At 44.6% G+C, this 70,567-nt stretch overlaps 4 protein-coding genes and 1 long non-coding RNA gene across 10 annotated transcripts in view; 1 reads left to right on the top strand and 4 right to left on the bottom strand.

The window, feature by feature from the left end:
* The window catches only part of Necap1 (NECAP endocytosis associated 1), a 15,612-nt gene extending 9,150 nt beyond the window's left edge, over positions 1-6,462 (bottom strand). The window contains exon 1 of one of the 2 annotated variants that reach the window (XM_027428791.2): positions 6,312-6,462. In XM_027428791.2, coding sequence (XP_027284592.1) covers positions 6,312-6,406 — 95 coding nt within the window. In that variant the 5' untranslated portion in view covers positions 6,407-6,462. Of the gene's footprint in view, positions 1-5,236; positions 5,408-6,311 lie in introns of those variants that run through there. The other variant, XM_035448599.1, reaches the window with a different exon arrangement.
* Positions 6,463-15,405: 8,943 nt separating this feature from the next.
* LOC100774512 (adenylate kinase 4, mitochondrial) lies at positions 15,406-17,846 on the bottom strand. The gene has a single exon (XM_027428792.2). The coding sequence runs from the start codon at positions 16,619-16,621 to the stop codon at positions 16,013-16,015; it is 609 nt and encodes a 202-aa protein (XP_027284593.1). The 5' UTR covers positions 16,622-17,846; the 3' UTR covers positions 15,406-16,012.
* An 11,796-nt stretch (positions 17,847-29,642) lies between these two features.
* LOC113839449 lies at positions 29,643-33,243 on the bottom strand. Its single transcript, XR_004771063.1, has 3 exons — positions 33,121-33,243; positions 32,186-32,320; positions 29,643-29,701 (listed from the first exon to the last, which is right to left on the bottom strand). It is a non-coding gene; the product is annotated as an uncharacterized LOC113839449 (long non-coding RNA).
* Positions 33,244-33,309: 66 nt separating this feature from the next.
* C3ar1 (complement C3a receptor 1) lies at positions 33,310-40,596 on the top strand. Of its 2 annotated transcripts, none has more exons than XM_027428794.2 (2): positions 33,310-33,462; positions 38,906-40,596. In XM_027428794.2, the coding sequence occupies exon 2, from the start codon at positions 38,914-38,916 to the stop codon at positions 40,270-40,272; it is 1,359 nt and encodes a 452-aa protein (XP_027284595.1). In that variant the 5' UTR covers positions 33,310-33,462; positions 38,906-38,913; the 3' UTR covers positions 40,273-40,596. The 2 variants fall into 2 exon arrangements, with proteins under 2 accessions (XP_027284595.1, XP_027284594.1); XM_027428793.2 differs by having other exon boundaries at positions 33,311-33,471.
* A 4,103-nt stretch (positions 40,597-44,699) lies between these two features.
* Positions 44,700-70,346, bottom strand: Foxj2 (forkhead box J2). 4 transcript variants are annotated; one of them, XM_027428798.2, is made up of 13 exons: positions 69,332-70,345; positions 69,072-69,172; positions 68,717-68,791; positions 61,789-62,135; positions 58,103-58,177; positions 56,563-56,631; positions 56,270-56,410; positions 55,371-55,566; positions 51,092-51,511; positions 50,665-50,766; positions 49,527-49,736; positions 48,681-48,779; positions 44,700-47,239 (listed from the first exon to the last, which is right to left on the bottom strand). In XM_027428798.2, exons 4-13 carry the CDS (start codon positions 62,119-62,121, stop codon positions 47,151-47,153), a joined length of 1,734 nt encoding a protein of 577 aa, XP_027284599.1. In that variant the 5' UTR covers positions 62,122-62,135; positions 68,717-68,791; positions 69,072-69,172; positions 69,332-70,345; the 3' UTR covers positions 44,700-47,150. The 4 variants fall into 4 exon arrangements, with proteins under 4 accessions (XP_027284599.1, XP_027284598.1, XP_027284597.1 ...); XM_027428797.2 differs by lacking the exon at positions 69,072-69,172; XM_027428796.2 differs by lacking the exons at positions 68,717-68,791; positions 69,072-69,172 and having other exon boundaries at positions 51,128-51,511; positions 69,332-70,346.
* Between the last annotated feature and the right edge of the window lie 221 nt (positions 70,347-70,567).

Genomic DNA, 70,567 nt, shown 5'->3' with positions numbered 1-70,567 from the left:
CCTCAGGGCAAGATCCAGCTAAATTCTGACCCAGGTGTGGTGGGACACACCTTTAATCCAGCACTGGGAAGGCAGAGGCTTGTGGATCTCAGAGTTAGAGGCCAGCCTGGTCTACAGAGCAAGTTTCAGAACAGCCAAGCTTAGGCAGTGAAGGACAGACAGCTGGTAAAGATGTAATTGAATGAGGAGACTATGTTCCAGCTCCAGCAAGCAGCAGAATTTGGCAGCTTCAGCCATGTGATTCTGGAGTGATGGATAAAAGAACAGGTCTCCATGCCTAAGGAAAGCCGAGTAGGCCAGGAATGTGTCAGGGTGTCACATGGAAGCCTAGTAGAGAGAGCATTATATGAAGCTGTGAAGTTGACGTCTGGGCGGCCTTGGAGACCCGAAGATGTCAGAGATGCCAGAGTCGTGAGACACCTGTGAGGAGAGCTGCTCTCGGAGTGGAACCAGCCCAAAGAGAAAGAAGTGTGTTACAGTCAACAAAGCTGAAAGGAGCTGGGGATCTGAAGAGCATCTGACATCAGACATTGAGATGCAGAGTCTGGAGTTTTCCCAGCTGGTTTTCAGTCTTGTTTTGGTCCAGTGTTTCCTCACCATGAGACCCTTAATTTGATTCCCAACACCAGGAAAGGAAGGGAGGGAAGGAGGGAGGGAGGGAGGAAGGGAGAGAGGGAGGGAGGGAGGGAGGGAGGGAGGGAGGGAGGGAGGATTAAGCTGGGTTTCAAGGTGTATGCTAGCACTCAAGAAGCAGAGGCAGGCAGACCTCTGTGGTTCAGGGCCACCCTATTCTACACAGTAAGCCCATCTCCAAAATCAAAATCTAAAAATACAATTTCTCCTATGATGCTACTCTCCTACCAATAGATGACTTTCTACCCAATGATGCTTCACTACTCAGGGAACAACAAAGTCCATCTGCTAGATGAAATGACCTGGGTAACAGAAGCTTCCAAAATCACTAACCATATATTATCTTTCATTGATTTCAAACAATATTTACAGGGCACTTATTAAGTGGGAGGCACCATAGCAGATGCTTGTGATATAACAGCAAACAAAACATTCTTCCCCTCAGAAAGTTTACATTCCAACAGAAGGCAAACAACAAAAAGGAAACACAGTAAATAATAGTATCAGTACCTCAGATTATTAGTTTAAGGTGAGAAGGAAATGCAGAGACAGGTAAGAAAGTCAGGAGGACAAGGGGCACAGGTTACAGGATTCAAGGGAGTGACCAGGAAGCTTGAGAGCAAAGCTCAGTGGTCAAATTCTTATACAGTGTTCACCAACAACACCAGAAAAGAAGGCAGTCAGGGTAGACTCACCAAGAAGGTGAAATGTTAGGCAAAAATGTGGAATAAATGGTGGCCCAAAGGCTGTGGTGATAACCACCTGCTTTAGATTGGATGAGGCCTGCTCCACAGTTCAGGCCTGACACTGTAAAACTGGTCAAAGCCTCCGGCTCAGGTAGAGCAGGTGAAGGGCCCCTTCTGGGTGCCTGAGGGAAAACACTGTAAGCACAGGGCTAGTGCAAAGGTGCTGAGGTGAAAGCATGATTGCTGGGAAAGAAAGCCAGACCAGGCAGGACCTTTCGAGCCACCAAAAGCACTGCAGCTCTTATGCTGAGGGGAAAATCAGCTGATCCAGGTATTAGAAAGATATGTGGCCCAGTCCTCCTTAGATTCTAAAAGGATCACTTTGTCTGCTGTGTGGAAAGGGATGTGATGCTAAAGCAGGGCAATTAGTTAAGAACGCTGCAGTGAGTCATGAGAGGAGCTTGGAAGACACAGGAGCCAAAGCCACTAGCTAGATTCTAGATGCACTGAAAGCAAAGGCAGCAGGGTTTTCTGATGCAACACTAGGTGTGGGGGCCAGGAGAAAGAGAAGTCAAGGCGAACCCCAAACTGTTCTGCCTGAGCAAACAAACCATAATGACTAAAATAAGGAAGGGTAGTTGTGGCCCCTGTCTGGGCAGATGGAGGCTGGATTTTCAATATGCTTAATTTGAGACATCTAAGGGTGGACAGCTGAGTTTACAAGAGCAAAGTTCAGGAAAGACATCTGAAATGAAATTACCACTGTTTATAAACCATCTGAAAACCCAAACACTTGTTATCTGTATTTATATGAACCTGAGTAAAATCTAATTTATTTATGACCAAGACTACAAAACATAGAATTTAGATATATTTTGTTAAGGATATAGAAAAGGGGGAAATATGTAAAAAAAAAAATAAAAATTTACTTCTTATGAACCCGAAGACTACAAAGTGTGGTGTGCATGCCTAAAATCCTTTAGGAATGAAAAGCAGGAATACTGTGACTTCAAGGGAAGCCTCAGCAATACAGGGAGTGTGAGGCTTGCCTGAGCTACAAAGTTAAGGCCCTGTCTTGAAACAAAACAAAAAACAAAAAACAAAACTCCAATACAGACAAGAAAATAACAAGACATATCTGTACAAGAGAAAGATTAACAAGATAGTAAGTTAAAAGGAAAACTTAACAAAACACAGAGGATTTTGTCTTTCCCATGTTTGGGATCAAACCTAGGACCTTGAGTATGTTAGGCAAGTACTCTAGCATGCAGATGGCGGCCCCAGCAGAGCTTTGAACAGGACTGTAAAATAATCCCTGTCATCCCCGTCCCTCTTGACAGTCTACCTTCAAAAACTCTCAAGTACCTCAGTCTGATCCAGATTAGAATATTCCACAAGTCCTCATGGATGAATCTTTTTTTAATTACATTTGCTTCCTTGCTTATTTGTTTATTTATTTATTGTGTGGGTGGAGCTACATGCATGCCATGAAACGCATGTGGAAATTAGATGACAACTTACAGAAGTCTGTTCTCCCCTATCACGTGGGTAACCAGAAATCAAACTCAGGTAACCCGGCTTGGCAGCAATCAATCACCTTCACCCACTGAGCTATCATCTTGCTTGCCCCTATTAATTTTTTCAATAAACCATTATTTATCGCAGTTATACCAATGACAGTTAGACATAGCATAAATGGGAAATATTAGGAACAAGCCTATTGATTTATTTCTTTGGATAGCTACCTTGTCATTTTATCTTGTGTATATAGTACCTTTAAATATTTAACAAATTCTCAATAAATAAATGGATACATGCCGGGAATTTCCTTCATCTTTGATCCTTAATTCCTCTCCCTCTCCAAATCCAAGACTAAAGAATTGTTGGTTTTGCTGGTCTCCGAACAATACCATAAGCAAACCTCACAGGCCAGGTGTGGTGACAAAAGCCTTAAGTACCACAACCTGGGAAGCAGAGGCAGGCAGATCTCTGGAAGTTTGGAGCCATAGGACTGCACTGTGAGAGACCCTGTGTAAAACATAAATAAAACTAATCTCACAGTTTCTCATTTACCTTAGCAATCAAAACGTATTTACAAAGGAGAAGAATGAAGAGAGGTAACAGCCATCAAGCACCTATTACATGCCATCCACACATTACATGCATACGTCACACACTTTTTTATTTTTATTTTTTTTTTTATTTTTCAAGAGACAGGGTTTCTCTGTGTAGCTTTGGAGCCTATCCTGGCACTCGCTCTGGAGAACAGGCTGGCCTCAAACTCACAGAGATCCGCCTGCCTCTGCCTCCCAAGTGCTGGGATTAAAGGCGTGCGCCACCAATGCCCGACCACTTTCCTTTTTTAAAAAAGGTTTTATTTATGTATTATATATACAGTGTTCTGCATGTATGCCTGCAGGCCAAAAGAGGGCACCAGATCTCATTATAGATGGTTGTGAGTCACCGTGTGGGTGCTGGGAATTGAACTCAGGACCTCTGGCTTGAAGTAAAAGGAAAACAGATATCATTCTGGAAGTCTTAACCCCTAAAGGAAGTCATGAGATAGTTTATTTAGAGGTACAGCCATTGTTAGCTTATGTGACTGGGTTGGTTACATAATCCAATTCCTTCTTTTCAATGTATTATCCATGTGTGTACGGTGTATGTGTGTGGGCAGAGGCTTGCCACAACACTTAGGTAGCAGTCAGAAGCCAATTTGAAATTTACTTCTCTACTTCTCCCTTTACCTGGAATGGGGGGATCAAACTCTTTCAGTTGGCACAGTAAGCGCTTTACCTGCTGAGATGGCCCCAATTTCTTCTTTCAGTAAGCATTTGCTGAGTACCTACTATGTGCCAGACACTCTGCTGGTCCTGCTAGGCCATACAGATAGAAAGTTTAACAGACTTCAGGCTAGAGAACAGGCGACTAAACAACCCATTAAAGCAGAGATGGAGATAAGCATAACAGGCCGTGAAGTCCACACAGAGCTGGCCTAAACCAAGATGGGTCAGGTAGAGCATCTCACAGAAGTCAACGTGTACCTGTGACTGATCGTAACATAGCACCTGTGACTACCATCAAGAAGCATGCTGAGTTTCATGCATGATTAAGGTCAGGTCTCAGTCATGGCTCCTTGAAGGCAGAACTATCTCTGCCAAAAGATACAACCCATGGGGCCCACTGCATAGGTCTACAAACACAAACTGTTGGTTAATAATGAATCTCTAGTTAGGAAGCAAATGAAATTGTGGAGAAGATAACTTTTCAGCAAAGATATGAACACCAGGAGAAAAACCATGATGGTATGTCAGTCAGAAAAGACTAGTATTTTGTTTTTATAATGCTTTAGTTACCCTACATTCTTTCCCATACATTATATTACTTAATTTTACTCTCAAAAAAAAAAAAAAAAAAAAAAAACGGGGACTGGAGAAATGGCTCAATGGTGAAGAACACTTGTTGCTCTTGCTATGGCAACCAGGCTTCAGCACCCATGTATTGTCTCACAAATAAATATTCGTGACTCCAGTTCCAGGAAATCTGATGCAATCTTTTGACCTCTGTGAACACAAGGGATACACATATATACATACATGCATACATACATACATACACACACACACACACACACACACACACACACACACCACAGGCAAAACACCCATACATATAATTATAAAATAAAATAAATAAAATACATCATTAAGGAAATAAAACCCTGCTACTGGACAGTGGTGCATGACTTTAATCCCAGCACTTGGGAGGCAGAGGCATGCGAATCTCCAAGTCCCAGACCAGCCTAGTCTACAAAGTGAGCACCAGGACAGCCAGGGCTACTCAGAGAAATTCTGTCTTGGAAAAGAGAGGTGGGGGAGAAAACTGTGAGGTACATAAGAAGTGCACGGTATACTTACATTACTTTCCTATTTTACAAACGAGAGAACTAAGGCCTGGGGAAGTTAAGAAATTGGCTTGTGAGTTATAAGTCTATTTAGTGTCCAGGGCTCAGTCTCAACAGTCTTCAATACAAGTCCCAGTGAATTCTCTTTGAACTCCATTAGCATTCTACATCATCAAACCCTTAGTCACTGGAATACAGGGTTGTCGGAGCTAAAAAAAAAAAAAAAAATGATGCACTGACTCTGGAAAAACTATAGGAGAGGTGACCAAGAGGAAGGAATCCCTACATAATCAAATGCTATAATGTGGACGCACACACAATGAAAAGAAACGGAATAGCTAATCATTGGAAAACAGGATCATAACGTTTGCCCTGACACACACACACACACACACACACAATACACACAATACAAAATGAAAAGAAACGGAATAGCTAATCATTGGAAAACAGGATCATAACGTTTGCCCTGACACACACACACACACACACACACACACACACACACACACACAATACACACAAAATGAAAAGAAACGGAATAGCTAATCATTGGAAAACAGGATCATAACGTTTGCCCTCTGACACACGCACACACACACACACACACACACACACACACACACACACACACACCTAAAAGAAAACCAGAATGGTGGGTGAGGATGCTGCCACTTGTCGCGAACGACAGCCGTGTGCATTAGATCACATCGTTTTGCACGCACACTGCGGGCAGCCCCACTGTGTGTGCAGGGAGTGGGGTGGAGAAGACGCGCGCGTGGAGGGCTGCGAGCCAAAGGTCGCGCGCGGGCAGAGGAACAGACGGAGCGGGCACGAAGGCGCGCGGATGACGAGCAGCAGATGATGGGGAGGGCAGGCGGACTGATGCATGAAGGCATTAAGAAAACAAAAACAAACAAAACAAAACAAAACAAACAATCAGGAGTTCCAGGAGAACAGGAAAGTCAGGAGAGACGCCGACAGCCCGGGTGGGAGGCTAACCGGGAGCAACCGCACGGGCCGGAGCGCGCGGCCCAAGGGCAGACCCGTTACCGCGGCGGGCGCGGGCCGCACACGGCGCTCAGTACCTGTAGCCGCGGTTCGAGGCCCGCGGCGGAATCCGGTAGACGCTGACGTCAGGCTTCACACACAGCACAGACTCGTATTCCAGCTCGGCCGCCATCTTGGCTCCGCTAGCGCGCGCGGGGCGGGGCGGGGCGGGGGCGGGCTGAGGTGCCCGGCGACTTCCTTGCGTCACTTCCGCTCGGGCTCGGCTAGGAACGTGCGACCTCGGGGCGGCGCTAGTTCGCCGGGGGCGGCTGAGAGCGCGGTGGCGCGCGGCTCGCCATCTTGAGTAATGGCAGAGACGAGCTCGGCGGTGCCGCGCTTGCCCGCCGAGGGAGGCCCTGGGCTCTGCGTCTAGCGGAAAATTAAAAATAAAAATTCTATTCTCCTTTAGTCGCAAAAAAAAAAAAGCCACCGACCATAAAACACAAGAGAGATTGTGCAAAATGCGTCTCTGCCGCCTCATTCCCTTCGCATGCTATAAGCAACTGTCCCTTGCAGTCTGTTAGGTGGCACCTTTTTTTTTTTTTTTTTTTTTTTTTTTTTGGTGAATTTGTAGATTTTGTCGGTGACTCCGCCATATACAGAGCGGCCCCAGTTACAGTGCTAAAAAGCTACCTAGCAATTCTCAGCATAAGAAGTGATGTGCCACACATGAGTACCGAGCTCTGTCCACAAATGCGCTCTCCGTGCGCCCCAAATGTAAACTTGCAACCCTGTAACTTAGAAACGCTGGCGCAGACCGTTAGTGGCAAACCCAAGTCCCATCTCATTTTGTCACAGGAAACAGCAGTAGCAGTCTTCATCATTTCGTTGTATCGACAGGTTGACTTACCCTTCTTTGGGAACGTCAGTTCTTACAGAATTTAGATGTGGCTGGTAAGGTTTTGGAGATTTGCTACTCTCAGATATTGTTCCCAGAAATATAAATTGGTTCAACACTGCTTTGAAGGGACATCTATAGCAGAACTGGTTCAAATACTAAGTGTGTGTTACCTACAGCTAACAAGTGCACTATTTTTCATTTGCTGATGTTTGATTTGTTGATGTAGTCCAGGCTGGCCTTGATCTCATTATGTAGTAGAGAGTGACTTTGAACTTCTAATTGACCCGCCACCCGAGTGCTGGCATTACAGGCACATGCCAACACTCTCAGTTTTGTTCAGTCTTTGGGATCAAATCCAAGGTTTCATGAGACCTAGGCAACAATTCTATCAACTTAGCTATTCTTCCCCCAATTTAAGCTATCATTTTCTATCTCGTATACTTCTCCACATTTAAAGATTTCTGTAATGAGAATACAAGCACCCTTGATGAAGAAGTAAAAAAAGAGACAGGACAGAAAAATGACCTATTACTTACTTCCTATTTCTAAACCTATGATCTCATTTGAAGTCTAGGTCATGTGACTACATTGTACTCTTTCATTTCCTCTTTCTATATCAACAGTGCTGACAATCACTTATTGAGGAGCCTGTTCACCTTTTAAGTGTCTTTGCATTCTTTCTACCCAAATCTGGTCATTCTAGAGACTTTCATATAATTAATTTTTCCTAATCTTGCATTCCTTCTTGCAATATGTAAGATATGATATGCTATAACCAACAGCAGCTTGGTCCAAGAATTCGTAGTTGATTTATTATTTTAAAATCAACAAACATAACATACCATATTAGAAAAATAAAGAGAAAATACAAACGGATCTCCTCCATATCAACACTTTCCATAATCTTAATCGCTGTGTCCTTTCTAGTTTAGATGACCATATTATCTAATTTTTCAATGATACCTTTAGTTATTGGTGGTGATTTGTTTGTGGCAGCAGCTCATTCTGTAGGCCAGGCTAGCCTTGAACTCAGGTGCTCCTCCTGTTACAGCTTCCTGAGTCCTACTACGGGTACAAGCAACCACGCTCACCTCCAGACTTATTTCTGCTTCTGAACATGTATGTTCACAGCACAAATCTTGCTCATCTATTCCTTAGTAAGATGCCCTGAGTTATGAGATCTAATTCTAAATACTGCTTTCTCTGGAATGTGTTCAACTTTTTTTTTGGTTTTTCTTTCTCTTTCTTTTTTTGGGTTTTGTTTTTTGTTTTTTGTTTTGTTTTGTTTTGTTTTTTCAATACAGGGTTTCTCTGTGTAGCTTTAGAGCCTATCCTGGCACTCAATCTGGAGACCAGGCTGGCCTCGAACTCACAGAGATCCACCCACCTCTGTCTCCCAAGTGCTGGGATTAAAGGCATGAGCCACCAACACCCGACTGTTCCTCAACTTTTTAAAGATTTTTTTTTCTTTTTAGTATCTGAGTACTTGCCTAAAGGTTCCCACAGAAATCAGAAGAAGGCACAGGAGTCCCTGGAATTGGAGTTACAGATGGCTATGCACACTGTCTGGGTGCTGAGAACGAAACCTAGGTCTTCTATAAGAGCAACAAGTACCCTTAAACACTGCTTCATCCCTTCTCACTATAAACTAATAAAATTGTCTTAAACAGGACTAGTACTTACCCCTTCTCTGATATTACATGTTTTTATATCTGTTCTAGTTCTGATACATTGTACTCAACTATTGATTGGTGCCTCTGGTCCCCGTTGTTTCCTAATGTTGGAGTAGGAAAAAAAAAAGGAAGAAAGAAAGAAAAGAAAAACTGGTCAAGAGAATGGAATCTCTGGCCTGCATGGAGACTTAACATTCCAGTCAGACTAGTTCAATCACTTTGGCTAAGGGACCATCCCTAGGAAGGCAGACTCACCTTAAGCCATGCTAAGGAGGTGGGCAGAATAATTAGTCCTTAAATGAGATACTGCACTTTTCCTTCCCAGAATCTCTGCACCTGGTGCGGTAACTGATGAACTGTACCCGTGGGGAGGGGATGGGGGTAAATCTGCTCATTTTTCTGAATTATTCAGAAAAATATACCTTTTCCTTGTCTTCTTCTTTATCTCTTTTTCTGAGCGTAGTTTCCTTATCTCTCTGGACTTCACCACCACCCCAACATTTTGCCCTTCCTCACTCTTTCTCTGCAGCTTTCACCCTACCCAGGTGGCTGCTTCTCTGCCCCGTCTGACCTGCAGCCAGCTTACATAGCATGGCTTTCCCTTCTCTCCTCCATCCTCCTCCTCTGAGTAGTTGCTGGGGGAATACAGCTCACCTGCCCTAATGTTTTCCTTTTAAACTAATAAAATTGTCTTTGTGCTTCCATTTGAGTCAGTTCTTAAATTCTTTTATTAATGATATACCCAAAAGGGGACCCCAGTTTTTCCTGTATCAATAACATTCAGCACAATTTCTAGTATATAGTACAAATTTTAGACATATTTGTGTTATATTATCATTACAGCCTGATTGGCATTTGTTCTTTCCCAGTCAAGATGATATAAAAAATGCCTTGGTGGGAGGAAGAGGCCAGCAGATCTCTATGAGTTTAAGGCCAGCCTGGGCTATGTTTGAGGCCAGCCTGAACTATGTTAAAGCCAGCCTGGGCTATGTTTAAGGGCAGCTTGGGCTATGTAGTGAACACCTGTCTCAACAGGGAATAGGGTGCCTAACTGGAACTCACTTCTATCCATCACTAGAGGGTAGTGGCTATACAATTTACAGGTTCAGATTAGCTGCTAAAAATCAAAATGATTTTCTCTTATGTGACTTCCCAGGAATATGTGTGATTCATCGAGGTTGTATAAAAGCACTTTTCTTGGAAATGATGTAACCTCACCATTTCAAATTGTGATTACTTTTAGACAAAATGTAAACATGAAAATGAGTCACGGTATTATTGACTTTTCCCAATCTTCTTTATCAACACAAAAAAGTTTTTTTTTTAACAAGTTTGTAAATTCTAACTTAATTTGTCCAGAACAGCATTTACCAGTGGTATTTATTAAGGTATAAGTACCTTAATAAACAGGTCTCTTGGTGATTTGGGGGTTCAGAATCTTGTTCAGATCTCTGTGAGTTTGAGGCCAGCCTTGTGTATAGAGCCAGTTCCAAGATAGCCAAGGTTACAAAAGAAACCCTGTCTCAAACAAACAAAAAAAAGAAAAAAAGAAAAGAAAATCCCTAACCCCTGACACTGCTACATGGGAATAATAAAAATTATGAGATTTGAATCATTGCTTGCATATTATTTCTTAGCTCAAATGGCCCCGAGTGGCATTAAGCATAAGTCTTGTGTTTTGCATGTGAGAGACTTTCATCCCGGTCATAATGATTCATTTGTCTACACATAGTAGATGAAGCAGCCAGGGTAAGCATCTCTTGTCTCATCTTTTTTGCAGTAACACTTTCACCACGTCACACTGCACAATTTAAGAAGCACCCAAGATGCTAGGTACAAGATAACATATACAAGTTTTTCATTTGATATAAGCCAAGTTATTTCTCAAGTAAGAAAAAAAACAGTGTAGGATTTGTCTCCTGGGTGATCCTCTCAAGATGACAATGGTGTTAACACAACACTCATAGACTTAACTACACACAGAGAACTTAGAAAAAGAGGACACACAGCTAGCATTTTACAATGCACTTGAAAGCAGGAAGTGAGAAAGAAATTTAACTTCTCCTTAAGCATGTCTGCATTTGATCCTACAGATTTTTAATTCAAAAGAAGGACACTTTTAGTAGAGACAGGACCCGCAAGATGGATGAGTGGATAAAGGCACTTGCCGTGCACATCCAGCGACCTGAGCTCAAGCCCTAGAGTCCTCGTAAGACAGCTGCACACAGTGAAGCTAGCCTTGCTTCACAGCACAACAGAAATAGACCCTGCCTCAAGAAGATGAAAGGAGAACCAACTCTTGAAAGTTGTTCTTTGAGCTCCGCACACGTCATCACACACACACACACACACACACACACACACACACACACACACACCCCTCATACATGCACACTAAAATTAAACAACAAAAAATAAATAAATAAGAACATAGTGGAAAACATGGTATCATTTATAGCATAATTCCACAGTATCTTTTGTTTTGCTTTGTTCTGTTTGGGGGTTTGTTTGTTCGTTCGTTCGTTCGTTCATTTGAGACAGGGTTTCTTAGTGTAGCTCTGGCTGTCCTGAAACTCGTTCCATAGACCAGGCTGGCCTTGAACTCACAGAGATCCACCTGCCTCTGCCTCCGGTACTGGAATTAAAGGCGTGTGCCACCACTGCCCAGCCTAATTCCGTGGTATCTGAATTAAACAGTGGATAATGTCAGCCATTGACTTAACATAGTCATCCGTAGTCCTTGGGCTCTGACTCTGTGCCATAGTTACTGAGTCCGGTTAAATTGGCCCAGCCTGCAACTCTCAGTAGACCATCTCTAAATCTGAGGAGTAATAAATTCTAACCGATTTATTTACCATGCTCAACACCCAGAGCAGCCCCTGGGACCTGACAAGTATTTAGCCAGTGACTCATAATGACCTGTGACCTAGCACTACAGAACTTAGGATCAAAGCCATCTCAGCCACTGGAGAAAACATTATCAAGTCCCACTGCTCAAAAGAGCAAAGAACTATGTCTCAGTTGGGGACACTGGCTTAAAATACCAAATGAGAACAACTAAGTTAAGATTCTGTTTCCTGGTGGTTCCAGAAAAAAAAAAAAAGTCCTCTTGCTCTGCAGGGTCTGAGTAATGACTCAGACCCAGGAGGATTGCCATGGTGATTCAGCCTTTAGGAATCCCCATAACAAGGATGTAAGGCATGTCACAAGTACCAGCTGTAATTAGAAGAATAAGACACTAAAAGCAGCATTTGCTTTTCACACTAGCTACAGCCATTCCTTACTACACCATGAAACTGGTGGAGTCAGCAGAGCCGCTGCAGGGTGAGTCATTAATAAAGTATTTCTTTGCAGCGTAATGCTCACTCGGTAAATAGCCTCGAAGGTTGTATCTCAAAGCCTTGATTGTCAGGAAAGATCTTTTCACATTTTTTATTACATGTATACGTATTTGTTTGTGTACGCAAATGCATATGTATGTGCTGGGGCTTGAGTGTGGAGGTCACAGGATAACTTGCTAGAGTTTCTTCTCTCCTTCCCTGTGAGTTCTGGGGAATCAAACTCAAGTTCTCAGACTTGGCAGCAAGCGTCCTTCCTTAACCACTGAGCTATCAGGCAGCCCTACAATACAGTTTTGTTTTGTTTTAAGATTAATTTATTTATTATGTATACAGTGTTCTGCCTGCATGTATCACTGCAGGCCAGAAAGAGGTGCCAGATCTCATTACAGAAGGTTGTGAGCCACCATGTGGTTGCTGGGAAATGAATTCAGGACCTCTGGAAGAGCAGGCAGTGCTCTTAACCTCTGAGCCATCTCCCCAGCCCCTACCATATAGTTTTTAAAGGTCTGATCAGGCCTGGGAAAGATGGCTAAGAGATTGACAGCAGTGTCTGCTCTATCAGAGGATCTGGGTATGATTTGGATTCCTAGTACCTACATGGTGGCTCATATGCCCTATTATGGACTCTGTGGGCACCAGGCACACAGTGGTACACAGACAAACATATAGGCAAAACACCCCAAAACAGAAACATTTTTTAAAACAATTAAAAAGTTAGGGCCACATCCAGGGCTTTGAGTTGGCCCATCCCAACATCTACCCCGTCTATGACCTATTAGAGAGTGTAAAGGGACTGGTCCTGTGAAATCATAGCCACAGGATCTCCATGACTGGGGCACAGCAGAATGTCCCAGGCAGGGGAGTTACAGTGAATGTCCAGTATTGATGGGGTCCCAGAAGCCAGAGGCCTTGAACCAGACCAACAACTCGTTGCAACGAACATCTGCAAGTAAAGCTGTTTGGACAAAGGGGGCGTGGGCTCCATGGTACACAGCAGTTCCCCATGATACTAAAACAAACGGAGAGGTGGGGGACACGGGGAGAGAAGTGTGGGGATTTTTGTTTGTTTCGTTTTCATTATTTTTTTTAAATTTTCCTTTGGGAGGGGATGCTGCAGGGGTGAAGGGTGGGATGCAGAGGGACTGGAAATGAGTGGGATCTCGGTGCATGATGTGAAATTCCCAAAGAATCAATAAAAAATCATGTTTGCAAAATTAAAAATATAAAGCCAGTCATGGTGACACATGCCTTTTTTGTTTGTTCGGTTTTCATTTTCTTTTTTGAGACAGGGTCTCTCTCTACATAGCCCTGGCAGTCACTATGTAGGCCAGGCTAGCCCCGAACTCACAGAGAACCTCCAGCCTCTGCCTGATTCTGCCCCCTGAGTGCTGGGATTAAAGGAATGCACCACCACGCTCAGCATTTTATTTATTTTCAATTATGCAAATGGGGTGTATGTGTGTGTGTGTGTTTGTCTGTGTGTGTTTGTCTGTGTGTGTGTGTGTGTGTGTGTGTGCAGCTGACACTTGTCCTGTGAGTCACTGAGACTCTGTGTGTGTGTGTGTGTGTGTGTGTGTGTGTGTGTGTGCAAATAATTGTGAGTACTCCCAAAGAACAGAAGAAAGGGTCAGATCATCTGGAGCAGAAGTTGCAGGTGTTTGTGGATGTTGGAATGAAACTCTGGTCCTCTGGACGAGCAGCAAGCACTCTTAACCTCTGAGCCCTCTCTCCAGTGTGTGCGCCTTTAATCCCAGCACTCAGGAGGCAGAAGCAGGCGGATCTCTGTGAGTTCGAGACCAGCTGGTCTACAGAATGAGTCCTAGGACAGCAAGGGCTACACAGAGAAATCCTGTCTTGGGGAGACCTCCTGAAAATCTTGGCTACAGACATGAAGAAAAAAGAAAGAAAGAAAGAAAGAAAGAAAGAAAGAAAGAAAGAAAGAAAGAAAGGAAGGAAGGAAGGAAGGAAGGAAGGAAGGAAGGAAGACCACAAGACAGGTGATGTATATGTTAATCCCTCTAGTATGACAACAGCTCTGAGAATGGATGAGACATGACAAATGTTGGCTACAGAGTCCTCATGGCTTATTATTACACACCCTCCTTTCATATGGCATGGATGGAGATTTATATTACAGTTGGTTATGCAGTCCAAGCAGACTTATATGCTTTTTACCTGCTCAAACATAGAGCAGAAGCCCGGTGTTGGTGGCTCACGCCTTTAATCCCAGCACTTGGGAGGTAGAGGCAGGTGGATCTCTGTGAGTTCGAGACCAGCCTGGTCTACAAGAGCTAGTTCCAGGACAGCCTCCAAAGCTACAGGGAAACCCTGTCTCAAAAACAAAACAAAACAAAACAAAACATAGAGCAGAGTCATCTTTAGCTGACTTGTGCACACTGCACATTGCATACTTGGGTTAATGCAGAGGTTGTGTTACCTTTAAAAGTTTTATGTGTTTTCAGAACAAAAGGACCAGACACCAATGAAGACAAGAAGTATGTAGCCCAGGTGATCAGCCTCTCAGAATGCCTCTGCTACAGTTTCCTCAAAAATCTACATCCAGGACAACTTCAAAACTGCTAGGTGAGAGGGTCCAGCCTCACAGACTACTCCAGCCGGGAGGTAGAGGCAGGTGGATCTCTGTGAGTTCAAGGCCAGCCTGGTCTACAAGAGCTAGTTCCAGGATAGCCTCCAAAGCTACACAGAGAAACCCTGTCTCGAAAAACAAAACAACAACAACAAAAAGATGTTTGTTTGTTTGTTTGTTTTTTGTCTTTTAACAAATGCTTTATTGACATGTGATGATTGACAAAATATTAGCATCTTCATTTCTGGACTTTATGGCCACCTATAGACTGCATCTTTGGAATAGGAAGAAAACAGAAAGATTCTGAGTTCCCACAATGAGTTCTCAGTGCAGATGCAATGGAAATCTAGTGCAGAATGCTCCACGCCCACAGGCTTTACTGACTTTTACCATCCCTTTACTGACTTCTTACCATCTGCTTGTATCACTCACAGAAGGACAACACTGTCATCATTAATATTTAGCAGCAAGTTCAATACTCATCTTGCCTTGAGTAAAGAAGCCTAACCCATCTCATTGGTCCAGTGATTTCCATACAATTACTTCTATACAGAAGATGTGATCATCCCACATTTCTTTTGAGAACTCCCAGAGACTTCGGGGAATCTTTTTTAAACAATGAAAGGTACAGAGTGGGTTCAAGATAGGCAGAGCAGCCTGGCTCAGTTCCAAGTACGAAGGGACTGAATCTAGTCCCCTGGTTCTCAGCTTGTAGAAGGAAGTTAGAGGGAAAAATGCAGAAACTAGCATGTTACTGAGTAGCATATGAAGAGAGCAAGCGGATGAGAAAAGACACAGTCAGCAGAAACTAGGATGACTAAGATGGGAGGGAGAAACAGTCGCTGAGTGCAATTAGCATCAATTCAATTGTCATCAAGAGGATATGGCAGGGGACAAGCTGGAACCACAGCCCTCCAAGTTCTCAGGCTTATAGTACTGTGGTTCAACAGCCTGTGGAAGGTGGCATGAACCAAGGATTCCACCACCTTTGCATGCAAAAAGGCTAGGATAGCAGCATATGGCTGTCAACCCATGAGAGTGTAGGCTCAGTGCCGGTGGACATCCAGTCTAGACTTGCTTTCCCACTGGGAGAGCTACAGCTTCTTTTCAAAGGCAGGAGGAGCATTTCTTCTTCGTGAATTTTTTCAACCCACTAGGTTTTCCTCATTACTTCATCACTTAAACTAGAAAAGATGCTGCAAGCTATCTCAGCTAGCTTCTAATTTGGCCAGGGCACCAGGACGAATCGCATGATTGAGTGAACAACCATGTCTTCTTGGTTTTTCCGATGGCAGGCTCAGTATGCTTCTTTGGATCGAATAGGTGTGATCCTGTTTGAGAAAAGTGTGTAAACATAAGGCCATATTTTGTTAGTCTCCGTCCCAGAGAACTGGTGGAGCACCCCTTGGCTCTTGTATAGTTCGATGACTGGTTTTGCCGCATCCTTGAGCTGCCGTAGCTTGGCAGCAACTGCTTCAGGTTTATCATCTTCCTGTTGGACAAGTGGCTCACCAGTAATGTCATCAACCCCCAGCACTTGAGGTAAGTTGAAGTCCAGATTATAGACACTCCCGCTAGAAGGGTGAATCCATCGTCGGCTCAGAAGGTCTTTAAGTGTCTCAAAGGGAATATTCAAATTGATCACTAGGTCACAGATTCTGTCCAAGGCTTCTTCTTCTACCTGTTCTAATGTCCTCGGGAAGCCATCTAGTAGGCAGTGCTGTGTGCTCCGGGTCTCCAGTTCTGACACCATTAGTCGTGTGATCGCATGATCTGGAACCAAAAGACCTTTTTGTAGGTACTGCTTTGCCGTGTCACCAACTTGCATGCTGGCCTTGAGGTTCTCCCGCAAGAAGTGGCCGCTGGAGAGATGCTGGAGGCCAAAGTTCTGGGCATCCTCTCGCATACGGTGCCCTTAACCCAAGTCGGGTGGTCCGAGGATGACTGCAGCACAGGAGTTTGGAAGCCTTGGCTTTGGAGGGGAGGAGGTGGCCTCGCGCGCTTTGCCCGACAACCTCTGCCTCCGCACCCTCTGCACACGGGGGGATTCACCTGCCCCAAAAAGACGTTTTGATAACATAGATTTTTCATGACAGTGAGACACGTCTGCTCCCTGCAGCACCAATCTAGTTCAAAAAAGTATCATGGACATTAGAGAACCTCCACATAGAGTTTGCTTTCATTTGTGGCAAAGTTAGCCACTGGGCAAGAAACTGCCCTGGCCTCAACTGCTGACAGTATGCTGTCCAAACTGGATCAGCAGGACACAAAAGAAAGCTTCGGCTGAACTTTGCCAAGACAAGGTAGGATAGTCCTTCAAAATTCCTGCTTTACGGAAAAGTCTATCAGATATGCTAGTCCTGTAGGCTGAAGATGGACGCCCCAGTGTTACAGAGGAACCTTGGGTGACTGTCCACGCAGGCAGCTATTTCTGTCATTTTGAAGTTGCTTACTCTGCATTTCCTGTTTACTCAGCTAGTATTATATCCTTCTTGAGTCTTTGATGGAGTCGGAGACAGTAAGTTTCAGTTTTCCTTGTTACCAAATTCAGAAAAGAAACTTACATAAGAGATGTTAAGTTTATAAGGTTGCAAAACATAAAAGCTTAAGTTGTTTATCTAAGAAGATGTTTTAAGGTCTAAAAAGATATTTTTAGGATGGTGATACAAGTTATAATAGAAAGCGGTTTAGGTATAAAACTTTGGACTCATCAAGATAGGATAGATAATGGAGCAATATCTCTGAATTTGCCAAATATAAACAGACTGGACATTGTGAATGTAAACCTTACCTGATAGTTGTTCTTATTGTACATAGTCTTACTGTGTTAGAGTTAAAAACCTTTCCTTTTTATTTAGACAAAAGGGGAAAAATGTAGTGGGATATAAGCTTATACTTTGTGAAGACTTGTCTATGTTTTGCCTCACCTGACTAAGGCACATGATTTGTTTAATAAAAAGATGAATAGCCAAGAGTTAGGCAGGAGAGAATAGGAGACTTCTGGGCAATGAGAGAGGAACTCAGGGGTTAGAATCTGGCATTGGGGCTGGAGAGATGGCTCAGAGGTCAAGAGCACTGGCTGCTCTTCCAGGGGTCCTGAGTTCAATTCCCAGCAACCAACTGGTGGTTCACAAACCATCTATAATGAGATCTGTTGCCCTCTTCTGGCCTGCAGGCATACATGCTGGCAGAACACTGTGTACATAATAAATAAGTAAACCTTAAAAAAAAAAAAAAAAAAGAATCTGGCACGGCAGGAGACGCCATCCAGACACAGAGGGAGTTGGACATACAGAATGGAGGAAAGCTATGTGGCAGAATGTAGAGGAATAGAAACAGGTTAATTGTCCCACTGCACTTGGGCAATAAGAAAGGTATGGTGTCGGGAACCACCCCCACCCCAGGCTCTGTCTTATGAAGATCTAGATTCATTTAGAAGAATAAAGCCTAAGCTGAAGGGGCCCCCTGCCCCTCAAAAGCAACTGCTGAGAAAAACGTTCCCCGGAATCAGCACAGACTCTGTTGCAGTTGTCATCCAAAGGGACCAGCCTCTATCATCTCCAGCTGGCCTCCATCATCTCCAGCTGGCCTCCATCATCTCCAGCTGGCCTCTATCATCTCCAGCTGGCCTCCATCATCTCCAGCTGGCCTCCATCATCTCCAGCTGGCCTTCATCTCCAGCTGGCCTCCATCATCTCCAGCTGGCCTCCATCATCTCCAGCTGGCCTCCATCATCTCCAGCTGGCCTCCATCTCCAGCTGGCCTCCATCATCTCCAGCTGGCCTCCATCATCTCCATCTGGCCTCCATCTCCAGTTGGCCTCCATCATCTCCAGCTGGCCTCCATCATCTCCAGCTGGCCTCCATCATCTCCAGCTGGCCTCCATCATCTCCAGCTGGCCTCCATCATCTCCAGCTGGCCTCCATCATCTCCATCTCCTTCATCTCCAGCTGGCCTCCATCATCTCCAGCTGGCCTCCATCATCTCCAGCTGGCCTCCATCTCCAGCTGGCCTCCATCTCCAGCTGGCCTCCATCTCCAGCTGGTAGCAGAACTGGGCAAATCATATATATCATCCATGTAGTACTGGTTTGGGAGCATGAAAAATGCATGATTTGGGGGTGGGAGAACTAATGGAGTCTTTCTTCCCAGTTTCAGAGAGCAGCTAAGGACAATGTGTAGGAGAGTCAGAGTCCGTGCAAGCTCAACCAAGGGGGAACATTTTTTTTTTAAATCCAAGGTCTCAGCTGCACAGTGATGGTGCACTCCTTTAATCCCAGCACTTGGGAGGTAGAGGCGGGAGAATTTCTGTGAGTTCAAGGCCAGACTGGTCTATAAAGCTAATTCCAGGACAACCAGGGTTGTTACCCAGAGAAACTCTAGACCAATGAACCCGCTTGGGAGTTGCTTTGCTCAATATACCTGCTGTTATACCTTTTCAATTCAGTTTGATCTGACAGAGAAACTTATGGGTGGGAGGGCACAGAAAAGCTCTTACATAATAAATATTCACTGAATCTATCATTATGTATTCTGGATATCTGAAATCACTGCAGATATTTCAGAGGGGTATTTAATATGAGGACTTGGTTACAAAAGCCATGTAAGGTCGAAAAGAACAAGAAGAAACAGATGGTGTTCTCAGAGCATCAATAGTTGCTTCTTTAGGATAAACCCCAAGCATAAACTGTGTTGGAGGTCTTTTTTTTTTTTTGTTTTTTTTTTTTTTTGTTTTTTTGTTTTTCGAGACAGGGTTTCTCTGTGTAGCTCTGGAGACTATCCTGGCACTCGCTCTGGAGACCAGGCTGGTCTCGAACTCACAGTGATCCACCTGCCTCTGCCTCCCGAGTGCTGGGATTAAAGGTGTGCACCACCAACACCCGGCGTATTTCTTTTTTTTAATTATTTTATGAACCAGCACATATCTGGCACCCATGGAGGTCAGAGGAGAGCATCTGATTCCCATGGACCTGGAAGGTTGTAAGCAGCCATGTGGGTGCTGGGAATTGAACTTGTGTCTTCTGGAAGAGCATCCAGGGTCCTTAACTACTGAAACATCTCTCTAGCCAGCTCATTCTTTTACTTTTAAGACGGATTTGCAAGCTGGACCTTAAAGGCACATGCTCTGAGAGGCCAGGTGATCTGAAGGTCAAGGCCATCCTTAGCTACATTAATTCAAACCCTCCTTGGAATACACCCAGAGCTTGTCTCAAAGAGAGGAAAAAAAATGATAGATTTGCAATCTCTTTCACAAATTAATTTAGAGGAATAAATGAAGAAACCAGGTGGTGGTGGCTTTATTCTCAGCACTCGGGAGGCAGAGGCAGGCAGATCTTTGTGAGTTCAAGGCCAGCCTGATCTACAAAGTGGGGTCCAGGACAGCCAGGGCAACACAGAGAAATCCTGTCTCAAAAAAATAAACAAAAAATAATAACAATAAAAGAAAAGAAAACAGGAAGAAATGAAGGAATTTCTCGGTTTCTTCACTTTCCAAACACACTCTATTAGGAACACTGAACACTGAAAGGTAGGCATGGGGTCCCAGCATTCAGGTAGAAGCAAGAAGATCCCAAGTTCAAAGTCATGGATTAGCTATTTGAGTTTCTGTCTCGATAAATCAAACAACAAGCACAACTCGAGCTTTCATAGACAAGGGAAGGCATGATGGACTTGCTATGGCCAGCTGTGGGGCACATTTCTGCTTTGCAGGTGAGGAAATGAAAGAGAATTAACCGTGCAGTACACGATGCCATGTGGTAAAGACGCATTTCCAGCCTAGCTTCTCTCCCTACCTATGATGAGTCCTTAGACAGTCCTTAGACAGTCCTTCTCTCTGCTTCAGCCGGATCACTGGTACCACTCTGACGTCCAGCTCATCTGTGTCTTTACATTTGAAATATACCCTCTTTGATTGTTTCTCTGGTCAAATAACAGAATTATATTAATTCTGTTAATATATATATATATATATATATATATATATATATATATATTAATCATTGAAGGGACCAGCTCCTCATTTCGGCAGTCATAACAGCCGAACACATATTTGTCTGACCTTGTCTTAGTCACTAAGGTCAGATGCCTGCCCCTTTCGGCAGCCATGACAGTAACACGTGCTTTTCTGACCTTGCCTTGGTCACTAGAGGTTAGGTGCCTGCCTCGTGGCAAGGAACCAATCAGAAGTTAGCTGGTGGTGGTATGCTTTACAGTTCTGGGTGTGCTTTACGGACAAGCGCACAGCAATGACACGCAGAGCATAGCAACCACCTTGAGAGGGCCTATGGGCCATAACAACCAACTGGCCAATCAACACAGGGCAAGCCCTCCAAGCCTGGAAGCACACCAATCCTGAGCCTGTGCGTACCCCTAGACATTCCCCTTATGCTGCCCTACAAGATTTCTCTGCGGCTGGTTCGAGCTGTCTTTGCTAGCCATCCACCATGGCGGGTGGGTGAAAGAACCGAGCTAACATGAGGTTAGCTCGTTAAACAACAATAAAGCCTCATGCTGTTTGCATCAAGCTTTCGAATCTGCCTGGTGATTGGGGTGACCACGATCCTGGGCTGAGACCCGGAGGGCTGAGTTTTCCGGGGGTCTAACAACATCATCCTGTCTAGCTGTTTAATTTTATGCCTGAAAAAAAAATTCCAGGTCAAACATCTAGCTCAATGTCAAGTAGCTATTACCATAACTGAAAGTCAAATCCTATCTCCAAATTCCTAGTCTCTCTGCCGAGAGTCATAGTTTTCGGCCCTTTCCATCTTTGTGTCTTGTTAGTCAGCACAGCATTTGTGTGTTGTTCACAGTTTTTGCACTGTTATGTATAATTTAGAAGATAGACTACTCCACATGAGCTAATACATCTAATCATTTCTCACACCAAAATTATGGGAGAAAATCGGCTACAGGGTCTATAATTTAATTTTTTTACTTGGGTGAATGAATTTTAATACAGCTGTCTAACACTGACAATGTGAGATTAATTGGCAATTCATAAAAGGTTTTTAATGTGGTCTGTATGTTCAAATTTTCATTTCTTCCTAAAACATCTGGCCTCTTCTCTGGAATTTATACTTAGACATTCAAGAAAAGAAAACAGAAGTTAACACATGAATTCCCCGGCTTATCCACACTTCACCACTAAGCAGATAGAAGAAATAAAAGTCGTCAAAAACAGGAACACTTTACAAGACATTCTCAATAATCTGCTTACTGGACCTGGGGATGTGTCTGGTGGTGAAAGAGTTGCCTAACATGCGTCAGTCTGTGAGTTCCACCCCTAACGCAGCAAAAACAAAAATAGTAATTTATCTCACTTGGGAAGTAGAGGCAAGAAGATCTGGGATTCATAGTTATCCTTGCCTACACAGTAAGTTTGAGGTCAATACATGAAATCTTATCTCAAAACAAAACAAAACAAAATTTCTTAAGCAGAGCATGGTAGTATACACTTGAGATTCCAGTTACTTGTTGAGAGCTCATGGCCAGCCTGGGAAACAGTGAGATCCAGACCGATAGTGATTAAAGTAATAATAATGATGATGATAAATTAATAATTTCCTTAATGATCTGAAAACACAGCTGGAAGCTCTCAGATTGTTTTAAATTGCTGCACACCATTTTAAAGATTTGTTTATCTTCTTCTTATGTGTATGAGTGTTTTGCCTGCATTACGCATGCGCATCATGTGTGTGCAGTGCCTTGGAGGACAGAAGACAAAGATAGATGCCTGGAACAGTAGTTGCAGAAGATTGCGAGCGGCCTTGTGGGTGCTAGAAACTGAGCCTGGGTCCTCTGCCAAAGCAACTGAGTGCATATAACCTCTAAGCCATCTCTCCAATATCTGTTGCATATTCTTTAGAAATACATAAGTTAGGGGCTGGAGAGATGGCTGAAAGGTTAAGAGCACTGACTGCTCTTCCAGAGGTCCTGAGTTCAATTCCCAGCAACCACATGGTGGCTCACAACCATCCGTTATGAGATCTGGTGCCCTCTTTGGGCCTGCAGGAATTCATGGAGGCCGAATGTTGTAGATATAATAAATAAATCTTATGAAAAAAAAAAAGAAATACGTAAGTCAATAAAGCTGTCTCCAGCCGGGTGTTGGTGGAGCATGCCTTTAATCCCAGCACTCAGGAGGCAGAGGCAGGCGGATCTCTGTGAGTTCGAGGCCAGCCTGGTCTACAGAGCGAGTGCCAGGATACACTCCAAAGCTACACAGAGAAACTCTGTCTCGAAAAACCAAAAATAAATAAATAAATAAATAAAGCTGTCTCCACTCCAGAAATAATTTTAAGGAGTTATATTTATTAACGCTTTGTATTATATGCAAAAGTCACTTTTAGGCAAACATTCATATTTTAGCAATATGATTGTTGCAAGGCACTGCAGAAGGAAGTGGAGATACAAGGAAACTCCGGTTCTAGTGGGACAGAGACAGTTAAATTGTTACTTTGCAGCATTTGTAGTGTGTCTAGTGTCAGTGTCTACCCATCCTTAACACTTGGCTCCAGGCCTCTCTGCAGTGCATCAGCTTATTGTTTGTTTCTGGGACAATTAATCTTTCCCACATCAATGTCCCCAACAGGTACTGTGCAGCCATAGCAGCCCTTACTATGTTATGGTTAGATGATCTCTCAGAGCTTCTGCCTCTCCCACGATGAAGATGGGGGTATCAAAAGCAGAGCCAGAGAACACGGTTGTGATAAAGTAGCAATAGCATCCTCTTGTTTGTTGGAGGGTTTAGCCATGTGGCCTATCCTAGAGTCCGAGTTGCAATCCTCCTGCATTCGCCTCCCAAGCAGTGTGGCTGCAGGTGTGCCCACTATCCCTGGCTAGACCTCATCATTCATAAGTAGAAAAGATACTCGCATCACTGCTAGTGGGAGTGAAAACTAGGGACACTCTAGTGGAAATTTTCATATCTTTCAAAAACTATGGGGCTAGAGAAATGACTCGGCATTGCACAGCACTTACTGATCTTGCCACAGATCTGGACCTGGTTTCCAGCACCACATGAAACTCAGAGGAGCCAACATCCCCTTCTCTACACTCTGAGGGCAGCAGGCACGAACATGGTGTGCATATACACACACAAGCAAAATACCTGTACACATCACTAAAAACTAAATCAATCTTTAAATTTATACATGCATACTTTCAGGTTTAGCTCTTCCAATTCTAGGAATCTGTTTTTGTCTCTGTTTTTTCAGCAATATTGGTATAGTCATGTGTAACTACAAATCTTTCCGCCAAGCCGCCCGAGCAACACCACCATGCGGGTGACCAAAATAACAGACAGAGACTTATGTTAGGTACAATGCTGCTGGCCAATGACTAGGATTTCTTATCTTCTAGCTCAGTCTTAATTATCAACCATAATCATTAATCTATATATTTTATAAAGACTTATCTGATTGATGATGCCAGCGGCTTGCATCCTCTCTTGTTGGGCTCACATCACGACTCCTCTCTACTACATTTCCCAGAATCCTCCTTGACTCCTAGTCCTAACTATCTTGCTTCCCTATTTGCCAACAGCGTTTTATTTACTAACCAATAAGAGAGACATATACACAGAAGGACATCCCCCATCAGTCATGTATAATCATACATGCCTATAATCCTAGCACTTGGGAAGCTGACTCAGGAGGATCAGGAGTTCAAATTCATCCTCAGTTACATATAAGTTTGAGATGATCTTGAGCCACGTAAGACAGTGTCTCAGATGGAGAGAAGAGGAGAAGAGAGGAGAGGAAAGGGGAGGGGAGGGGAGGGAAAGAGAGTGGAGGAGAGGGGAGGGGAGGGGGGAGAGAGGAGGGGAGAGGAGGAGAGAGAGAGATTTAGAAATACTTGTTTATAACAGCTTAAATTTTGATAAAAGCAGAATAATATGCCCGACAGGCTGTATGCCTTTAATTCCAGTACTGCAGAGGCAGAGGTAGGAAGATCTCTATGAATTTGGGGCCAGCCTAGTCTACATACATGATGAGGCCCTATCTCAAAACAAGCCAAGCAGAAAGTGGTTGGTTGCCTCCATAACATATGCACCACCATTGCATTGATGGACATATCTTGCCACGCTGGTCATCACTGCAGGTCACAGGGCTCACAGCTGGGTTAAACTGTGGATAAACTTCTCCCCACCCCACCCTATAACCTATGTAGCACCTTCCAGTACTAGGAAAGCTAGCCACCAAGGAGGAAACTCTCTGGTCAGTACCAACTTGATTTCTCCATGTTCTGTAACCAGTATGGTGTCTTCAAGATAGTCTTTCTGTCAGGTATTGGTGAGCAACTGAGAGAAATGGCAGAGCTTATACATGCCTGGTACTGCAAATATGCCCAAGAACCCATAGTTGGGAAGCACATAGCCTCTGGAATTGGACCTATTATTTTGCTAAATGGACATCGTATCATACTGCCCTCTAAATTCTTATCTACCTGTAGATAACTGCGACTCTCAGTCCTCATCAGAGAAGTTTAGCAATTTAAAATATTTGAGACTAGTAGTTGCTTTTTTCTTTTCAGTCTAAAAGTAGATTAAATAACCTACCCTTTTTCCTATCATTCCTATATCCCACTGTAACGGTAAGTCTTTACTCCACCCGCCCAATCCCTGCCGCCTCATGGGCACCCAGAATAACACAGAGTCTTCATATTAGTTTGCAATGCTGCTGGCCAATTGGCTAGGATTTCTTATATGCTAGCTCAGTCTTAATTATCATAAATCTATATATTTTATAAGACTTATCTTTTGAGGATGCCTTCCCTGGTGTCCTCTTCCCGGGATCACATGGCAACTCTGTAGAGCAGAGAGCAGGAGGAAGAACAAGAGCAAGAGGACAATTTCCTGCTTGTCCCTGCTTATATATGAGTCTGCCTGCTATGTCACTTCCTGCCTGGATCACCAGACTTCTCTTTCCTACATTTCCCAGAATTCTCCTCGACTCCTAGGCCCACCTATCTTGCTTCTCTATTGGCCAACAGTACTTTATTATCAACCAATAGGACAAACACATACACCGAAGGACCTCTCCCAACATCCCAGCTTTTTTTCTTTTCAGGAGATCTCTAAATCTAATCTCCTTTACTTAGTTTCCTCCCTGACTATGACCAATAACGATTTGCAATCAACCCCCCTAAACAATGACAAACATCCATAACCCATCAATTGACCAAAGCCCCATCCACCCCACCTTTTGGGAATTTGGGCATCATGTTCTTAAAGTTACTTCCTGTTGTCTGGGGCTAACAGTATCTTTGGGGGACTCTGAGAAAATTGAGATAACTGTCAAGTCCTAGGAGAGCTAGCTGTTGTCCAGTCTTAGTGTGATGGGAAAGTGTAGGGCTTAGCTGAAGTCCTGGCTGGAGTAGTCTATGAGGCTGGATCATCTTAGCTAACCACCTTGAAATTGTCCTGAGCAGTTTATAGTCTAAAGCTGATTTTGGGGTAGTGTTTGTCAGCTTAGTGGCATTACCACAATCCAGGTGGAATAATTGTTGTCAGACCCCATCATCCTTTTGGAGACTTAACGGTCACTGTTAGGAATGGTTCACTGCAGAAAACTTAAACATTTTAAATGACATAAGAAGCAGAACTTGAAGAGGTTAAAGGACCACAATCTATTAAATACATCCAGAAACAAAAGCTTAATTTCTAGTTACCTGAATCAGACTCAAGCCTGAAATCACATACAGGAAGCTGGATGAAACCTACTTCTAGAATTAGTTAGTACTCTATATGACCATTAATATCACAACAGAAAGTTAATATGTGTGTGTGTGTATCTTATAAATTTTGAGATAATATTTATAATTTAGAAAAATTCTAAAGAGTCAAAATAAAACCAAAGGATTATGAGAATAGTGGCAATAGGATAGTCCCTTAATTTTGTTTTTTCTTCTCTCCCATACCAGATAGCTCTTCTGACATGAGACAGAGATTTTGGATTTTCCTTGATCAATCATGCTTGGTTTTAAAGGAGAGAGCCCTACTCCAACTCCAAAACCAGCGGTAATTTTTTAATTGAATTTGAACTACAAAATGACCATTTGCATTATATGTCTGTAGAGAATATCAGAAATAAACATTTGGGGAGATTTATGAAATTTTATCCTGTTGGAAATGTGCTGTACCATTAGGTCAGTTTTTTATTCTTTTACTTGGAACATTTTCTCTGCATGATTCATACTTCTTCATATGTTTAATTTGTTCAGTGGTCTTCAGATTTGTTACTTATATGCTTTTAGTCTCCTGGAAAGACAAAAACAAAACCCTGACCCAACCCTAACTTTGGGGAGTTTCCCTTTTTGGCCAGTTATATTTGATCAAATGAAAGGCATCTGTTAGTCTTATACGTTAGTTTAAATTTAGTGGTCACAATGTTGGATGAACTATCCCCGAATCAAGGGGTCTCTCCTGTTTGAATCTAATCTTTATCAATCTTGATGGTATCCATGTGTTTCTTCTCCTGTAGAAACAAAAGCAAAACCTCTTCCCCAAAATAATACATACATACGCTGGTAACTCCCAGGCAGTGGTGGCACACACCTTTAATCACAGCACTTGGGAGGCAGAAGCAGATGGATCTCAGTGAGTTCAAGGCCAGCCTGGTCTACAAAGTGAGTTCCAGGACAGTCAGAACTGTTACACAGAAAAACTCTGTCTAGAAAAAAAAATCCACAGCTCTTGTTCCTTTCTCATTAGCATTTTAAAGTTAATAAAGCATTGTGTAATCTATCTCTGGGGTCTTTATTACCCCTTTCTGTTTATTAAGCATATCTTTTCAAGTACAATTAGATCTATCTGTAACTCCTTGTTCTGTAAGATTATGTGGTATACCTGTAATATGCTCTATGTTGTAATATGCAAAAAAAGTCTCATTTTACTGGAGACATATGCTGGAGCACTGTCTGTCTTTGTACAGGTACCCCATAATATCCATAACTTCTAATAACTTTTAAATTACAGAATCAGCCTTTTCAGAACTTAAAGCAGTTGCCCACCACCTATCATATGGTACACACATTTTAATTTTCCAAATTCTGAAAAATGAAACACATCCATTTGCCAAATTTCATTTCTTTGAGCACCTTTGGGGTTACTTCCTATGGATAACAGAGTTTGGTTATACAAAGAACAAGTGGGACATTTTCTTATAATTTCCTTGGCTTGTTACCAAGTAATAGAAAAGTCTTTCTTCAAACCTTTGCTATTAACATGGTGTTTCTTATGGAATTCTGAGGCTTTTAGCACATTTCCTACCAACAGCTGATCAATTTCATCATTACCTTGTATTAGAGGGCCTGGTAGACCCATATGGAATCTTATATGTGTTATATACAAGGGATGATTTCTATTTCTGAATATTTCCTTGTAATTTAATGAGTAACAAAGTTAATTCTGAATCCTCTGGTACAAGTTCAGGCATTTCAATATGTAAAACAACTCTTTCTGCATATTGAGAGTCAGTAATATATTAAGAGGTTCTAAAAAGAAAATTAAGAAATTTAAGAAAAAAAAGAAAATTAAGAAAAGCTAATAATACCATAAGAATAGCATATAATTCTGACTTTTGAACAGAATCATAAGGGTTTTGAACAACTTTACTTAAATTTGCTGACTTACAACCTGCCTTTCCTGATTCATTTGCATCAGTATAGAATATATGGGGCTCCAGAAATTGGTGTTCCTCATACAATGTGAGGAAGAATCCATTAGTTCTTTCTATAAACCGAAGTCTCTTGCTTTTGGGACATGTGTTGCTAATCTCCTAAGAAATTACTGCAAGCTCTTTGCCAGTGTTCATTTTCTACCCATAATGAGGTAATTTCAGCATTAGTAAAAGGTACCACAATTTTTGTTGGGTTTGTTAATTGATGAAGGCTCAATTTTCCTTTCATAATCAATTCAGAAACTTTTCCTATATAGGTCTCTATTTTTTTTTACTGTGTTTGTGTGGTAAAAATGTCCATTCTAAGATATTGCCCTCTGTCTGCATAAGAACTCCTGTAGGAGAATATGAGTAGATGGCAGTATGACCAGGATGAAAATCAAGCTCTGGATGCAAGCGAGCCACATGTGCAGCCTGTAGTTTCTTTTCTACCAGAGCCACTTCTCTCTCAGCCTCAGCTGATCATTTTCTTGAACTATTTAAGCCATTGTCACCTTGTAAGATTTGAAATAAAGTACTTATCCCTTGAGTTGTTAGTCTGATTATGGGCCATCATGAGTTAACATCTCCCAGAAATTTTTCAAAATCATTAAGAGTTTGCAATTGATCTCTCCTGGCTTGTACTTTTTGTGGTTGAGTTTTCTGTAAACCTGTCTTATATCCTAGGTAATTTATAGAATCTCCTCTTTGTATTTTTTAGGAGTAATTTGCAATCCCTAACAAGGCAAAATTCTCTTTACTTCATCAAATATTTGTTCTAATCTGTGTCTGAATCAGCTAGTAAGATATCATCACTATAATGGCAAATTATACATCGAGAGAACTGTTTATGAATTATTTCCAGCGGGTGTTGTACGAAATATTGACACATGGTGGAACTATTTAACATCCCTTAAAAAGAATGTTCCACAAATACCTTTTAACACGCTGGGAATTATTATAAGTAGGCACTGTGAAGGCAAATTCTTCTCTATCCTGTTCTTGTAGAGGTACCATAAAAAAAAAAAGCTGTCTTTTAAATCAATCATTATAATAGACCATCCTTTAGGTAATAAAGAAGGCAAGGGAATTCCAGGCTGGAAAGATCCATTGGCTGGATCACCCTATTAACATCTCTTAGACCTGTTACCATTCCCCATTTTCCAGACTTCTTCTTCTTCTTTAAAAAAAAAAAAAAGATTTTATTTATGTATTATTATGTATACAACATTCTGCTTCCATGTATATCTGCACTCCAGAAGAGGGCACCAGATCTCATAATGGATGGTTGTGAGCCACTACGTGGTTGCTGGGAATTGAACTCAGGACCTGTGGAAGAGCAGTCAGTGTTCTTAACCTCTGAGCCATCTCTCCATCCCCAGACTTCTTCTTAATAACAAATACAGGAGAATTCCAAGGGCTGGTTGATTTTTCAGTATTCTGAGCATTCAGCCACTCTCGTACCAGCTGTTCTGATGCCTGTAATTTTTCTGTTATCAAAGACCATTGTTCCACCCAGACAGGTTTTTCAGTTAACCATTTTAAAGGTAGGGCTGTTGGTACCCTCGAGAGACCAACAGCTGTATGACCTGAACAGTGTGACTGTTCTTGATAAAATCTTTTAATATTTCTCTCTTCTTTATGGTTTGTTTCTGAGATTGGAGGAATGTAACCCAAATTGGTTTTTTGAGACAGGGTTTCTCTGTGGCTTTGGAGCCTGTCCTGGAACTAGCTCTTGTAGACCAGGCTGGTCTCGAACTCACAGAGATCCCCCTGCCTCTGCCTCCCGAGTGCTGGGATTAAAGGCGTGCGCCACCAACGCCCTCCCGGCTTGAAAACCCAATTCTTTTACCTACAAAAGAAGCTAAGAAAAATATTCACACACACACACACACACACACACACACACAGAGAGAGAGAGAGAGAGAGAGAGAGAGAGAGAGAGAGAGAGAGAGAGGAGTTTAGACCAGATCCTATCACACCACTGCATTATGAAACTGAAGAGGAGCAGCCCAAAGTTACTAGAAAACCAACCTTGATTCCCAAATCCACACGGGGATTCACAACTCTATAACCCTAGCAGTAACTATAACTACTGTCTATAACTCCACAGGATCCAAGCCCTTTTCTGTCCTCTGTGACTCCAGGTATGCAAGCGGGGCACAGATATACATGCAGACAAACACATAAAATTAAATTTAAAGTCAGGCAGTGGCGGTGCACACCTTCAATCCTAGCCCTTGGGCAGCAGAGGCAGGCGGATCTCTGTGAGTTTGAGGCCAGCCTGGTATGCAGATCGAGTTCCAGGACAGGCTCCAAAGCTACACAGAGAAACCCTGCCTCGGAAAAAAAAAAAAAAATTTAAAAATGTTAAATATATTTTTAAATGGTGTTCATAAACTTTAGTTTTTACTTTAATCCTTCTGATTTAATGTTTGACCATGGTAATAAATTGTCTTTATATATTTTATGTGAATATATATGTGCATGTATGAATATCCACATATTACAATACTATTTTTGAATTGCCTTCTGAATACCTTCATTATTCAATGTTTCCAAATACTGTATACATTGTATATGGGCATAGAAATAAATTCTGATGTGTTCAGTGGAAGGTCAAGCCATAAAAATCACACATCAATTACATTACATTTTGTTCAAAACTGCTTTAAAAAAAAACATATTTCACATAGAGGGATATTCCCTGAGTTTAGACATGTGGGGGAGGGCATAAATCCTATGGCAAAGGATATGACAGACTCTGAAGACCCCCCTACGGAAGGCCTCACCCTCCCTGGGGAACAGAAATGATTTGGGATAGGTAGGGTGTTAGTGGGAGGCAGGGGAGGAGGGGAGGGAAAGGGAACTGGGATTGACATGGAAAACAATCTTGTTTCTAATTTAAATTTTAAAAATAGAGAAAAAAATAAAAACACATATTTTTGTCAGGTGGTAGCTCATGCCTTTAATCCCAACACTCCGGAGGCAGAGGCAGGCAGATCTCTGTGAGTTCGAGGCCAGCCTGGTCTACAGAGCAAGTTTCAGGACAGGCAGGGCAACACAGAAAAACCCTGTTTCAATAAACATGCATATATGCATTTAGGAAAAATTCAAGAAGAATTGGATACTAACCTATTAAAATGGCTATTCTGGAAATAGAGTAAGAAATAAAATCTTTCATTTTTACCCTTTATATTTTAGTATCTCAACTTATCTTTATATGTCCACACTATTTTAAGTAATTAAAAAAATAACAATAGAAATAACTTAAAGAGCTGGGCAGCAGCGGCACACGCCTTTAATCCCAGCACTCGGGAGGCAGAGGCAGGGGATCTCTGTGAGTTCCAGGCCAGCCTGGTCTACAAAGCTACACAGATAAACCCTGTCTCGAAAAACAAAAACAGAAACAAAAAGAAAGAAATAGTTAAGGGGTATTACTCAACTCTTGCCTTTTTTTTTTTTTTAAGAATTTCTGACTCAGGCATCCCAGACTATTTGATTACAAACAAAGAAAGGAGGGTTTTCTGAATGAGTTGATCAGCGTGGACTGGAGCCTTTGTCACAGACAACTATATATATTTAAGTATATTCTATGTATTTCCATATAGAGAACCAAAATCAGCTTTAGTTGTATGCAAAAGAATGACAGAGAGAAGCCTTTGTCTGCCAGTCTGTCTGAGTAGGTGTCTCACTTTGTAGCTTGTGCTGGCTGGAACATGTGACCATCCTGCCTCAGCATCACCACTGCCTGTTTTACAGATGTGGGCCACCATGCCTGATTGATGGAATTCTTTACAGCAGGAACTGTACCTTCACCTGGTGAAATGTAGCCTAGTGCCTACAGGCTAGGCCGCCAGGAGGCAGCTGCATTCTCAGTAACCCTTGCCTGGAGCAATTGCAATTTCTTCCATTCGTAGAGACCATCACCGTCTGCCCTTGCAAACCCTGTAATCATTTAGGACTTGTTTGCATCTCCTTCTCACCTACTTTTTTTTTTTTCCCAGATCGCCCCCGGATAAACATATCCAAACCCACTGCATTCTATTTTATTTCTGTATTACAGGTTGTGTGTGTGTGTGTGTGTGTGTGTGTGTGTGTGTGTGTGTGTGTTTAAATCTGCAGAGATTACACGGTTTAACTCATTCTGATTCTGGTACAACCTCATTTATTACCCACATATCAAACATTTAAGAGATACTATTTGAGATTAATTAAATGTATTTTTTTTTTTACAGCATCCCTCCTCAAAACCCGGACCTCCGGCTCAATCATCTTTTTTGGTAAATGTGTTCTTATTTGTTCTTTAACAAATACATATGCATGCAATGTCTTGCTCGCAGCCACCTCCCATTCCCCTGCGCCACACAAACACAGAGGCCTAAGACAAACTAGTCAGGTGCCCGCTGCTCATCTACAGCCCTAGACCTCTAACCACTTTTTATTTTGAGATAAGGTCTTGACAACTTTTCTCAAGTTGGCCTTAAAATCACTTCGACACATTAAATAAATAAATCTTTTAAACACCTAGCTCTTAGGGGGCTGGAGGGATGGCTCAGAAGTCAAGAACCCTTTTTGCTCTGACAGAGGAGCCTCCATCTCCGGTCCCCAGCATCTCCGTCAGGTTCCAGTTCCAAGAGATCTAGCACCCTCTTCCCGCCTCTGTGAGCACCATACATATGTGGCACACACATAGGTGAAAACAAAATAAGATGAATTTAAAAGGAAAAAAAAAAAAAAATACCCACCCTGTAGCCCAGGCAGGCCTGGAAATTTCCCGCTTCCTGCCTCAGCATTCTAGCAGAGAGGGCGAGCGGCTCGGCTCCCGCAGAGAATGTCAGCATTCCACTCCCCCTTCTGTCCTTCTGCTTTTCTTATCTAAACCGCCTAAGTTTGAGACGTGACTCACAGAGGCCCTTCCTGAGCACTCAGATAACATTCTAGATGCGGAGTTCCCTCTACCATTGGAAAGTAAGCGCACAGCAACTCGTCCAGTGTACTTCAGAACTCCCTTCCAGCCAAGTGTGGGGACCAGATAGGATTTGTTGGTGACCTGCAGATCAGTACTGGAGCCCTCTGCTTTCATCTTGGTGTGTTTGGTAAGAAACCCTAGATGAACCTGATAGCTTGTGCTTCGTTTAGCCTGCTATAATGTTCATTATCTTCTGTTTCCATCTATTCTTTCCCTAAGAGTTGTTTTTTTACTTATAGAGAATCTTAACCGTGTAGTCTTGGCTGGTCTGGAACTCTTTCCACATACTGGGCTAGCCTTAAACTCACAGAGATGTAGATTCTGCTTCTGCCTCCTGAGTGCTGAGATTAAAGGCTAGCGCCATCATGCCATAACTTTTATTTCTCCTGTCTTATTTTATCCCCATGTCTACTTTTCCTTTTCTCTAAATACGATTCATTCTATTTGTATTTGCTTTTAATATTTTCATTCTGAAAATAATGAATGTGTATGTCACTATTCCCTGTCACTTATGACTGTTTCTCCTGGCCTCTGGTTCTGTTTGTTCCCATTAGTGTTGTTTTCCAATCGTTGATCACAGATACACACATTACATATATGTATATATGTATATATGTATATACCCATTTGTGAATTCCGGTTCTGTCTGTCTCTCTCTCTCTCTAAATTCCCCATCCTTAGCGCTGCTGGTTCTATCATCCTATAATTAGTATTTGACTGGGAAATCCACTTTTCTTTACTAATCATAGATAAGTTTCAGTTTCAAGATTTTACATATCTTTTCATTACTACTGGCTGACTGAATACAAAAAATCTTTTAAAATGATAACTAATAATCTTAAACATAGAGGTTTTGTTTTTTTGTTGTTGTTGTTTTCTTTTTTTGTTTTTTTAAAAGATTTTATTTATTTATTATGTATACAGTCTTCTGTCTGCATGCCAGCAGAGGGTACCAGATCTCATTCAGAGTGGTTGTGAGCCACTATTTGGTTGCTGGGAATTGAACTCAGGACCTCGGGAAGAACAGTCAGTGCTTTTAACCGCTGAGCCAACTCTCCAGCCCTGTTTCCTTTTTTCTTTCTTTCTTTCTTTCTTTCTTTCTTTCTTTCTTTCTTTCTTTCTTTTTCTTTTTGCTCAAAACTTGGGGACATATGAACTGTGATCTTGCTCTGGGTGACTGTTGAAGGTGACTTGCATACACTTACAAGGCACATAATTTGTGATATTTAAACCATAACTCACAAGCATAGAGCTCAGTTTCTCTTACATCAGGACCTTGCTCTTCTCAACTCCTTACAGATAGCAACGACACTGTTATTTTAACTTGCTCCGTCCACTTTTTTATCGAGACCAAAGTTTCTCAGCTCTGTGACCCTTGCAGTGGAAAGAGCACTGGCCTAGCAGTCACTGGATGAAACACTTATGACTCTTCCTGGTTGTGATCATGTGAAGGCCACAAAATCCCCTGAGTTTCAGCATCAGAAACTGTAAAGTCAGGAGAGATGACATCTGCAATGCTTGTTTGTTCCTAGCAATCTCGGACTTTTTCTCTCAATATCTTGAGTCCTGTGCATTAACAATGGGATGGGACAATAGATCGGCACGCTTGCCATTTGAGTTAAGAACTGCTGGAATTTGGAGATCCGAGCAGAAAAAGACAGAGGAGGAGGAGGATGGGAATCATTTCTCCTTTTTTCATTTTGTTGACTTGTTTTTTCAACTTCCGCTTGCCACATAAGACCTTGTGGCAAGCTTTGTTAAGCTCAGCAGAATGACTTCCAAATGTCTGGGCTTCCATAAAAAAAAAAAAAAGTAAAGTGTTATTATATATTATACCCTGTAATAATTGAAAATTTAAAAACAAAACAGAAATTAGAAGAGACAGCAGAGGGATTAAGAAAACCATCTGGATAAAAATAAGAAGGCTAAGAACTAAAATTTAAATGTAATTGAAAATGAAAAGCAAGCATTCCCCTGTCATGGTGGTGCATGCCTTGTAATCCCAACATTTGGTAGACTGAAGCAGGTGTTCTTCAGTTAGAGGCCAGCCTGAGCTATATAATCAGGCTTCATCTCAGAAAAACCAAAAGAAAAGAAGTGACCATCCACATGTTAAATCCCGTGGAATAGGCATTTATAAACAGGTCTGTCATTACCATCACACAGTTTGGGGGTCACTGTAAGAATTACAAAGTATGATGAAATATGCCACCTCATAGAGCAAATCGAAGAGACTCAGCCACACACTCACACAGGCTTATCCCATGCAAGGAAGAGACTAAAGAATCTTCAAGGGATTATAAGAAGATATTTCAGACAAAAGGCATTGAGTTTCCCCTTGAGGAGTAAATATTTTAACAGACAGAAATTTAATGTAGAGAAAGGAAGAAGCCATACAAGAGACATAATTCTAAATGGAGATCATTAGCCCCAGTTCAGAAATATAAAATTGCATTGATTGGAAGGATGTCATGGAGACCAAGAGGAGAGACTGATAAGAACTGCATTGTGGAAGACAGAGAAATTGGTTTGTTTGAGTTCTCCATGCAATTTTAGCAGAGCATTAGGAGCAGAAGACAAAATAAACCCGAACCGAGAAAAAGAGAGTTAATTATGATTGTTCAAGCTGGGTGGTGATGGCACAGGCCTTAATTCCAGCTCTCAGTAGGAAAAAGCCAGTGGATCCCTGAGTGAACAGCCTGGTCCACAGAGTGAGTTCAAGGACAGCTAGGAATACACAGAGAAACCCTGTCTTTAATAAACAAGCAAAAAGGAATGATTATTCATAATAATAAGCCCACAAACAAGCCATCAGCCTTGAAAGAGAAGCTGTGTTAAAGTTTACCAGCACTCTAATGGGTGATATGGTCACAGTTTGGATCATTATGGAAGATATTTAGGGGCTGGAGAAATGGCTCAGGGGTTAAGAGCACAGGGCTGCTCTTCCAGAGGTCCTGGGTTCAATTCCCAGCAGCCACATGGCAGCTCACAACTGTCTGTAACTCCAGTTCCAGGGGATCCTGCATGCATGTGGGGTATATAGGTTCACACGACCACATACACAGACACATCAAAAAATAAAGGATTAAGTAAATGACTAAAAACATGAAAACTTTTTTTAAAAAGGGTATTTAGGGAGAAAGTTGGAAAATAATTGGATAAAAACTTGACATTCCTTTAAATTGAATCTTTCTGTGTGATGTGGGGATTAAACTGAAACAGTAAGTCTAGAAAGCATTGTAAGTTATACCTGTAACTGCTGTCCTGGGTGGCTTTCTCTCAACCTGACACAAGCTAAGAGTTACCTGGAAAGAGGAACATCACTTGAGAAAATGCATCCATCAGATCACTTGTAGACAACTCTGTGGGACATTTTGTTGATTGCCTCTGACATGAGAGGGTGCAGCCCACTGCCCGCAGTGGGAGGACAGATGGTCCTGGGATGTATAATAAAACAGAGTGAGCCGCCATGAGAAGCAAAGCCAGCAAACAAAGTCCTGTGGCTGCTTCAGTGTCTGCCTCTAGACTTCCCGCAATGGACTCTGACCTGGAATATATAAGAAATCAACTCTGTCCTCTCCAAGTTGCCTTTGGTCAGTGTTTTATTACAGCAATAGAAAGCAGAGAAATACAGCTGTAGTGTTTAAATGCCCCAAAGGTAGTAACAATTCAAATGTCTATGTCAGATTACTAGATAAATAAAATATACTACACACACACACACACACACACACACACACACACACACACACTGGAATATCAAATGCATTCCATTTTGTTTTGAGACAGGCTCTTACTACATAGCCCACACTGGCTTTGAACTGGTGGCAATGCGTATACCTTGTGACTAAGTGCTAGGATTATAGGCACTCACCAAGAGGCACCCTTAGCCCTTAAAAGAAAATCCTGACACATCTCATACTTGGGGATATTATGACAAGCTTAAGGACATAAAAAGAAAAAGACTGAGCTGGGCATTTTGGCTCTTGCCTGTAATCCGACTATTTGGGAGACTTAGGCAGGACTGCTGAAAGTTCAAGGCAAGCCTGTCACACACACACACACACACACACACACACACACACACACACACACACACAAGGAAAGGAAGGAAAAAGGAAGGCAGGTGTCATATGACTTCACTTACATGAAGTATGTAATCAAGTTCATAGGAGCAAAGTATGGTAGTTGCTTAAATTGAGAGATTTTCTTTCTTTCTATCTATCTATCTATCTATGATCGATCTATCAATCTACCTATATATCGATCTATCTATCAATTGGTGGATCTATCATCTATCTATATATCTATTTATTTTGAGACAGGGTCTCTATACATCCCTGGCTGTACTGGAACTCACTCTGTAGACCAGGCTGGCTTCAAACTCACAGAGATCCACCTGCATCTACCTCCTGAGTGCTGGGACTAAAGTCGTGTGCTACCACACCTGGCAAAAGTGTTTAATAAGTACAGAATTCCTGTTTTTATTAAATAAGAACATCCTGGAAATTAGTTGCATGAAAACTAACTAAACTACTGCTATATTATATATTTGAAGTGGTTAATTAGGATGGTAAATTTTATGCTATATGTGTATTTTATCACCATCAATTTTTAAATATTCATGACACAACTGAATCTCATTAAATTTTGTTTTTAAAATGTACATATGCATGAAAAGAACTGATATAAGGAAGCTTGAATATAATAAGGTAGCTGGAGTATGCTAGAACCGAGCCCCCAAAGTTGTTCTCTGACCTCCACACGCACGCACGCACGCATGCTCACAATAAATAAACAAATAAATGAAATAACAATATGCAAAGTTCAACTTTTATATGCTGTTGTCAGTGTGGTGAAATCTCCTTAAGTCCTTCAATGACTTCAGACTAGGGAGAATCCGCCTAGAATTTTTGTTTATTTGCTCATTTAGACATCTGTTCAGTTTTAATAGTGGACACTGAGTGAAGGAAGAAGCCCTGGAAATGGGGAACAGAAAGTATCAGAGCAAAGCGTGGTAGCGATGCCTGTCACCCCAGCACTCAGAGGTCAGAGGCAGGAGGATCATGGGTTCAAGGCAGTTTACTCTACAATATGGTCAGTTGGAAGTCAGCCAAAGTCAGCCAGCTTGGGCAACATGGAGTTCCTGTGCCAAAAAGCCAAAGGGTGAGGCTGCAGCTCAGGAGAGTGCTGCCCAGTGTTTGCAGGCCCTAGGCTCGAATTCCAGCACTGGAAAAAAACAAACAACAAAAAACATGGGGCAAAAAAAAAAAAAGGGGGGCGGGAGGGGACTTGAGTGAATGTGGATTTCCAAATGAAGTTATCTTTTTGATACACAATTAAGTCAATATCATAGATTTTAAATCGTCTATTAGAATTATTAAATATTAAATCGTCTATTAGAGAATGCTGTTGTGTGTCTATTCTGGTGAAGGGATGCACACCAGACTCCTGAGAGCCTCTGGGACCGACAGGATGCACCATCTCATAAGGCCTCCTTAGAGTGTCTATTTTCAGAAAGTTGCTACAAAGCTTTAACATTTTCTTCATCTTTTTTTCAGGTTTGGCAATGGAGTCTTTCTCTGCTGACACCAATTCAACTGACCCACAACCCCTGCCTCTGTTTAAACCTCAAGACATCCTCTCCATGATCCTTCTCTGCCTCACTTGTCTATTGGGACTGCCAGGCAACGGGTTGGTGCTGTGGGTGGCTGGCCTAAAGATGAAGCGGACTGTGAACACAGTTTGGTTTCTCCATCTCACCCTGGCTGATTTCCTCTGCTGCCTTTCCTTGCCCTTCTCCCTGGCCCACCTGATTCTCCGGGGCTACTGGCCCTACGGCTTGTTCCTATGCAAACTTATCCCATCCATTATTGTCCTCAATATGTTTGCCAGTGTCTTCCTGCTTACTGCCATTAGCCTGGACCGCTGTCTGGTGGTACACAAGCCAATCTGGTGCCAGAATCATCGGAATGTGAGGACAGCCTTAGCCATCTGTGGATGCGTTTGGGTGGTGGCCTTTGTGATGTGTGTACCAGTATTTGTATACCGTGACCTGATCACTATAGACAATCACAGTAAATGTGGCTATAATTTTGGTTTCCAGGGGAATTTTGATTATTGGGACTACTTGTACGACATAGATCTACCAGAAAGCAATTCTACTGACAACTCCACTGCTCATCAAAGATCTTCTGAAGATTCATTCCCTCTAGACTCAGCAGGACTGTCTAGTCAACAATCCCATTACAGTGTAGAGCTTCCTAGTGTGCTTGTGCCTGCCATACCCAGTGGGTTTCCTGTTGGAGATCACAGAGCCAACACGCATGGAGCCCGTGCTTTTCTCTCCTCTCCTATAGAGCTTTCCCCTACTGCTTCCAGCAGTGACATATACCACCCTGAGCTGTCACAAGATTTCCAGGATGACTATTTCGCCCAGTTCAAGTATGAACACCACGAGCCAATACCTATGGTGGCAATAACCATCACAAGGCTGGTGGTGGGCTTCCTGGTGCCCCTTTTTATCATGATGGCTTGTTACAGCCTCATTGTCTTCCGAATGAGAAAAACCAACTTCACCAAGTCTCGGAGCAAAACCTTTCGGGTGGCCCTGGTGGTGGTGACTGTCTTTTTTGTCTGCTGGACTCCATACCATATTGTTGGAGTCCTATTACTGATTGCTGACCCAGGAACTCCTTTGAGGGAAGCTGCGTTATCCTGGGATTACGTGTCCATTGCTTTAGCATCTGCCAACAGTTGCTTCAACCCCTTCCTTTATGCCCTTTTGGGGAAAGACTTTAGGAAGAAAGCAAGACAGTCCATAAAGGGCATTCTGGAGGCAGCCTTCAGTGAGGAGCTCACACACTCTACCAGCTGTACCCAGGACAAAGCCTCCTCAAAAAGAAACAATTTGAGTACAGATGTATGAAGATGCAGAGCTGGGGGCCTAAGCTGCTGTTCTCAAGCAAATACTGGAATACTCGTGAAGGATGACATGTGAGCAGGCCACTTTAGACAATCTGGTGGCTCTCAGAGAGAGGTCTCGGACTATTGGCTTCAGCATGGTTTGGAAACATCAAAGACGCAAATTTTCAAGCCCCATCGCAGGCTTGTTGACTCAGAATCTTCGGCCCACGGGGACCAGTGTTTTAACAGGTCCTCTTGCTTCTGGTTAATGTTAAGTTTTTCAATCATTTGGTTAGTCTATTCCTCTCCCTAACTAAGTCGTGAGAGATAAATAACTTCCTCATCAGTTTTCAGTATTAATCTTTTTTCCTTAGCACCTTTTAGTTTGCACGGAAGGCGGCTTCTGTTGTCCTGAGTTATTCACTTATTGTACAGCTTTATGGTGGTGGTGGTTTCACGTGGGGAAAAAGAAAAGACACAAAGAAGAAAGACCTATGAAAGCAAGTAGTGAGGAGTTAGAGACTGGAACAGAATACAGAGCGAGATGCCTGCTACCGGAAGCGTCCTCAGACGATTCCGGGTGCCCAGGGTTACCCCCAAATGAGCATCGATACACATAAAACCCTACCTACTGATTCATGGAATGTTTTGAAAGCTGTGGTTTGGCGTGCTCTTCCGCATGCTCACAGAACCATCTGTGTCGCTTATCTTTTTTCTTTTTTTATGTATTTACTTATTTTTTTGTTTTTCAAAACAGGGTTTCTCTGTGTAGCCCAGGCTGCCCTGGAACTCAAGAGATCTGCCTGCCTTTACCTCCTGAGTGCTGGGATTAAAGGCGTGTGCTACCAAGGCCCTCAAAGTCTCATTTCTTGACTTCTTGAATTTTCTTTGTTTTCCGCACCGGGTCTTTCCATCTCCTGCTGGGGCTGGGGGTATGCAGCACCATGCCCGGCCCCCTTCTTAGTCTTCCACATTAGGCTTTGTGGCTCAAGGAGAATGAAGCAGTATTCTAAAGATGCCTTTCCCCTCGCCCCAGTGGCTTGAAAGGTGGAACTGTCTTTCTTCAACTCACTTTCAGGTCACTGCACTCTGATGGCAACACTATCAAAATACTAGAAACACAAGTCTAGGTGTCATGTGTGCCCAAAGCACCAGGCACACTCTCTTTGGGCTTTTCCAAATTAATATTTATCTGGACCATGGTATTATAAACTAATATATGCACCCAATTTTAAAGGAACTAATGAGTAATGATATAATAATGAAATACAAGAGGCCTCTTTCTCCAATGCCCAGTAATTCCTCTCTCCCTCTTACTTCAAGAGATCACCTTTGCAAGAATGTTAGCTATTTGTTCTGACATTTACCATGATGTGTCTAAATCACGCACGTACACTGCTGGTTTTCACAGACAGGATAAAACTGGTTGTTTTGAAGGATGAATATTTTATCCACTTTCATATTTTCATCCAACATCCCAGTGTGGATTAGTATCATATTTTTTTTAAACTTAAAAAAGATTTTATTTATTTTTATTATGTATACAACATTCTGCTTCCATGTATATCTGCACATCAGAAGAGGGCACCAGATCTTATAATGGATGGTTGTGAGCCACCATGTGGTTGCTGGGAATTGAACTCAGGACCTCTGGAAGAGCAGTCGGCGCTCTTAACCACTGAGCCATCTCTCCAGCCCCTGGTGTCATATTTTAATTTGTCCAAGACCATCCTTTTTTCTTTTGCTTTTCCTTTTTTTTTTCTTATTGGTTTTTCAAGACAAGGTTTCTCCATGTAGCTTTGGAGCCTGTCCTGGAACTCACTCTGTAGACCAGGCTGCCTCCCAAGTGGTGGGAGTAAAGGCATGCGCCACCACCACACAGCCTCTTTTACTTTTTTGTTTGTTTGTTTTGTTTTTGTTTTTGGAGACAGGGTTTCTCTGTGTAGCTTTGGAGTCTATCCTGGCACTCGCTCTGTAGACCAGGCTGGCCTCGAACTCACAGAGATCCGCCTGCCTCTGCCTTTAGTTCTGGGACTAAAGGCGTGCGCCACCAACGCCCGGCCTTTTACTTTTTGTTGTTAGGTTTTGTTTGCTTTAGAGCCAGGGTCTCTCCTCTGTGTAGAACAGGCTAGCCTCAGACTCACAGGTCTTTTGTTACAGTCCTAGACCAGAGCACCAGCCCCCCACCAGCTGACTACACAATCTTCTTGTCAACACATTTTGATAACATACTGCGTTTCTTCTGTCATTTTGTTTTTTATATAAACCAGTATTAATTGTACATACAAGGCAATGTGAGTGATCCATACATGCATATAGCATTCACACTTCCACCCCCAGACTCTGCCTCACCATTACTCTACTTTCTGGTTGACCTTTTTTTTTTTTTTTTTTTTTTTTAAGACAAGATTTCAAGAATCCCAGGTGGCCTCAAAATATTGCTGTGCAACCAAAGAGCTTCCAATCCTCCTGTCTCTACCTCCCATGCAGGGATTACAGGCATAGACCATTATGTACCGTTTTATATGCTGCTGGAAATCAAAACCAGGGCTTCAAGCATGCTAAGTAAGCATCCTACTAACTGAGCTACTCCCAAGTCTGCTCAGGTTGACATTTTAGGTTCTCCTATATGAGACTATGTGGTACTTCTGTGTCCACTTCATCTTACATCCTTTGTGCTAAAAATAACAGGCTTTTGCCCATCCCTATGGCTGAATAAAACTGTAGTGGATGTGTGTGTGTGTAGCATGTTGCCATTATCCACCCAACTGTTAACAGACACCTAGGCAGGTTCTAAATCTCAGCTATTATACATAGTATTACATTAAACCTTTAGCTTAATTTTTAAAAATTAGCAACTCCCATCATCTATTCTTTTTAATTTATGTGCATTGGTGTTTTGCTTGCATGAGGGTGTTGGGTACACTGGAATTAGAGTTACAGTTGAGAGGTACCATGTGGGTGCTGGGAATTGAACCCAGGTCCTCTGGGGGAACAGCCAGTGTTCTTAACTGCTAAGCCATCTCTCCAGCTGCTGGTATTTCTATTATTATGCATATACTTTTATGTGTTAAATCATTGGAAATTCAAGCTTCTTTTCACAAATAGGCTGATCTAAGATGAACGAGTAAAGACAGAAAATTAAATGTATTTTAGTCTTGTAAAACATTTGTTCAGTTGTTGAGGGAAGGGTTTTACTCCACAACTGTTTTATAAACAACTGTATAGAAAAATTTCAAATAACTAAGAATCTTTTTTTGTTGCAAGGCAATTTTGGGCATAAGATGGCAGTTCTGCCTTTCCAATGTAAATTTATATATTCCATATGAATAAACGCTTTTGAGACTCACTGATCCTTTAACTTTTTTTTGTTTAGATGTTATGTGTATGAGTGCTTTGCCTGTGTGTGTGTCCATGTACCACCTATACGCCTGATGCCCACAGAGACTACAGGAGGGTGTCGGATCCCTTAGAACTGGAGTTACAGGTGGTTGTGATCATTATGTGGGTGCTGGGAACCAAATCCTGGTCCTCTGCAGGAGTAGAAAGTGTTCATAACTGCTGAGCTATTTCCCTAGGCCCCACATACATAAAAAAATAAAAAATAATCATATTCGAATACCTTTAATCCCAGCACTTGGGAGGCAGAAGCAGGTAGATCTCTGTGAGTTCAAGGCCAGCCTGGTATACAGAGCAAGTTCCAAGATGGCCAGGGCTGTTATAGACATACCTTGTCATGGAAAAAACAAAAACATAAAAAGCACACATTAAAAAAAAACATGAAGTCGGGGCTGGAGAGATGGCTCAGAGGTTAAGAGCACCAACTGCTCTTCCAGAGGTCCTGAGTTCAATTCCCAGCAACCACATGGTGGCTCACAACCATCCCTTATGAGATCTGGTGCCCTCTTCTGGTGTGCAGATATACATGGAAGCAGAATGTTGTATACATAATAAATAAATAAATAAATAAATAAATATAAATAAAATCTTTAAAAAAACAAAAAAACATGAAGTCTGCTCTGTGTTGGCTAGCTACTCCCGGCCATAGGGACAGCTATGGAGTGTGAATGATATACGCTGTGGCACTGCATTGGAAGAAAGTGACATTTCCTTCTTAGCAGGCATCCTTTGCAAACAGCTTCTTGGTTGTGTCTACCCTTTGAACTAGCATGCAAACAAGGTGGGCCTCCTCTACCCACTGACCTCCAACAAGATTTCACTACACTCAATAGCATTTTACAGAAAACTGAAATCCATGTCTAATTCTTTTTTTCCATCACCCTAGCAAACAGTCAGTCAGGGTCAGCTGAGCAACCCCAGGAGCATGGATGGGTGAGGAGTAGCACAATGCCAGCAGGAGCTGGGCGCTTTCACGTTTTTTTTCCTCTCCCACCCTGGCAGAAAGAAGTTAGAGAGAAGTACCAATAAGATGAAAACTGGAAACATTTCTTTTTTTTTTTTTTATTAAGAAAGCATGCAAAAAAAAAAAAAAATCAAGTTGTGAGCCTATACACCCTCTTCCCAGCCTGCACCAATGCAAAGCATTAAGGGTGGTATAAAGAACTCACCAAACCAGAAACATGGGAGTTGAGGAGAGGAAGCCTAGGATAGGTGGATCAATACCAAATGACCTCTCCTTTTGCCCTCCTCCTCTGCTTTTTCCCTTATTTCCTCTGATAGGCAGTGACTCCTACAATTTTGCACACATCACCCAAGACAACAACAATGACAAAACTTCATGTCCAGCAACACTGGACCAACAAAATAAAGTAGTTTTCTTTCCACTTCATGGAGGGGATGGGAAACTGAGGCCCAAAGGGAATCAAGTTTGTCCTGTGCCATTTTGCAAGCCTAAGCCTGGTGGAGAAGGGTTGGATCATCAGGGGGCCTAAGGCCAGACCCCAGCCCCACACTTCAGCAGCTCTGGCTGCCCATGGTGGGAGGGCCCTTCGTGAGACTGGATCTCAAGACGTGGAGGAGACCGGGGCATTTAGGAGTATGACTCAGCCTACCCTTCCCAACCTTGTACAGATCTAACCAGGAAAGGTGCTGAGAAAAGAGGAGTGTTACTCTGCAAAGACAAGATGTTGACGAGAACCAAAGGGAAGCTGCGTAGAATACACCGGAAGGGAAGGAAAACGGAAATGTCTAACTGGGTACCAGGCAAAGGCTGTGCCACCCTCTAGAGAAACACTCCTTTCCCCAGTGGGAAATATTGCATCATACTTCAACCCCACCAAGTGCTCTCCAATACAATATCCCATTGTGTTGGAGGGCACTTGTTTTTTTTCTTATACCCCTCTTTTTTTCCTTACAAAGGCTTCAAAAGAAATAAAGTGCTCTTTAGTGAACTGCCCCTTTACTTAGCCTCACTGGGCTTCAACTATCTCATACTTTAACCCCCTTCTAAAGAAAGGAATGGGGTTGGTGATAGGGAAATCAGAATGGGAAGCCCAATATCTTGGAATAATAAAAGAAAATGAACAAAAGTCAGAAACCACAAAGAGACTGGCCTTGTCTAAACTATGTATTTTATCCATTTCAGAAAAATGGAAGTAAACTTGGTCTTCCCTCTCTTAAGCCAAATTCAACAAACATTCACTAAGAACTCTGCAGCAAATTAGTCCTGGCCACTTATGGTTAATTGAGATTACATGCCCCTGTGCCCAGGAGTGCCCCTTGCCCTCTCCGAATCCTGTCTATATTAATTTCCCTCTTAAAACTTTCATTGCCTGTCAAAAGCAAAAGCTTCAACCACACCAACAGGGATTTCAAGCGATGCATTCACTCCCTGTGTAGCTAAACAAATGACACATTCCCTGCCAATCCCTTTCTCCTCCCCTCCTTCCTTCCTATCAGCAATACCACGGGAATGAGTCAGCTGAGAAGGTGGGAAAGGTTTCCACAGCATGCCTAGGACATGAAGAAACCCAGAATGAGAGTGGCTTCCTTGTGTCATTTGAGAATCCCAGAAAACGGGAAAAAAGCAAGACAGGTGGATGATTTGGACAAACAGCTCTAGGAAGACAAAAGAGTATTTGCTGAAGGGGAAAAGATGGAAGATAACTTACATGTTGAGTCATAGCCACAGTTCATTCTCAAAAAGAATTCTTTTTCCAAAACCAAATACATTCAATTGGAAGTGTTTCCAAGAGACCGAACCTATGATGAACAGTGGTCCTCATGCTAACCTGAGAGCATTAGCTAGGAGGAAGCCAGGGATGCCTTGACACAGCAGTGCACACCTAACCTCATGCTGATTTATATCCAATCACTTCTCCAGGGCTTTCTACTCAACTCAGCTGTCCAAGCCCACCCTTTATGGGGAATGAGGACTGCCAGAAGAATAAAGACGGGGTGCATAAAGGAAGAGTTCAGAGGACACAATTAGCACCATTGAGTAAAACCTGTGAAGTCATGGCTGCCAAGCAGTGTCTTAGACCCCCCCCCCCAATCTGCCTGCTGAGACCTCTCCAGCAGGAACAGAACACAATTTAGAGCTGAAAGGTGGGAGTAGCATTGAGTTTCTTAGAGAGAAAGGTGAACTAGAATTTGAAACCTTTCTCTAAACTATCATGGCCTCATCTTGCAGCTGGAAGATTTCAAATAGAAAAGAGGAGGACATAGCCCATGGTAAGGGACAGTAGACTGGGCAGTAGATAACCAATAATAATAATAATAATATAATTAGAATAATAATGAAAGAACTAGGAAGGAAAGAGAACGAGGAAGGAAGGGACTATCTTCGGCAGCATCTTGCGGTGTTCTCTCTGACAGAGAGAACATTAAGAAGCTATGTATCTATATACAGGTCTGGGGAGGATGCGCGGGGCGGGGACTGTTCTTCCCCCGTGGCGAGAATTCACCACCAGGCCTTGGGCTGCTGTCCACTCTGATTCTTTAAGTGATCAAGTCCCAGTCGAAGTCATCAGCGATCTCCTCATTGGCACCGGGAGGTGGGACAGGTGGCCGAGGAACCATGTGGTGCGCTGTCAAGAAGAAAGACATAAGGGAAGCTGGAGGAGAAGCCAGTCCATGAGTCTAGACGGGGAGTGTTCTGCCCCAGTGGCACCGCGTAGGACAGGGAGAAGCACCGGGCTCATTAACCTACAGTTCTTTCCGTTATAGACTATTGATTCAGCGATATCTCAGGAAACACACCAAAGCACATGCCATAAACTATATTTTTGAAGACTACCTAACCGACAAAATAATTTAAGAAGGTGGTATATAAACAACAACACAGACAGTCATATTTGCAGTGCATGGATAAAGAAACGTCACCCAAAAACTGCTTGTGATCACGTAAGACGTCAACAGTGAACTCCTAAAACCCATTTAAACACGAGGGATCTGTCCATGTGTACCATCTACAGTGGTTCGGTGTCTCCCTGTACTCTGCCCATCCCACCATCACAGATAGTTCAATCCCATGCTGAGGAAGGAACTCAGGGGTACAGCACTTGTCCAGCATTTAAGAAACCCTAAATTTAACCCCAACACTGCAAAAAACAAATACAAAAAAGAAAAGATCCCAGATACTAATGGTCAGGTGACAGGATAGACATAGGTAAAATGTTTATATAAAATATTCATTTTATTTGCCTCTCTTCCATCTTGATTCCAAAGCTGGACATAAAGCTGAATATTCCTCACAGTTATCTTTACTTCCTTTCAGTATTGCAGTCACAAGGTATATTTTTAAATTTTTAAAAAATATTTTATTGGGGCTGGAGAGATGGCTCAGCAGTTAAGAGCACTGACTGCTCTTCCAGAGGTCCTGAGTTCAATTTCCAGCAACCACATGGTGGCTCACAACCACCTTGAAAGAGATCTGGTGCCCTCTGCTGACATGCAGGCACAAGGCTGTATACATAATAAATAAATAAAATCTTTTTTTAAAAATTTATTATATGTGTATGTGTGTTTGGCCTGCATGTATGTCTGAGCCTCACATTCATGCAGTGCCAGCAGAAGCCAGAAGAGGGTGTCAGATCCCCAGGAACTGGAGATTCAGACCATTGAAAGCCATGTAAACCATGAGGACGCTGGGAATCAAACCCAGGTCCTCTGGAAGAAAAGCTAGTGCTCTTGACCCCTGAGCCATCTCTCCCATACGGTAATTTTAAAGCAATCCCAAGTTAGTGGTGTAGCTCAGAAGTAAACTCTTGTCTACTATGTGTGGGTTCCAGCTCCACTCCCAGCACTAAAAAACAAAGCAAATTTCATTAAATAAAACTGCCTTTCTTAGTCTCACCGGATGCGCAGCTCCCTAGAGGGCGGCTCATCTCATGCTTCAGTCTTGGGAAGCATGCTCCTTCCCATCCTAGCAGATGTAGGCAGAAGGGCAGAGAAAGGATTCCAGAAGGAAGCAAAACAGCACTGAGAGATAAGCGAGCTTGTGTGTAAATCACACACGGCAGCTCTTACCTGGGCGACTGTATCCTGCTGTGTCCTGGGTGGAGATTGGGTACATTGGTGCTGGGCCAGGGTAGAGATGGGGAGCTGGTGGATGCCCGTAAGAGTTCACTACCAAAGCAAAACAAGAGTTACTTGACTAGCGGATTATTGCAGTCAACAAAGCAGGAAGAGAGAACAGGTTCCCTTGTCCCATCAGTCTCTCTCTCTCTCTTCCTGCCTTGGTTTATAGAGTCTGCAAGCAAGAAGCATTCTGTAGAAGCTACCAGTCCTCAGTTCTTAGGGTGAAATGGGATGGATCTTAGAATTGTGAAATGTCAGAGATCTGAAAATCACCAGAAACACGATCATCAAATCTGTTTTCACAGGCCGCACGTTGGTGGCACACAACTTTAATCCCAGCACCGGGGAGGCAGAGGCAGGAGGATCTCTGTGAGTTCGAGGCCAGCCTGGTCTCCAGAGCGAGTGCCAGGATAGGCTCCAAAGCTACACAGAGAAACCCTGTCTCGGGAAAAAAAAAAAAAAATCTGTTTTCACTGGCTTGACCCCACTGTGTGAGTCAGGCGAATATTATAACTAGGACAATTTGGAATAAGGACTTTCTTTAACCAATTCCCTCCCTTTTAAAAAACTAATTTTGATCACCCAAACCAAGGTATGAAAAGGAAGTAGGGCTGCTGCTTCTGTGGTTCGGCAGGCAGTCTGCTCCTGAAGGACTTCATTGATTCAACAGATGCTCCGTCAATAAAACAGTCCCGAGACTCAGCCTGACCATTGCCTATAAACTTGGTTCCTCACTCTTTTCCTTCGCCCTTCATTCCCTTCACAGTCTGCTTCTTTGGCAACTCTGTGCAGTACCTTGGTTCATGGATGGCTCTGGTTTGCCACTGGTGAGAGCACAGGAGTCAGTGATGCGGGCAGGGGCAGGTGGCCGGTGGGAGCCCCCTTGTGGGGGCAGGTGGCCAGTCTGGGTGAGGAAGTGGTTGAGGGAGTCACACAAATTGGCAATGTGATGCTGGTCGAGGGTCCAGTTCTTCTGCTCTGCCTGCCGTAGACTCTCCATCAGCTCTACAAACGAGAACACCAGCCATGCCAACCCTGAGGAGCTACCAAAGCCCCCACCACACCATGCCTGGTGGAAGGTTTCCTCTCATCTTTACCACCAACAAGGTGCACTAACAATAATGACTTACATCTTTCTTTTTTGTGTATGTAAGTATATATTGAAATGTGATATGACAACAAGTATCAATAAATGTGCCAGTTTTTAATTGGAATTTTTTTCTCTAGGACTGCTTACATTAACCCTAATCTGTACTCACAATTTTAGAATATAAAAAGGCTAGAAACAGGCCTACTCATTTCACTCTAGCTAAGAATGCTTCTGACTAAATTCGAAACTATTTTGTTTTTTCTTAAAGGGGAATCCCAAGATGACCACCAGAGGCCAAGAGTTACATCATTTTACAGCTCTTATTTTAATTTTCATCTCATTGGTGAATAAAACTATTCAAAGTGGGGCTGGAGAGAGGGCTCATCAGTTAAGAGTACTGACTGCTTTTCCAGAGGACCCAGGTTCAATTCCCAGCACCCACATGGCAGTTAAAACTGTAACTCCAAGATCTGATACACACACACACATGCAGTCACAACACCAATGTACATAAAATAAGAATAAATAAATTATTTAAAAAATATCCAAAGTGACTTAATGAATTCACTATCATCTCTCTGTCGGGAAGCAACACTACAAAACAGTGGTCCAGAGTCTCTGAGTTCCCAGGAGCCTTTGCTCTTCCCGGAGACACAAGATGACCAGCATAAAGAACTGTAATATTTGAATGATGGCAAACTTCTGAAACCTCCTGAAAATGCTCATATCTTTCTGGTATAAATGCAGAAGTGAAGAAACTCTCAGCCCCACACCCGTTTGGGCATCACTTGGGTCCTAGTCCATCCCTCTCTCCACTCCAGAAGAAGTCCTTAAGGTGCTAACCTGAGAACTGGGACTGCTCGATGCTGGACCAGTTGAGCCGGTTCACCATCTTGAAGCTTTCCTTTAAGGAGTCAATACTGGAGCACCAGTCTGGAGGAAAGGCTAGAGAGAAAGGCGGGTAGTGAGGCAGGGTGGAAGACAGCAGTCTCTCACAGCTACCCACCCTGCTGAACAGCTGTGGACACTCCCTCACTGGAGACTTAGGACTGGTAGACCGACTTGTCCTTTTAGCACCACCAGCTCATAGGCAAATATGCAAAACAATGCTAACTCATCTATGCACACGGAACAGGAAACAGTGAAATCCCCAACCTCAATCCTCCATTGTACGGGGCTGTACGTCCAACTTCCAGGGACTGAGATGAGGGAAGCGGGGAGGAGACTGAACCCCTGGCTCCTCCCTGCCGGCAGGACACAGTTCACTCACCCTCCTCCCAGCTTCCTCCGTCCCCTCCGTGCTCACCAAAGCCAGTGCTGTTGATGGGCGCCTGGCTCTGTGCTTGCTGCGGCGGCGGCTGCTGGGCCGGGTGGGAGTGGGCGTGGTGCTGATGAGGGTGGTAGCCTCCGTGCTGCAGCGGGGGAGGGTGCATGGCCATCACAGCGGGGGGGCCGTAGCCTTCAGCTCCGGCTTGTTTTCCCCCTGGTGCAGTACAACCATCGGGGCTTGGGGTGTGCAGTGGAGGGGCACCCCCGACAGTTGAGGGGCCCTGAGTTGGTGCCTGCGGCTGCTGTGGCTGTGACTGTTGGGGCGGCGGCGGCTGCTGTTGCTGCTGCTGCTGAGGTGGGGGCTGCTGGTACACGTAGTAGTTGCTAGAAGGCGGCATGTCTCCCAGGAGTGAGGAGAACCCTGGGGGCGGGGGGGGGGGAGTAGGTAAGTGATTTGAGATGCACAGTGTCACTAAAGGACATCTTCTCAGGACGAGAGAGCTTGGGCAGAAGAGTTAAAGGACAAGAGCATACCCTGTGACCGCAAGGACCCTGTGCCCCTCTTAGTAGATAGCAGACGGGAAAAGCAGTTAGGTTAGGGGAAAGCTTTGACCCACTGGTCACCACAGAAATGTTAGTAAAAATTCTTAAAAACCTCATTGGTGACCTTTCATGCTACTTTTAGGAGATTTAGATATAGGGCTGGAATCAGTTTCAAAGGAAGTCACACAGCAGGTGAAATTTACAAATTATAACTAAAACAAAGCTATCAAGCAAGCATGGTTTGCTCCACCGATTGTCTCTACAATCCTCTACTCTTCTGCCTTCTTGTATACACTACCAGGAAATGCAGCTTGGGTGGGACTCAGCGTATGGACTGATTGATCTCTCAAGCCAACTGGGCAAGGAAGAGCTAACTTGGAGGTGTGTCCAGCCTGAAGGTCCAAGGTCAAAGGCAGTTTAGGGCAGCTATGACTAACTACAACCAGCACAAAACCATAAACTCTCAACCACTAAACCATCTCTCCAAATCAGTAAGTTTCTTAAAACATTGAGGTATTTTTCTTAAATTTTGTTTTCTGGCTGGGCGGTGGTGGCACACGCCTTTAATCCCAGCACTCAGGAGGCAGAGACAGGCGGATATCTGAGTTTGAGGCCAGCCTGGTCTACAGAGATCTTGTTAAGAAAAGAGAAAGGACAGAAGGGACAGGAAAGGAAGACAGCAGAGGAGGCGTGGGAAGAAGAAGGAGCAGGGAGAGACACTGGTGACAAATCAGCAAGTTCTGAAGGGTGCTCGAGCAATGTTCACGTTTTCTCTCTGCTGGGATGGCAGACACAAGAGTTAATGTGACTGGGGGCCCTGTGCCCCTCATCATTCTGTCTACCCATGCTGCCTACAAAGGGCTTCCAAGCAGATGAGAAGGCCTGACACCTCACTTGAATTCTCAGCCCTGCCAATACTTCTAACTTCCTTTTTAAGACTATATGAACTGGGCTGGAAAGATGGTTCAGGTGGCTAATGCTTGCTCTACAACTGTGAGAAGCAGGGTTCAGATCCCCAGCACCCATGTAAATGTTGGGTGGGTGTACAGCCCCTGTAACCCCAGTACTCAGGAGGCAGAGAGAGTGGGGTTCCAAAGCAAGGTGACTAACTAACTTATCTAATGAGCAAGCCCTTCGTTCAGTACATAGGGTGGAAAACAGCTAAAGAAAATAGCTGATATTGACCTCAGACTTTGACAGGCATACACATTCACACAAACAGATGCACACACACATTTGAACATTCGAATGCAAACACACATACATGCAAAAACTCACATATATCTTTCTTTTAACTCGTTTTGGGTTTCTGTCATTACGACTATGCCCCGAAAAGCTCAGTTTTTAAATGAGGTTAGGTGTCCTACCCAATTCCTCCCTTCTGACAGGCCACCAGTTCTAGAACCCTGACTTTTCTCCAGAGTCTTATAAATGACACGACAATTTGTTTAAGGAGCTGAAATCTTTGGGCTGGAGGGTGACTTTCTCTCTTCATTGAGACTGAAGATGGGGATGGGGAGCCAGATGCAAAGCTGTCCTCTTGGGACTCCCATTCTTCCTCTGTGTGGGCATCCGTGTGTGTGTGTGTGTGTGTGTGTGTGTGTGTGTGTGTGTGTGTGTGTGTGTGTGTGTTTTTGCTTTTTTTGTCAACTTTACACGAGTTAGGGACATCTGGAAAGAAAGAACATCAATTGAGAAAATGCCTCCATCAGATTGGGCATGCAGGCATATCTGTGGGTCATTATAAATGCCTCCATCAGATTGGGCTGTAGGCTTGTAGGCATATCTGTGGATCATTTTATTGACTGATGATTGAAGTGGGAGGGCCCTGACCTCTGGGAGGTGCCATCCCTGGGCAGGTGGTTAAGAAGCAGGCTGAAGTTGGGCATGATGGCATACACCTTTAATCCTAGCACTCAAGAGGTGAAGGTTGGCAGATCTCTTTGAGTTCCAGGCCAGCCTGATCTACATAGTAAGTTCTAAGACAGCCAGGGCTGCATAAGGAAACCCTGTCCCAAGAAGAAAAGGAAAGAAAGCAGGCTGAGCAAGCCATGGGGAGTAGTCAATAAGAGGCATTCCTCCACAGCCTCTGCTTCAGTTCCTGCCTGCTCTCCTCTCAAGTTATCTATCCTTCAGCCATGGGCTTTACCACAGCAACAGAAAGCAAACCAGAATACTGTGCAGATATAATCATTGCTGGCCACCGAAGCCACACCATCTCTCAGGAGGCCACCCAAGAAGGACTTTAACTGCTTCTCCCTTAATTGTGGAAATTTGCAAACAGGCAAGATATCAGCTGCCGTTGAGGGAGCAGCGTGTTCTAATTGTGTTGGGAACCGGAACGGTGTGGCGAAAAAGTAAAGGAGAGGCTCTCATCACTTAGTGATGCATATTGAAACTGAATTTATAGGGAATGATCTGATCTGGGAAATTCACACAACTATTTCCACTTTGAAACAAATGGCAAATAAAATAAGCTTAACAAAATTAAGTGATGGAAACCAGGGGTTTGCTATTTATCCACTCTACTTTGGTATCTGTTCAAAATATTTTACAAATAAAAAATAACAAATAAAAAACACACTAGCTTTAATCCCAGCACTCAGGAGGCAGAAGCAGGGGGATCTCCTTGAGTCCAAGGCCAGGGTGGTCTACAGAGTGAGGTTCAGGAGAGAGAACCTACATAGTGAGACCCTATCTCCAAGGAAATAATAATATAAAGCACTAGGAGCTGGTGGTGAGGTTCAGCGGGCAGCCTCAGTCGTAGCTCAGTGCTTGCCCTGATTGCACTGAGCCCTGACTCCCTGCCTACCACATAAACCAGGTATAATCCTAGCATGCATGTAATCCCAGCAGGGAGCACACATGAAATCCCAGCACTCAGGTGAGAGAAGCAGGATCAGAAGTTCAAAGCCATCCTTGGCTGCACTGTCTCAAGCTCAAGGCCAGCCTGGGATATCTGCCATTTTGTCTCAATCTAACTTACTAACTAACTAAAAAAGTAAGTTACTTATAATAAAGCGTAAAGATGCTTGGGATGAGGGTGCTACCACTGTCCCCTAGTGGTCAGACTCTGAAATGACTTGCTCACAGCCCAGAACTAGAGGGTGTGGCAGGCACAGAGTGCTACCTAATACACACAGGACCCTGGGTCAGTCCCCAGTATTGGGGTACGGGGTGTGGGGGAAATTGCTGCCTTTGGTTGATCTTCCAATTCATTCTCTGGAGATAATGGGGCCAGTGGGCTCCTGAATCAGCTGTCTGGCACCAAACAGTTTAGCCCTTATGTTTCCTCTGACCAGTGACCAATTTCATATATTAAAACAAGAAGCCAGGCGGTGGTGGCGCACACCTTTCATCCTAGCACTTGGGAGGCAGATCTCTGTGAGAGTTGTCTTCTGACCACGTGTGCCACAGCATGTGCAGTGCACACACAAACACACATGCTCACATGCATGCACGCACACACAAAATGTAATTTCAAACAACCAAACGACAGGAAACCGCAAGAGAAGAGGATGTTACCATTATTTGACAATATAAGGAGCCTTTAATCCCAGACCTCAGGAGACAGAGGCAAGCAGATCTCTGTGAGTTTGAGGCCAGCCTACCCTACATAGCCAGTTCCAGACCAGCCAGGGCTACATAGAGAGACCTTGTGTCAAAGAAAAAAGGAAAGAAAGAAAAGAAACTGTAAGGATGCCATAGAGCCATTGTTGTCATCACGGCAGACTCACCGTGCTGTGAGGAGGAGGACCTCTCCAGCATGGACTTGTAGAGGTTGCGGAAGGACCAGCTTAGGTCCTGGAAGTTGATCTCTGAGTAGGAGAATTTGAAGTCATGGTTGGTGTTGTAGAGGGGAGGGGCACCCTCTGTGCTTTCTCGGCCGGGAGCCCCTGCTGCCACTGCTCCACCATCCACAGACCCTGGGCCCTACAAAAACAGGTAAGGACAGTGACCTAAGTCCCTTCTGGAGCAGTACAACCCTCCAAAGGCCATCAGGCTCTCAGGCCTGTCCTTGTCACCCTCTCCAGCTGACCAATGACCTGGCATCACCTGCTCTTCCTGTTCTGGTTAGGTCATGTTTTGAGACTGGTCTCTTTACTGTCACTACCCATTCCTTCTCTATGACCCTTCCCTGGGGTCCTCCTTATCTCTCTGTCCCACTGTAGCTTTCCTGGCTCTATGACCCTTCCTTGGGGTCCTCCTTGTCTTTCTATCCAGGCTGTAGCTTTCCTGGCTCTATGACCCTTCCTTGGGGTCCTCCTTGTCTCTCTATCCAGGCTGTAGCTTTCCTGGCTCTATGACCCTTCCTTGGGGGTCCTCCTTGTCCCTCTATCCAGGCTGTAGCTTTCCTGGCTCTATGACCCTTCCTTGGGGTCCTCCTTGTCTCTCCATCCCACTGTAGCTTTCTTGGCTCTTGCTCTTCTCACCACTTCTTTTCCTGATTTGCTCAAAATTCTGCCATCCCTTTGTCTCCCCTCTCCTTCCTTCTGCCTGGGGTTTCCCTGTTTTGCTTTTTCCTTCTTTGCCAATCTATCGGCCTAGCTATCACAGGTCCTTAACATGTTCCCGTGAACAGGGCAGTACCCAACCACCCATCAATGGCCCTGTGCCCATAGCTCCTGCTTCCTACCTGGCTGTAGCTGGCCATGGAGGAGGGGCTCTGCAGTGACATCTGAGGGTTCCCCTCATGAGGCAGCGAGGTTTCTCCACTCCCTGCGACACCTCCCCGGGGGCTTTTGCTGACCTCCTGTTCCGGAGAGTCTTGGGATAGCTGAGAATTATGAAAGAAGAAAAAGCTATATGCAGGGGTGAAACACCCACTGAGGCCCAATCTTTTGTCTCCCCTTTGCTGGTGTTAACCCACATTCACCACAGAAATGACTAAAATGCAAGAAAGGGATGTCCCAAATGGAGAGAACTTACATCATCATCTGGAGGGTGTTTTCTCTTCCGGGAAATGTCAGGGCAGGTGTCAATTGTCCAGTAAGAGCCCTAGAAGGAGAACCAACCCCCACCAAGAGGAAAAGCATTACCTATAGAAGTTCCTGTTGGAAACAGGTACTCAGAAAGAGTTTCTTACAGCAGTCGTGCTGGAAATGGGGCGGGGCTGGGGAATGTAACTGGGCACCGCCTCATATTGGATTCCCCAGTACAGAACAGAAGAGAGGAAGGAGGAAGTGAGATCGAGCAAGACAGGGCAAAAAGGCAAAGGAAGGAGAAGAAAGCAAAGAAGCAGGGCTGGACATCCAGACAGAATCCCGAGGGAGCTGAGAACTAGTGAGGAATGAATCCATCTTCAAAGGTCACCAAGCAGTACTTATGGACTTTAGCATCTGTCAAATGGGGAGAATGCCCTCCCACCCATCCCATCCCCTTCCTCCCTTTGGAAGGTAAACTGAAGACTTTGCATAGAAAAGCCTCCAAGCCAGGCAGTGGTAGCACATGCCTTTAATCTCAGTGCTCAGGAGGCAGAGGCTGGTGGATCCCTGTGAGTATGAGGCCAGCCTGGTCTACAGAGTGGGTCCAGGACCCTGTCTCTGGAAACCAGAGAGAGAGAGAGAGAGAGAGAGAGAGAGAGAGAGAGAGAGAGAGAGAGAGAAATGAAAAGCCTCCAAAAGGTTAGTAAACAAGCTGGGTATGTTGGCACTGGGTATGTTGGTATAATCCCAGCACTCAGGAGGGACTGAGGCAGAAAGATGTCAAATTCAAGGCCAGCCTGGGCTGCACAGTAAGACCTTGTCTCAAAAAAAAAAAAAAAAAAGTGACTAAGCCAGCATTTTATGTGTAGGAACAAGTGCCACCCAAAAGAAAAGGGCCTCACCAGCCTGGACTACAGAGTGAGACTATCTCCAAAGAGGCTGAATAAAATGGTCCATGCCTTTGTTATTTTTTTTTGTTGGTTTTGTTTGTTATTTATATTGTTTGGTTTTTGTTAAGACAGAGTCTCTCTATAAGGTCCTGGCTGTCCTGGAACTCTCTATGTAGACCAGACTGGCCTACACTCACAGACATCCACCTGTCTCTACCTCCCGAGGGCTGAGATTAACAGTGTGCAACACCATGCCCATCTTGGCACATGCCTTTAACCCCACCGCTCAGATCTCTGAGTTGAGGGCTAGCCAGGTCTACATATTAAGTTCCAGGCCTACATAGTAAGACTGTGTCTCAACACATAGGAAGAAAGGAAGAAGAAAGGAATGAGTGAGGAGGGGAGGGAGGGAGCCTCACAATCATCTTTCATAAACATCCCTATTAAAAACAAGACATTTTCCTCCTCTTTCTTAGTCACTGTTCCATTGAGGAGCACGAAGCTTGGCAACCACCTTTTTTCCTTCGAGGAAAACAGCGATGCTCTTAAAATTAGCATGGTTCCCTCTTCTAGGTAGTAAGAACATTACAGGACTCTGTGAGTGTCAACAACTTCATTCTCCTTCCCTCTGCCTCTGATTCCCCAGCTTCTCACCTTCCCGGGGTCATCTCGAGGTCTGGGCACCTTCCGGAAGCACTTGTTAAGAGAAAGGTTGTGTCGTATGGAATTCTGGGGAAGCAAAGAAGCAAGTTAGATCTGAGCATTGAGCAAACCACAGTATTTTCCACAGCAACACGGAAGAACATAGGATAAAGTTCCGGGGCATATTCAGCACCTCTTCACTGTGTTGCTGGAGGGAGCATTACACAGAAGCGGGGCACAGGGGAACCACCAAAGTTAGCTGGTGAGAGGTGATGGCGACCAGGTGCTCCTGAAAGTTAATTTTGTAGTTTTTTTAGCCTTCCTACCAAAATGCCTCAAGCCAGGCGCTGAGGTCAAGGCTAGCCTGGTGACAGTGAGTCCCAGGGCAGCCAGAGTTACATGGTAAGACCCTGTCTCAAAAATGAACAACAAAAATAGCCACACCTGTAAGCCCAGCACTCGGGAGACACGAGCAGTAGAGTGGCCACAAGTTGGAAGCCAGCCTGGTCTACAGTCATATGAGTTCTAGGGCAACCAGGACTGCATGAAAAGACCACCTCTCAAAAACTGAGCCAGGAGCAGGGGCATGTCTTTAATAAACCCAATTCACAGGAAGAGGCCAGTGAGTTTGAGACCACTCTGGTTTACCCAGTGAGTTCCAATGAGAGCAACCAAAGCTACATGGTAAGACCATGGGAGGAGCGGTGCTGATGGGCTGATGAGATGGTGGTTCAGGGGCAAAAAAAAAAAAAAAAAAAGTACTTGCCCCACAACCCTGAGGGACCTGATCCCTGAAGCCCACGTGCAGATGGAAGGGAGAGAATCAACTCTAAAAAGTTGTCCTCTGACCTCCACATGTGTGCACACACAAGTACACTGTGCACAACAACACACAATAATATTGAATTTTAATTAGGACCTGGGGAGATGGTTCAGTGAATAGAGTGTGGCACCCAAGCAAGAGATCAAAGTTACCTAAATTCAAATCTCCCAATTCACATTAACTAGGTATAGTCAAACATACCTACAATCCCAGAGGTTTTGGGAATAGATGTGGAGACATAAGAATCCCTGGAAGACGCCAGGCAGGTGGTGGCTCACGCCTTTAGTCCCCGTGTTCAGGAAGGGGAGGCAAAGGCAGGCAGATTTCTGAGTTCAAGGCCAGCCTGGTTTACAGAGTGAGTTCCAGGATAGCCAGGGTTATACAGAGAAACCCTGTCTTGAAAACAAACAAATAAATGCCAAAAAAAGGAGCCCTGGAACACTAGCCAGTCCGGCAAAAGCAACAAATGATAGGGACCCTGCCTGAAACCAGGAGGAAGATGCAGCCCATACCCCAGGCTGTTTTCTAACGTCCATAACCACACGTACTCATACTTGCACACACTTCGTAAACGTAAAACACACATACACACACACCAACAAATAAACACCTCAAATTCATATCTACCTCACTTCTCAATTCTCTATGAAAATCAAAAGCAGTATTTTTCTGATATATTATATATCATGGTGAGATGGCTCAGTAAGGAAGCTCCCAAGTGTGTGGACTGATGGAATCCCAGAACCGACATAAAGCCAGGAGCAGAAGTGTGTTCTGTAATACCAGGGTTACACACTGGGAACACGGTGTTGTCCTACAGCAGATGGGAGGCAGAGACAGCACCCACAAGTTCACAGGCCATGGACCTGTTACACACAGGTTAACAACAAAGTGACCCTGTCTCAGACAAGTTAAAAGGCAAGGACCAACACCCAAGGTTTCTCTTCGGACCTCCAGATGTACTGTGGCACACAAAACTACATCACTCTTATACCCTCACTAACACACAGAATTATATACACACACACACACACACACACACACACACACACACACACACACAAAGTCTTTAAAAAAAAAAAACAACTCAGGAGTCAAACAAAAGCACAGGTCAGCTTCATTTCCTTAGTAGCACTCAGAATGACCACATCGAGAGAAAAGAACAGCCATAGTACGTACATGTTGGCATGTTGAGAGCTGTAGCCTAGAGGGGACACATTTACCAAGAGAAGATTGAATTCTTCCAACAGCCTCAATTCATCAGCTGGCTTGTAAGTCAACTGGTGATTTATAGAGTGAGAAAACTACATTTAAGTCCCTCTCCTACCCAACAATTGGCAAAAAGAGTTGCTGCTGCAAATGATTACAAACAATAGAGGTACATGCCTGTCAGCCCAATATCAGGAGGTCAGGACAGGAGGATCAGTCAGCTTCAGTGGCATTGTGAGTTCCAGGCCAGGCCAGCCTGAGCCACATGAGACATTGTCACAAAATAAATAAATCTTTGGGCGTTTTGTTGTTGTTGTTTGCCTTCTTCTGCTTCTTACTCATCCTCCTCCTCCATCTTTTTCTTTTTTGGTTGGGGGAGGGTTTCATTATGTAGCCCTGTCTGGACCGGAACTTGCTATGTAGACCAGGCTGGCCTTGAACTCAGACCCACCCATCTATGCTTCCAAAGTGCTAGGATTAAAGGTGTATGTGACTAAGCCTGGCTAGAGACTATATAGTTAAATATCAACTGTCTTCCTCCTCATCAAAGAGGATTTCCAGGGCTGGAGAGATGGCTCAGAGGTTAAGAGCACTGACTGCTCTTCCAGAGGTCCTGAGTTCAATTCCCAGCAACCACACGGTGGCTCACAGCCATCTATAATGAGATCTGGTGCCTCTTCTGGTGTGCAGATATACATGGAAGCAGAATGTTGTATACATAATAAATAAACTCTTTTAAAACAAAAAAACAAAGAGGATTTCCATTATCTCTGTCTGAGGACCACCTTGCTTGCTTAAGTGAACCAGCTATTGGCAAAGGACCTGGTTATTCTTTTTTCTTAGTATATACAATGTTTCAAAAGATCACAACAAGGAAGCTATAGAAATTTAGAGTTTCCTATCAAAGTAGGAGTCATGCCTTGCCTTGTTCAATGACTTGAACATAGCAGAATGACAAGAAAGACAGGAAATCAGGGGCTGGAGAGATGGCTCAGTGGTTAAGAGCACTGCCTGCTCTTCCAAAGGTCCTGAGTTCAATTCCCAGCAACCACATGGTAGCTCACACTCATTTGTAATGATATCTGGTGCCCTCTTCTGGCCTGCAGACATACATGCAGGCAGAACACTGTACATAATAAATAAATCTTTAAAAAAGAAAGTCATGAAATGAGCCACAGAGAAACAAAGTCTTGAAAAAAACAAAAACAAACAAACAAAAACCTGCCCATTTGGGGGAACCAGACAATAAGAGGGTGTGGTAATCAGCACCATCCTGCTATCCCATAACTACACTTAATGGCTTGGCATTACTAGTGTTTCCATGATAAAAGTTTATGAAGTTGATTAATGCTAAAGAAAATAAAAGTAGGGGTAGATGATAAGAGACCTTGAATTTATATATTCCTGAGACAAGTCAGAATGAACCAGACCAGGTTATAGAAAGAAACAAAAGTAGAGAAAGTTGCTATAGAAACAGCCCGGCGGTGGTGGCGCAAGCCTTTAATCCCAGCATTCGGGAGGCAGAGGCAGGCGGATCCATGTGAGTTCGAGACCAGCGTGGCCTACAAGAGCTAGTTCCAGGACGGCCTCCAAAGCCAGAGAAAACCCTGTCTCGAAAAACCAAAAAAAAAAAAAAAAGAAAGAAAAGAAAAAGAAACAGCCTCACCTTCCAACCAATGCCAGCATTCTTGTAATAGGGGAAGTTATCGCAGATCCATCGGTAAATCTCACTGAGGGTCATCTTCTTGGCTGGAGAAGAGTTGATGGCATAAGTGATGAGGGTGGCGTAGCTGTACCGTGGCTTGCCATCTTGGTGGACTGCTGCCTCATCTTTGCTGAGGGTGGCATTAGGATCCGTGGGAGAGCCTGGGGAACACTTTCGGCTGCCCCCTGGAGGTCCAGCCTGAGAAGCACTCCCAAGCTTCTCAATAGTAGCTCGGAGAGTCAGCTGGGGCAGCCAGTCTATGGAGGTGAGGCTGCTCTCGAGGTCGGAGGCCATCGTACTTCTGGGTTCTGCAGAGGAGAGGACAAAGTGGGGAGGAAGGCAGATGAGTTTCCCATTTACTGGGCTAAGAACAACTCTATGTCCAATGTATAAGACAAGTAGCTTGTTCCCATTTTAGTTCCCACTGGAGAACCCTCTCCTGAGCTGACCCATGATTCCAAGTGCAAGTGCCACCAGTTACCCACAGGATGACCGGTTGCTTCACACCCCATATCTTAATGGAGAGCGTGACCACAAGGCCTCTCCCTTCATGTAGGATCAGATATCACACCCCACAAAAACTAAACTTAATTCTCCTTACAGCCCCACAACACAATATTTTTAAATTCAATATAAGTTTTAAAAAAAAAAAAAAATCAACCCCGCTGGGCTGGAGAGAGGGCTCAGCGGTTAAGAGCACTGACTGTTCTTCCAGAGGTCCTGAGTTCAATTCCCAGCAACCACAAGGTGGCTCACAACCACCTTGAATGAGATCTGGTGCCCTCTACTGGCATGCCGGCAGAAGACTGGATACATAATAAATAAATAAAATCTTAAAAAAATCAACCCCACTTAGACAGCAGGTAAAATTAGCTGGTCTATTCTCCAATTACATGACACAATAGCACATATAAAGACAGTCTGAGCAACACAAGCATACAACAATGAAGCACACGTCAACACTCTTAAATATGTTTCTTAATAAATGAGCACACTCAGCCTTTCCCTACAGACATGGCTAACACGAGGCAGATTAGACATATTCCAAGTGCAGGATCTAACAGCTGAGCTGGTCTAGGGACACCTCAACTGCTCCAGAGGCTGAGGCAACAGAATCACAAGTTCAAGGCCTGCTTGGGTACACAGTGAGTCCATAGGCAGCCTAGGCAATTCAGTGAAAGCCTGTCTCAAAATAAAAAGTAAAAGAGAGAAGGGCAAGAGATAGCTCCTCAGTTCAGAGCACTTGTTGCTCTTGTAGAAGATTTGGGTTTCATTCCCAATGCTGACAACCATCTACAAACGCCAATTCCAGAGAATCCAACACCCTCTTCTGGCCTCCTAGAACATGAGGCACACACAGACACACACACACACACACACACACACACACACACGATACACATACATACATGTATGCAAAACACTCATCCATAAACAATAAAATGACTTAAAAAAATAAGTTTGAAAAGAGGAGGGCTGAAGGTGTGGCTGGCTCAGTGTGGAGCACTTGCTTGAGAGCCTGGGTTCGGTCTCCAGCACCACAATAAATGAACAAATAACCCAAATGATGACAACCAGCAGCAACAGGATACAAGACTGGCACGGGGACAGTGGCGCACACCTTAGATCACAACATACACAGGGCATACATTACCCAAACAAAGTCACACAGACGAGGCAGCTACTGAGTCCACAGCTACCCTCACACCTTGAAAGCTCCCCCTGGCAGGCTCCGCCCACAGACACCAGCACCAGGAAGAAGTCATCATCAGCAAGGCCCTCCCACCTCCCAGGCCTGCTGGGCTTCACCGAGCCAGGGAGACACCCAGCTGTGTGCACACCGGTAACAATCAGATAGCCTGGCTAAAAATAGCCTCCGTGGGGCTAAGAGCTGGCTCCCCTTCCCCGCCCTTCTCCTCCCTCCTTCCTTCCCAGCCAGGCACGCAGACTGGCTGCACCTCCATGCAAACTCCTAGAGCTACGATTCCGCCCACGCCTGATGTTTGCCGGCCCTGCCGCCAACCAAACCGCCTAGGCTGTTGCCACCAGGGAGTTGTAGCTAGTGACATGTTGGTGGAGGAAGGTGAAGAATAGGGGGATAGTAGCTGGATTGCTGGGTCTAGGGAAGCTGACAGGAACCTCTACGTGGCCATTTGGCACTTCCTTGGAGCTGAAGCCAGCGAGCCCCTAAGCACTTACTGTCTGACAGGTCTGTGCCTGCACAGCTGCCAGATTCCAGCTAGCATGTCTTGCTCAGTCGCAGCAGGACGGTGCTCTGCACGAGTCAAGGCTACCCCTCAGAACTTAGGACGTTGGAGAGAACCCTGTTCTGCGGGTGATGTCTGTCTCAATCCATAGCCGAAAAGGAGCACAACCAGACCAAACACAGGTAAGCATGCACAGACTCAGGCTTGGCAAGCCCAAACTGTCTCAAGCAGGACCCCTACCCTCTGTCTTAACCCCAACACACCACATACCTTTCACTCTCTCTCTCTCTCTCTCTCTCTCTCTCTCTCTCTCTCTCTCTCTCTCTCTCTGCCTAAACTGTAGTTTTGCCATAGACACTTGCGCTTTCCCCTACAGGTCAGAATTCCTGCTCACTCCCCTCCTGACCAGGTCCCACCCTTGAAATCAGCCTGTATTCACACGTACCTGACCCAGTGTTCCCAACCAACAACACACCTAGTCCACAGGGCTGAAGAGAACATCTGTGCCTCGGGGGTCTGGGCAGCAAAGAGACCTAACTGCACCCCAAGAGTTGTTTGAGCAGAGAAAAACAATGGGGCTATGTTTGGAACTTGTATCAAGAAAGCCTTCCTGTTCAGCCTTAGCTCTCTCGCCAGCAACAACCCTTTCATCACCCACTACCTTGCCCCAAACCTTGGGAACTTGGAAAACAATAGGAACATGTCATCACACCTGGAAGCCACACACCTTCTAGCCTTTTGCTGTGTCAAAACATCCCAGCCTCTGGACTACAGCAGAGAGCTCAGGCAGGGTCTGTTCCATAGCTGGGTTCACAAGATCAACAGTGACAGGCCAATTAGCAAATTCTCAAGGACCAAGTTTATCCCTAGAAAGATATTACCCTGTTTCCCTAGTCAATCAGCCACTCAGCCACTGCCCTTCTCAACTAGGGGAAGGGTGTGTGTGTGTGTGTGTGTGTGTGTGTGTGTGTGTGTGTGTGTTGAGTCTGTTTTCCATGATAGTCTGAAACCCCTGGACTCAAGCAATCCTCCTGCATCGGCTTCCCTGAGTCTATAGTGCATCAGTCCCTAGCCCCTATTATCTCCTGCTAAATAACCCAGGAAATCTCATCTATAGAGCCAGAAATTTTCAGTTATTTCTTCTGAAATGCTCTCAATGGCAACCTGGAGCATGAGGGTGGATTTGAAGTGTGCAGAGGCTTACAGAGCCCATTTGACAGGTGCTAGCCACCAGGGATTCCTGAAAGGGAAACACTCCCCCCCCCCCCCCCCGCATCTTTCTAGCTGCCCTGTGCCCTTCTCTCCCTTGCCCAGAGTGGAACCCTGAGGTTAGACACCTTTCTCTACTACCCTGCCTCCACATGCAAACATCAGGTCTCAGGATACATTCCAGCATAAACTCTACAGAGCTCCCAGGGCCTGGTCCTCCCCAGTCTGTCTCCCAGCACTCCACGTCCTTACTCCCTACTTGCCCACTGCAAAGGGCAGTGGAGACTGACTGGGCTTCTTCTGTCCTATTCCCAAACCCAACACTGACTCACTAAGTGCCCCAGCCATCCCTCACTCCCTGAGGAAGTCTTGATGCCTCAGTTTCCCCCTCCAGTAAAAGAAATGAAGTCATAGCCCCAACCAAGGCTTCATCCCTGGAGGGACAGGAATGAAGCTAATGGGCTCGTAGCTGCCACACATTCCACACTCCCCAAAATAATGGCACAAGGCTAATGTCCAGGGCTATTATTAGAAAAGCAAACAAGAGGTGGCTCCATTTCTCAGGCCAGCCAACCTAGTTACCCAGACCTCTCTCCAGGTGGGCCTCGTGCCACTGGGCTTAGGCAGAACCTGAGTCAGGCCACATTCTCTCGGCATGCTGGAAGACTGAAAGGAAATACACACAGAATCTGGGAAAGGCAGCCAAAGGGCAGACTCCATCACATCCACGGGACAGCTAACAAAGACTACAGTGCTGGGGAAAGGCAGAAAACAAAACAAAGGCAAACAGAAAGTCTTCCTGGGGAATGAACGGAGGAACTGGACCTGTAGGAGCCACAAGAAGCTGCACTGTTTACTGCCCATCTCACCCAAACTGTTCTCCACGTGGAACCCAAGTCAGGTATCCAGGAAGGATAACTTCCTGAGCTATACATAATGCCAAAGCTAACAGGGTAGCGGTGGAGTGTATCTCGTGATAGCCATGCTGCCTGGCATTCAAGTCCAGCTCTGATAGACAAGTCATTTAGCTTGTCTGTATCTTAATTTCTAGCTCTGTAAAATAAAAGAAAAATTCTAAAAAGTTAGATATAGTGACTCAGGCTTGTACACCTAACATTCTGGAAGGTTGAGGCTGGAGGTATCCATATAAGTTTGAGCCAGCCTGAGCTGCCTACTAAGCTCACGGCCAGCCACCCATACATAGTGAGACTCTCTCTCTCTCTCTCTCTCTCTCTCTCTCTCTCTCTCTCTCACACACACACACACACACACACACACACACACACACCCACACAACCCCTAAAAGTAAAAAAAAAAAAAAAAAAAAAAAAAATTGTTGTTTCTCAGGACAGGGTTTCTCTGGGTAGCCCTAGCTACACTGGCTACACAGATTTCCTGGAACTCACTCTGTAGACCAGAATGTCCTCAAACTCAGAGATCCGCCTGCCTCTGCCTCCAGTGCTGGGCTTAAAGGCGTGCACCACCACTGCCCAGGTTAAAATTATTTTAAATAAAGATTCAGGGTTACTATTCCTACAAGAGTTTATCTAATATTTCTTAATATGCCTGAGACACTTAGTAAGTGAATGTTTGTTTTTGAATGAAGAAGAAAAAAAAAGATTAGTAGGCTGTATGTGTGGCTCAGAGTGTTTAACATGCATGTGCAGCCCAAAGGTCAGCACCAAGCACCGAAGTGTTTTCATGAAGAGAACATGAGGGGCTGGAGAGATGGCTCAATAGTTAAGAACAGTGGCTGCTTTTCCAGAAGGCCTGACATGGTGACTCACATCTATCTGTAACTGTAGCCTCATGGGATGATTTCTTCCTCTGGTGTGCATGCATGCATGCAGAGGAAATACTTCTATACATAAAATACACAGTAAGTCTTTAAAACAAAGAAAAGAGAGTGTCAAACATTATAGCATTAGAAACATCAAAGGTACAGTGGTCCTGTTGCAAAGTCTAAATAAACAAGTCTGCAGGCTGTCAGGATGTCTGCATTTCAAATGTTTCCTTCGAGTTTGTATCAACCCAATACTGATTAATGGAAGATGGAGAAACCTCCAAGGATGAAGGGGTGGAGGGAATATCATCACCTGTCTTTCAAGGGGATTTAGATGCAGTCATAAGATACAGTCCAGGAAATAGAACACTCCAAATCATAGTTAATCCGACCAGCCCCGAAAGGATTCCTGTCCCAACAGAGCCAGCTGAATGAGTGGTCCGCCTGGAGCACTTACAGGACAGTTCACACAGAGCCATCCAGAAGTTGCACTCCAGTATTGGTGGCGCACGCCTTTAATCCCAGCACTCGGGAGGCAGAGACAGGCAGATCTCTGTGAGTTTGAGGCCAGCCTGGTCTCCAGAGCGAGTGCCAGGATAGGCTCCAAAGCCACAGTGAAACCCTGTCTCAAAAAATCCAAAAAGAAAAAAAGAAAAGAAAAAGAAACACTGCTACGCCAGAGACATCTCTTTTTCAAAAGTGGGAGAGGCAATTCTAGACACAAAAGTAAAGTGGCACTGGAGGTATCCATGATGAAGCTCTCCTACCAGTCCCGAGAGAAACAGACCCAACCTGTGAAAGGGCTGTCCTGCTGCCAGATATGATTGCCAGGAGGGGGCCATGAGAATTCCCACTGGCGGTGGAGGGGACCACTAAGCTTTCCTGGCAGCTGGTCATCTGCACCCTCACGTCTTCTAGGTCCTTGCAGAGGGTGACCTGCTTCTACATGCCTGCCAGAAATGACTCTAAGGGATCAGAGAGCACACTCTGGAAACATCTCCATGTACATGCTCAAAACACAGACACCTAACAATCTCCATCTCCATTGAGAGCCGTGTACATCATTCTACAGCACAGCCATCGGACCTGTGGACTACAACTCCGTTTTTTGACACACCACCACTACAGAAACCTCCAGGATCCAATGGACCAACAGAGACTCCGGCAGTCTGCCCACGGCCCATCTAGGGAGGCAGACACTGAAAATCCAAGGGGAGGAAGCCCCATACAGAACACGAGGCATGGTCCAACGACCAGACCAGAGAGAAGGCGTGCAGGTAGTGACCACGTGTGAAAACTCAGAGCTCCGCTACAGATACAGCCTAGGCTCAACCAGGAAAATTTCTTGGTGCCTTTTGTCCTGCTTTTTCTAAAGATTCTAGATTTTTGATGATTCCCCAAGATTAGGATGAAAATTTTCACCACGAAGTTCCTGTGACCCAGAACTAAGCAAGAGAACAGGAAGAGTGATGAAGAGACCAGTCGATGTTTTCCTGGAAGGAAAGTCTAAAAAGAATTCTGCAGAGGTCAGACCTCCCTGGTGGTCAACTCATGCAGATGAGGTGTGGAGGGAACCTAGGAAACACTCTGCCTCCTAGCCACAATCTGATTTTTCTGAGGAACTGTCAGCTAATGACACAACCAGTATCTGGGAAGACTTCCGCCCACCAGTGTGCACTACCCTAGTCACCTCAGGGCATGTGGATTCCCGTTTCCCTTTGGATGGCAGAAATCCAGCCTGAAGCAGGGATGTCAGAAGGGCCTCCTGGTATCCAAGATAGAGAGAGTGGGTGGGGACAGATTGACAGTCAGGCAAATAGTCACTGTGCTAGACTGGAAGGAAGACCTCTGCTGGCCATTACACTGACTTAGGCATGCTCTGCTGACTTAGAGCATGCCCTAGACAAGACACAAGGTGCCCCCATCACTTTCCAGCAGGTCCACTCACCAGAGGACAAGACCCAGGGATGGAGTGTGCTGTGGGATTCTGGCTGTGCTGTGTCCTGCATTACTAACAGTAACCATGGCGTCCAGAAAAAACGCACCTGTTGTCTGTTCTCAGTACAGAGCATCCACTTCTCTTAGGGACAGCAAATGACCCATCCCTTTGGTCTCCGAAATCTAAAAAGCCCGTTTCTCTGAGTCTCTGCAACAACATGCGGCTTCCAATGCAAAAGCGCCATCTGAACACATTTCCCAGGGGACGCTACCTTCCACAGGAATGAACCCCAAGATCCACCATTTCAGCTCCCCGTACCTACTGGTGCCTAAAGACCACAGAGAGAAAATGCACGAAAGCACTAACCTGCCTCTAAGGTTCCCCCAGCCACAGGAGGAAACCACCTGCTACAGAAGTTTGAGGTTGCAGGGATTCCCCTCTTCACAGGCAGGTGACAGGTCTCATCCTCTGTGACTCTTGCAGTGCCTGGCGGAGCCTCCCTAGCCGGAGCGGGGAACTGAGTCCCCCGAGGAAGAGGAGCCGAAGGAGGAGGAGGGGGAGAGGGAGGACCTACCTGGGGAAGGTGGCACACCCCCCACACCCTGCCTGCTACCCTAGGGATGAGGGGAGGAGCCTCTCCCAGCCAGGAGTTGTCTCCTCCCCTTTGGGGGAACCCCCCTCCCCCCAAACTGGATCTTCCAGGGGTTGAGGGCTCTTTCTGTCTGCTGGAGATCTGAGCGGAGGGGCTCTGCCCGGGTCCACTGTTGAGGCGCACGGAAGTTGAGGGACGAGGTCTTCCACTCTCCAGCAAGCTGGAGCCGATTGCCGCGGGTTCCCTGGAGGGTCCGGGCTTGTGCGTGTCAGGACGCCTCTCGGCGGTGAGTGCTGGGTGCCTACTCCACAGACATGGCTCCCTTTTCTCTTTGCCTCCAAAGTCCCGAACTGTCTGGAGTGCGCTGAGGAGTGGGGGCGGTCTCACTCCGGGTCCTCCAGGTCCCACGACCCTTCCCGACTTCTGGGGGTCTCCTCCGGAGCCGGCGTGGGAGGGACAGCGCGCGCCCTGCGGCGATCTCCTCTGGCCGTCCCGGGAATGCCGAGAGTCCTCCCTCCCACGGGAGAGGGAGCAGGTCCCGGCGCCCGGTGCCCCGAGGGTGGGGTCCACGCACTCCCGCTCCCGCCCGGCCGGCCTGGGCAGCAGGGTCCCGGAGGCCGCGGTCCCGGCTCCCGTCACCCGCTGCCGGGCGGCAGCGCCTCCCCCGTCGCGTCCCTCGTCCGCCGCGCTTCCCCGAGCGTGGGGCTCCCCGCGCTGCCACCACCGAGGCTCTGGCCGGTCGGGGTTCCCGGGAGCCGGCAGGCGGACGGAGCGCGTCGGGGCTCGGCTCGGGCTCGGCTCGGCTCCGCTGCAGGCCCCGGCTCCTCCCCGGCCTCGGCGCCGCGCTCCGCGCCCCTCCCCCTCCCGCCGCCGCGGCCACCGCCTCCCGGCGCGGGTTAAGGAGGAGCGCGGATCCCCGCAGCCCGCCGGTCGCCGGCCCTCGGCTCCCGGGCACTAGCGGTGCCAGTGTCCACGCTAATGGCCACGCAGATCTCTCATTGTGCTGCGGT

This window comes from Cricetulus griseus, chromosome 8, assembly GCF_003668045.3.
Source record: "Cricetulus griseus strain 17A/GY chromosome 8, alternate assembly CriGri-PICRH-1.0, whole genome shotgun sequence".
In the NCBI taxonomy this organism is placed as follows: Eukaryota; Metazoa; Chordata; class Mammalia; order Rodentia; family Cricetidae; genus Cricetulus; species Cricetulus griseus.
Note: the sequence above shows the minus strand (reverse complement) of the source record. Positions and strands in the feature narration are given on the sequence as shown.

Bases quoted from the DNA above. Each gene is read 5' to 3' on its own strand.
- LOC100774512 (XM_027428792.2), bottom strand. From the start codon at position 16,621: ATGCGAGAGGATGCCCAGAACTTTGGCCTCCAGCATCTCTCCAGCGGC.
- C3ar1 (XM_027428794.2), top strand. From the start codon at position 38,914: ATGGAGTCTTTCTCTGCTGACACCAATTCAACTGACCCACAACCCCTG.
- Foxj2 (XM_027428798.2), bottom strand. From the start codon at position 62,121: ATGGCCTCCGACCTCGAGAGCAGCCTCACCTCCATAGACTGGCTGCCC. The intron at 56,632-58,102 runs GTGAGAAGCTGG...TTCTCCTTCTAG, and splicing joins CTCGAGATGACCCCGGGAAG to GGCTCTTACTGGACAATTGA. The intron at 50,767-51,091 runs GTGAGTGAACTG...CTTTCTCTCTAG, and splicing joins CGGAGGAAGCTGGGAGGAGG to CCTTTCCTCCAGACTGGTGC.